This window comes from Osmia lignaria, unplaced genomic scaffold (genome assembly GCF_051020975.1).
Source record: "Osmia lignaria lignaria isolate PbOS001 unplaced genomic scaffold, iyOsmLign1 scaffold0006, whole genome shotgun sequence".
Classification (NCBI taxonomy): Eukaryota; Metazoa; Arthropoda; class Insecta; order Hymenoptera; family Megachilidae; genus Osmia; species Osmia lignaria.
Window position 1 is genome coordinate 18,213,154 of NW_027478163.1, and position 72,089 is coordinate 18,285,242.

Consider the following 72,089-nt stretch of genomic DNA (forward strand, 5'->3'; position numbering starts at 1 on the left):
GGGCCTGACGGGCATATTTCGAGATATTTCTTCTTCTTGTTGTTCTTCCTCTGCACAGCTAAGCTGGAAGTGGCATTTGCAGCTCGCAATAGTGCAGAGTTATCTCAAAGAAAGGGGCCACGGTGTTTCTGTATCTCTATTATGTTGGTGCGGCTTCGGAACTTTTAAATATCTTGATATATCTCGAGAACTACGTATCTGATCAAAAAATATCATAGAAGATAAAAAGTAGGAAACTTAATTCTCTACAAAAAAGGTCTCTTAACATTTTGCCATAGCTCGCTTCGTTTCCGAGATATTTGCAGATATATCTCAAGGGAAGGGGCCTGACGGACATATTTCGAGATATTTCTTCTTCTTGTTGTTCTTCCTCTGCACAGCTAAGCTGGAAGTGGCATTTGCAGCTCGCAATAGTGCAGAGTTATCTGAAAGAAAGGGGCCACGGTGTTTCTGTATCTCTATTATGTTGGTGCGGCTTCGGAACTTTTAAATATCTTGATATATCTCGAGAACTACGCTTCTGATCAAAAAATATCATAGAACGTAAATTGTAGGAAACATAATTCTCTACAAAAAAGGTCTCTTAACATTTTGCCATAGCTCGCTTCGTTTCCGAGATATTTGCAGATTTATCTCAAGGGAAGTGGCCTGACGGACATATTTCGAGATATTTCTTCTTCTTGTTGTTCTTCTTCTGCACAGCTAAGCTGGAAGTGGCATTTGCAGCTCGCAATAGTGCAGAGATATCTCAAAGAAAGGGGCCACGGTGTTTCTGTATCTCTACTATGTTGGTGCGGCTTTGGAACTTTTAAATATCTTGATATATCTCGAGAACTACGCGTCTGATCAAAAAATATCATAGAACATAAAAAGTAAGAAACATAATTCTCTACAAAAAAGGTCTCTAAACATTTTGCCATAGCTCGCTTCGTTTCCGAGATATTTGCAGATTTATTTCAAGGGAAGGGGCCTGACGGACATATTTCGAGATATTTCTTCTTCTTGTTCTTCTTCTGCACAGCTAAGCTGGAAGTGGCATTTGCGGCTCGCACTAGTGCACAGTTATCTCAAAGAAAGGGGCCACGGTGTTTCTGTATCTCTATTATGTTGGTGCGGCTTCGGAACTTTTAAGTATCTCGATATATCTCGAAAACTACGCTTCTGATCAAAAAATATCATCGAACATAAATTGTAGGAAACATAATTCTCTACAAAAAACGTCTCTTAACATTTTGCCATAGCTCGCTTCGTTTCCGAGATATTTGCAGATTCAGCTCAAAGGAACTGGCCTGACGGACATATTTCGAGATATTTCTTCTTCTTGTTGTTCTTGCTCTGCACAGCTAAGCTGGAAGTGGCATTTGCAGCTCGCAATGGTGCAGAGTTATCTCAAAGAAAGGGGCCACGGTGTTTCTGTATCTCTATTATGTTGGTGCGGCTTCGGAACTTTTAAATATCTCGATATATCTCGAAAACTACGCTTCTGATCAAAAAATATCATAGAACATAAATTGTAGGAAACATAATTCTCTACAAAAAAGGTCTCTTAACATTTTGCCATAGCTCGCTTCGTTTCCGAGATATTTGCAGATATATCTCAAGGGAAGGGGCCTGACGGACATATTTCGAGATATTTCTTCTTCTTGTTGTTCTTCTTCTGCACAGCTAAGCTGGAAGTGGCATTTACAGCTCGCAATAGTGCAGAGTTATCTCAAAGAAAGGGGCCACGGTGTTTCTGTATCTCTATTATGTTGGTGCGGCTTCGGAACTTTTAAATATCTTGATATATCTCGAGAACTACGCATCTGATCAAAAAATATCATAGAACATAAAAAGTAGGAAACTTAATTCTCTACAAAAAAGGTCTCTTAATATTTTGCCATAGCTCGCTTCGTTTCCGAGATATTTGCAGATATATCTCAAGGGAAGGGGCCTGACGGACATATTTCGAGATATTTCTTCTTCTTGTTGTTCTTCTTCTGCACAGCTAAGCTGGAAGTGGCATTTGCAGCTCGCAATAGTGCAGAGTTATCTCAAAGAAAGGGGCCACGGTGTTTCTGTATCTCTATTATGTTGGTGCGGCTTCGGAACTTTTAAATATCTTGATATATCTCGAGAACTACGCATCTGATCAAAAAATATCATAGAACATGAAAAGTAGGAAACTTAATTCTCTACCAAAAAGGTCTCTTAACATTTTGCCATAGCTCTCTTCGTTTCCGAGATATTTGCAGATTTATCTCAAGGGAAGGGGCCTGACGGACATATTTCGAGATATTTCTTCTTCTTGTTGTTCTTCTTCTGCACAGCTAAGCTGGAAGTGGCATTTGCGGCTCGCACTAGTGCAGAGTTATCACAACGAAAGGGGCCACGGTGTTTCTGTATCTCTATTATGTTGGTGCGGCTTCGGAACTTTTAAATATCTTGATATATCTGGAGAACTACGCGTCTGATCAAAAAATATCATCGAACATAAAAAGTAGGAAACTTAATTCTCTACAAAAACGGTCTCTTAACATTTTGCCATAGCTCGCTTCGTTTCCGAGATATTTGCAGATTTATCTGAAGGGAAGGGGCCTGACGGACATATTTCGAAATATTTCTTATTCTTGTTGTTCTTCTTCTCCACAGCTAAGCTGGAAGTGGCATTTGCAGCTCGCAATAGTGCAGAGTTATCTCAAAGAAAGGGGCCACGGTGTTTCTGTACCTCTATTATGTTGGTGCAGCTTCGGAGCTTTTAAATATCTTGATATATCTCGAGAACTACGCATCTGATCAAAAAATATCATAGAACATAAAAAGTAGGAAACTTAATTCTCTACAAAAAAGGTCTCTTAACGTTTTGCAATAGCTCGCTTCGTTTCCGAGATATTTGCGGATTTATCTCAAGGGAAGGGGCCTGACGGACACATTTCGAGATATTTCTTCTTCTTGTTGTTCTTCTTCTGCACAGCTAAGCTGGAAGTGGCATTTGCAGCTCGCAATAGTGCAGAGTTATCTCAAAGAAAGGGGCCACGGTGTTTCTGTATCTCTATTATGTTGGTGCGGCTTCGGAACTTTTAAATATCTTGATATATCTCGAGAACTACGCATCTGATCAAAAAATATCATAGAACATAAAAAGTAGGAAACTTAATTCTCTACAAAAAAGTCTGGTAAGATTTTGCCATAGCTCGCTTCGTTTCCGAGATATTTGCAGATTTATCTCAAGGGAAGGGGCCTAACGGACATATTTCGAGATATTTCTTCTTCTTGTTGTTCTTCTTCTGCACAGCTAAACTGGAAGTGGCATTTCCAGCTCGCAATAGTACAGAGTTATCTCAAAGAAAGGGGCCACGGTGTTTCTGTATCTCTATTATGTTGGTGCGGCTTCGGAACTTTTAAATATCTTGATATATCTCGAGAACTACGCATCTGATCAAAAAATATCATAGAACATAAAAAGTAGGAAACTTAATTCTCTACAAAAAAGGTCTCTTAACATTTTGCCATAGCTCTCTTCGTTTCCGAGATATTTGCAGATTTATCTCAAGGGAAGGGGCCTGACGGACACATTTCGAGATATTTCTTCTTCTTGTTGTTCTTCTTCTGCACAGCTAAGCTGGAAGTGGCATTTGCAGCTCGCAATAGTGCAGAGTTATCTCAAAGAAAGGGGCCACGGTGTTTCTGTATCTCTATTATGTTGGTGCGGCTTCGGAACTTTTAAATATCTTGATATATCTCGAGAACTACGCATCTGATCAAAAAATATCATAGAACATAAAAAGTAGGAAACTTAATTCTCTACAAAAAAGTCTCGTAAGATTTTGCCATAGCTCGCTTCGTTTCCGAGATATTTGCAGATTTATCTCAAGGGAAGGGGCCTAACGGACATATTTCGAGATATTTCTTCTTCTTGTTGTTCTTCTTCTGCACAGCTAAACTGGAAGTGGCATTTCCAGCTCGCAATAGTGCAGAGTTATCTCAAAGAGAGGGGCCACGGTGTTTCTGTATCTCTATTATGTTGGTGCGGCTTCGGAACTTTTAAATATCTTGATATATCTCGAGAACTACGCATCTGATCAAAAAATATCATAGAACATAAAAAGTAGGAAACTCAATTCTCTACAAAAAAGGTCTCTTAACATTTTGCAATGGCTCGCTTCGTTTCCGAGATATTTGCAGATTTATCTCAAGGGAAGGGGCCTGACGGACATATTTCGAGATATTTCTTCTTCTTGTTGTTCTTCTTCTGCACAGCTAAGCTGGAAGTGGCATTTGCGGCTCGCACTAGTGCAGAGTTATCTCAAAGAAAGGGGCCACGGTGTTTCTGTATCTCTATTATGTTGGTGCGGCTTCGGAACTTTTAAATATCTTGATATATCTCGAGAACTACGCATCTGATCCAAAACTATCATAGAACATAAATAGTAGGAAACTTAATTCTCTACAAAAAAGGTCTCTCAACATTTTGCCATAGCTCGCTTCGTTTCCGAGATATTTGCAGATTTATCTCAAGGGAAGGGGCCTAACGGACATATTTCCAGATATTTCTTCTTCTTGTTGTTCTTCTTCTGCACAGCTAAGCTGGAAGTGGCATTTGCGGCTCGCACTAGTGCAGAGTTATCTCAAAGAAAGGGGCCACGGTGTTTCTGTATCTCTATTATGTTGGTGCAGCTTCAGAACTTTTAAATATCTTGATATATCTCGAGAACTACGCATCTGATCAAAAAATATCATGGAACATAAAAAGTAGAAAACTTAATTCTCTACAGAAAAGGTCTCTTAACATTTTGCCATAGCTCGCTTCGTTTCCGAGATATTTGCAGATTTATCTCAAGGGAAGGGGCCTGACGGACATATTTCGAGATATTTCTTCTTCTTGTTGTTCTTCTTCTGCACAGCTAAGCTGGAAGTGGCATTTGCAGCTCGCAATAGTGGAGAGTTATCTCAAAGAAAGGGGCCACGGTGTTTCTGTATCTCTATTATGTTGGTGCGGCTTCGGAACTTTTAAATATCTTGATATATCTCGAGATCTACGCATCTGATCAAAAAATATCATAGAACATAAAAAGTAGGAAACTTAATTCTCTACAAAAAAGGTCTCTTAACATTTTGCCATAGCTCGCTTCGTTTCCGAGATATTTGCAGATTTATCTCAAGGGAAGGGGCCTGACGGACATATTTCGAGATATTTCTTCTTCTTGTTGTTCTTCTTCTGCACAGCTAAGCTGGAAGTGGCATTTGCAGCTCGCACTAGTGCAGAGTTATCTCAAAGAAAGGGGCCACGGTGTTTCTGTATCTCTATTATGTTGGTGCGGCTTCTTAACTTTTAAATATCTTGATATATCTCGAGAACTACGCATCTGATCAAATAATATCATAGAACATAAAAAGTAGGAAACTCAATCCTCTACAAAAAAGGTCTCTTAACATTTTGCAATAGCTCGCTTCGTTTCCGAGATATTTGCAGATTTATCTCAAGGGAAGGGGCCTGACGGACATATTTCGAGATATTTCTTCTTCTGGTTGTTCTTCTTCTGCACAGCTAAGCTGGAAGTGGCATTTGCAGCTCGCAATTGTGCAGAGTTATCTCAAAGAGAGGGGCCACGGTGTTTCTGTATCTCTATTATGTTGGTGCGGCTTCGGAACTTTTAAATATCTTGATATATCTCGAGATCTACGCATCTGATCAAAAAATATCATAGAACATAAAAAGTAGGAAACTTAATTCTCTACAAAAAAGGTCTCTTAACATTTTGCCATAGCTCGCTTCGTTTCCGAGATATTTGCAGATTTATCTCAAGGGAAGGGGCCTAACGGACTTATTTCGAGATATTTCTTCTTCTTGTTGTTCTTCTTCTGCACAGCTAAACTGGAAGTGGCATTTCCAGGTCGCAATAGTGCAGAGTTATCTAAAAGAAAGGAGCCACGGTGTTTCTGTATCTCTATTATGTTGGTGCGGCTTCGGAACTTTTAAATATCTTGATATATCTCGAGAACTACGCGTCTGATCAAAAAATATCATAGAACATAAAAAGTAGGAAACATAATTCCATACAAAAAAGGTCTCTTAACATTTTGCCATAGCTCGCTTCGTTTCCGAGATATTAGCAGATTTATCTCAAGGGAAGGGGCCTGACGGACATATTTCGAGATATTTCTTCTTCTTGTTGTTCTTCTTCTGCACAGCTAAGCTGGAAGTGGCATTTGCAGCTCGCAATAGTGCAGAGTTATCTCAAAGAAAGGGGCCACGGTGTTTCTGTATCTCTATTATGTTGGTGCGGCTTCGGAACTTTTAAATATCTTGATATATCTCGAGATCTACGCATCTGATCAAAAAATATCATAGAACATAAAAAGTAGGAAACTTAATTCTCTACAAAAAAGGTCTCTTAACATTTTGCCATAGCTCGCTTCGTTTCCGAGATATTTGCAGATTTATCTCAAGGGAAGGGGCCTAACGGACTTATTTCGAGATATTTCTTCTTCTTCTTGTTCTTCTTCTGCACAGCTAAACTGGAAGTGGCATTTCCAGGTCGCAATAGTGCAGAGTTATCTAAAAGAAAGGAGCCACGGTGTTTCTGTATCTCTATTATGTTGGTGCGGCTTCGGAACTTTTAAATATCTTGATATATCTCGAGAACTACGCGTCTGATCAAAAAATATCATAGAACATAAAAAGTAGGAAACATAATTCCATACAAAAAAGGTCTCTTAACATTTTGCCATAGCTCGCTTCGTTTCCGAGATATTTGCAGATTTATCTCAAGGGAAGGGGCCTGACGGACATATTTCGAGATATTTCTTCTTCTGCACAGCTAAGCTGGAAGTGGCATTTGCAGCTCGCAATAGTGCAGAGTTATCTCAAAGAAAGGGGCCACGGTGTTTCTGTATCTCTATTATGTTGGTGCGGCATCGGAACTTTTAAATATCTTGATATATCTCGAGATCTACGCATCTGATCAAAAAATATCATAGAACATAAAAAGTAGGAAACTTAATTCTCTACAAAAAAGGTCTCTCAACATTTTGCCATAGCTCGCTTCGTTTCCGAGATACTTGCCGATTTATCTCAAGGGAAGGGGCCTGACGGACATATTTCGAGATATTTCTTCTTCTTGTTGTTCTTCTTCTGCACAGCTAAGCTGGAAGTGGCATTTGCAGGTCGCAATTGTGCAGAGTTATCTCAAAGAGAGGGGCCACGGTGTTTCTGTATCTCTATTATGTTGGTGCGGCTTCGGAACTTTTAAATATCTTGATATATCTCCAGAACTACGAATCTGATCAGAAAATATCATAGAAGATAAAAAGTAGGAAACCTAATTCTCTACAAAAAAGGTCTCTTAACATTTTGCCATAGCTCGCTTCGTTTCCGAGATATTTGCAGATTTATCTCAAGGGAAGGGGCCTGACGGACATATTTCGAGATACTTCTTCTTCTTGTTGTTCTTCTTCTGCACAGCTAAGCTGGAAGTGGCATTTGCAGCTCGCAATAGTGCACAGTTATCTCAAAGAAAGGGGCCACGGTGTTTCTGTATCTCTATTATGTTGGTGCGGCTTCGGAACTTTTAAATATCTCGATATATCTCGAGAACTACGCATCTGATCAAAAAATATCATAGAACATAAAAAGTAGGAAACCTAATTTTCTACAAAAAAGGTCTCTTAACATTTTGCCGTAGCTCGCTTCGTTTCCGAGATATTTGCAGATTTATCTCAAGGGAAGGGGCCTGACGGACATATTTCGAAATATTTCTTATTCTTGTTGTTCTTCTTCTCCACAGCTAAGCTGGAAGTGGCATTTGCAGCTCGCAATAGTGCAGAGTTATCTCAAAGAAAGGGGCCACGGTGTTTCTGTATCTCTATTATGTTGGTGCGGCTTCTAAACTTTTAAATATCTTGATATATCTCGAGAACTACGCATCTGATCAAATAATATCATAGAACATAAAAAGTAGGAAACTCAATCCTCTACAAAAAAGGTCTCTTAACATTTTGCAATAGCTCGCTTCGTTTCCGAGATATTTGCAGATTTATCTCAAGGGAAGGGGCCTGACGGACATATTTCGAGATATTTCTTCTTCTGGTTGTTCTTCTTCTGCACAGCTAAGCTGGAAGTGGCATTTGCAGCTCGCAATTGTGCAGAGTTATCTCAAAGAGAGGGGCCACGGTGTTTCTGTATCTCTATTATGTTGGTGCGGCTTCGGAACTTTTAAATATCTTGATATATCTCGAGATCTACGCATCTGATCAAAAAATATCATAGAACATAAAAAGTAGGAAACTTAATTCTCTACAAAAAAGGTCTCTTAACATTTTGCCATAGCTCGCTTCGTTTCCGAGATATTTGCAGATTTATCTCAAGGGAAGGGGCCTAACGGACTTATTTCGAGATATTTCTTCTTCTTGTTGTTCTTCTTCTGCACAGCTAAGCTGGAAGTGGCATTTGCAGCTCGCAATAGTGCAGAGTTATCGCAAAGAAAGGGGCCACGCTGTTTCTGTATCTCTATTATGTTGGTGCGGCTTCGGAACTTTTAAATATCTTGATATATCTCGAGAACTACGCGTCTGATCAAAAAATATCATAGAACATAAAAAGTAGGAAACATAATTCCATACAAAAAAGGTCTCTTAACATTTTGCCATATCTCGCTTCGTTTCCGAGATATTTGCAGATTTATCTCAAGGGAAGGGGCCTGACGGACATATTTCGAGATATCTCTTCTTCCTGTTGTTCTTCTTCTGCACAGCTAAGCTGGAAGTGGCATTTGCAGCTCGCAACAGTGCAGAGTTATCTCAAAGAAAGGGGCCACGGTGTTTCTGTATCTCTATTATGTTGGTGCGGCTTCGGAACTTTTAAATATCTTGATATATCTCGAGATCTACGCATCTGATCAAAAAATATCATAGAACATAAAAAGTAGGAAACTTAATTCTCTACAAAAAAGGTCTCTCAACATTTTGCCATAGCTCGCTTCGTTTCCGAGATACTTGCCGATTTATCTCAAGGGAAGGGGCCTGACGGACATATTTCGAGATATTTCTTCTTCTTGTTGTTCTTCTTCTGCACAGCTAAGCTGGAAGTGGCATTTGCAGCTCGCAATTGTGCAGAGTTATCTCAAAGAGAGGGGCCACGGTGTTTCTGTATCTCTATTATGTTGGTGCGGCTTCGGAACTTTTAAATATCTTGATATATCTCGAGAACTACGAATCTGATCAGAAAATATCATAGAAGATAAAAAGTAGGAAACTTAATTCTCTACAAAAAAGGTCTCTTAACATTTTGCCATAGCTCGCTTCGTTTCCGAGATATTTGCAGATTTATCTCAAGGGAAGGGGCCTGACGGACATATTTCGAGATATTTCTTCTTCTTGTTGTTCTTCTTCTGCACAGCTAAGCTGGAAGTGGCATTTGCAGCACGCAATAGTGCACAGTTATCTCAAAGAAAGGGGCCACGGTGTTTCTGCATCTCTATTATGTTGGTGCGGCTTCGGAACTTTTAAATATCTCGATATATCTCGAGAACTACGCATCTGATCAAAAAATATCATAGAACATAAAAAGTAGGAAACTTAATTCTCTACAAATAAGGTCTCTTAACATTTTGGCATAGCTCGCTTCGTTTCCGAGATATTTGCAGATTTATCTCAAGGGAATGGGCCTGACGGACATATTTCGAGATATTTCATCTTCTTGTTGTTCTTCTTCTGCACAGCTAAGCTGGAAGTGGCATTTGCAGCTCGCAATAGTGCAGAGTTATCGCAAAGAAAGGGGCCACGCTGTTTCTGTATCTCTATTATGTTGGTGCGGCTTCGGAACTTTTAAATATCTTGATATATCTCGAGAACTACGCATCTGATCAAAAAATATCATAGAACATAAAAAGTAGGAAACTTAATTCTCTACAAAAAAGGTCTCTTAACGTTTTGCAATAGCTCGCTTCGGTTCCGAGATATTTGCAGATTTATCTCAAGGGAAGGGTCCTGATGGACATATTTCGAGATATTTCTTCTTGTTGTTGTTCTTCTTCTGCACAGCTAAACTGGAAGTGGCATTTCCAGCTCGCAATCGTGCAGAGTTATCTCAAAGAAAGGGGCCACGGTGTTTCTGTATCTCTATTATGTTGGTGCGGCTTCGGAACTTTTAAATATCTTGATATATCTCGAGAACTACGCATCTGATCAAAAAATATCATAGAACATAAAAAGTAGGAAACTTAATTCTCTACAAATAAGGTCTCTTAACATTTTGGCATAGCTCGCTTCGTTTCCGAGATATTTGCAGATTTATCTCAAGGGAAGGGGCCTGACGGACATATTTCGAGATATTTCTTCTTCTTGTTGTTCTTCTTCTGCACAGCTAAGCTGGAAGTGGCATTTGCAGCTCGCAATAGTGCAGAGTTATCTCAAAGAAAGGGGCCACGGTGTTTCTGTATCTCTATTATGTTGGTGCTGCTTCGGAACTTTTAAATATCTTGCTATATCTCGAGAACTACGCATCTGACCAAAAAATATCATAGAACATAAAAAGTAGGAAACCTAATTTTCTACAAAAAAGGTCTCTTAACATTTTGCCGTAGCTCGCTTCGTTTCCGAGATATTTGCAGATTTATCTCAAGGGAAGGGGTCTGACGGACATATTTCGAGATATTTCTTCTTCTTGTTGTTCTTCTTCTGCACAGCTAAGCTGGAAGTGGCATTTGCAGCTCGCAATAGTGCACAGTTATCTCAAAGAAAGGGGCCACGGTGTTTCTGTATCTCTATTATGTTGGTGCGGCTTCGGAACTTTTAAATATCTCGATATATCTCGAGAACTACGCATCTGATCAAAAAATATCATAGAACATAAAAAGTAGGAAACTTAATTCTCTACAAATAAGGTCTCTTAACATTTTGGCATAGCTCGCTTCGTTTCCGAGATATTTGCAGATTTATCTCAAGGGAAGGGGCCTGACGGACATATTTCGAGATATCTCTTCTTCTTGTTGTTCTTCTTCTGCACAGCTAAGCTGGAAGTGGCATTTGCAGCTCGCAACAGTGCAGAGTTATCTCAAAGAAAGGGGCCACGGTGTTTCTGTATCTCTATTATGTTGGTGCGGCTTCGGAACTTTTAAATATCTTGATATATCTCGAGATCTACGCATCTGATCAAAAAATATCATAGAACATAAAAAGTAGGAAACTTAATTCTCTACAAAAAAGGTCTCTCAACATTTTGCCATAGCTCGCTTCGTTTCCGAGATACTTGCCGATTTATCTCAAGGGAAGGGGCCTGACGGACATATTTCGAGATATTTCTTCTTCTTGTTGTTCTTCTTCTGCACAGCTAAGCTGGAAGTGGCATTTGCAGCTCGCAATTGTGCAGAGTTATCTCAAAGAGAGGGGCCACGGTGTTTCTGTATCTCTATTATGTTGGTGCGGCTTCGGAACTTTTAAATATCTTGATATATCTCGAGAACTACGAATCTGATCAGAAAATATCATAGAAGATAAAAAGTAGGAAACTTAATTCTCTACAAAAAAGGTCTCTTAACATTTTGCCATAGCTCGCTTCGTTTCCGAGATATTTGCAGATTTATCTCAAGGGGAGGGGCCTGACGGACATATTTCGAGATATTTCTTCTTCTTGTTGTTCTTCTTCTGCACAGCTAAGCTGGAAGTGGCATTTGCAGCACGCAATAGTGCACAGTTATCTCAAAGAAAGGGGCCACGGTGTTTCTGTATCTCAATTATGTTGGTGCGGCTTCGGAACTTTTAAATATCTTGATATATCTCGAGAACTACGCCTCTGATCGAAAAATATCATAGAACATAAAAAGTAGGAAACTTAATTCTCTACAAAAAAGGTCTCTTAACATTTTGCCATAGCTCGCTTCGTTTCCGAGATATTTGCAGATTTATCTCAAGGGAAGGGGCCTGACGGACATATTTCGAGATATTTCTTCTTCTTGTTGTTCTTCTTCTGCACAGCTAAGCTGGAAGTGGCATTTGCAGCTCGCAATAGTGCAGAGTTATCTCAAAGAAAGGGGCCACGGTGTTTCTGTATCTCTATTATGTTGGTGCGGCTTCGGAACTTTTAAATATCTTGCTATATCTCGAGAACTACGCATCTGATCAAAAAATATCATAGAACATAAAAAGTAGGAAACCTAATTTTCTACAAAAAAGGTCTCTTAACATTTTGCCGTAGCTCGCTTCGTTTCCGAGATATTTGCAGATTTATCTCAAGGGAAGGGGTCTGACGGACATATTTCGAGATATTTCTTCTTCTTGTTGTTCTTCTTCTGCACAGCTAAACTGGAAGTGGCATTACCAGCTCGCAATAGTGCAGAGTTATCTGAAAGAAAGGGGCCACGGTGTTTCTGTATCTCTATTATGTTGGTGCGGCTTCGGAACTTTTAAATATCTTGATATATCTCGAAAACTACGCTTCTGATCAAAAAATATCATAGAACATAAATTGTAGGAGACATAATTCTCTACAAAAAAGGTCTCTTAACATATTGCCATAGCTCGCTTCGCTTCCGAGATATATGCAGATTTATCTCAAGGGAAGGGGCCTGACGGACATATTTCGAGATATTTCTTCTTCTTGTTGTTCTTCTTCTGCACAGCTAAGCTGGAAGTGGCATTTGCAGCTCGCAATAGTGCAGAGTTATCTCAAAGAAAGGGGCCACGGTGTTTCTGTATCTCTATTATGTTGGTGCGGCTTCGGAACTTTAAAATATCTTTATATATCTCGAGAACTACGCATCTGATTAAAAAATATCATAGAACGTAAAAAGTAGGAAACTTAATTCTCTACAAATAAAGTCGCTTAACATTTTGCCATAGCTCGCTTCGTTTCCGAGATATTTGCAGATTGATCTCAAGGGAAGGGGCCTGACGGACATATTTCGAGATATTTCTTCTTCTTGTTGTTCTTCTTCTGCACAGCTAAGCTGGAAGTGGCATTTGCAGCTCGCAATAGTGCAGAGTTATCTCAAAGAAAGGGGCCACGGTGTTTCTGTATCTCTATTATGTTGGTGCGGCTTCGGAACTTTTAAATATCTTGATATATCTCGAGAACTACGCATCTGATCAAAAAATATCATAGAACATAAAAAGTAGGAAACTTAATTCTCTACAAAAAAGGTCTCTTATCATTTTGCCATAGCTCGCTTCGTTTCCAAGATACTTGCAGATTTATCTCAAGGGAAGGGGCCTGACGGACATATTTCGAGATATTTCTTCTTCTTGTTGTTCTTCTTCTGCACAGCTAAACTGGAAGTGGCATTTCCAGCTCGCAGTAGTGCCGAGTTATCTCAAAGAAAGGGGCCACGGTGTTTCTGTATCTCTATTATGTTGGTGCGGCTTCGGAACTTTTAAATATCTTGATATATCTCGAGAACTACGCATCTGATCAAATAATATCATAGAACATAAAAAGTAGGAAACTTAATTCTCCACAAATAAGGTCTCTTAACATTTTGCCATAGCTCGCTTCGTTTCCGAGATATTTGCAGATTTATCTCAAGGGAAGGGGCCTGACGGACATATTTCGAGATATTTCTTCTTCTTGTTGGTCTTCTTCTGCACAGCTAAACTGGAAGTGGCATTTCCAGCTCGCAATAGTGCAGAGTTATCTGAAAGAAAGGGGCCACGGTGTTTCTGTATCTCTATTATGTTGGTGCGGCTTCGGAACTTTTAAATATCTTGATATATCTCGAAAACTACGCTTCTGATCAAAAAATATCATAGAACATAAATTGTAGGAAACATAATTCTCTACAAAAAAGGTCTCTTAACATTTTGCCATAGCTCGCTTCGCTTCCGAGATATATGCAGATTTATCTCAAGGGAAGGGGCCTGACGGACATATTTCGAGATATTTCTTCTTCTTGTTGTTCTTCTTCTGCACAGCTAAGCTGGAAGTGGCATTTGCAGCTCGCAATAGTGCAGAGTTATCTCAAAGAAAGGGGCCACGGTGTTTCTGTATCTCTATTATGTTGGTGCGGCTTCGGAACTTTTAAATATCTTGATATATCTCGAGAACTACGCATCTGATCAAATAATATCATAGAACATAAAAAGTAGGAAACTTAATTCTCCACAAATAAGGTCTCTTAACATTTTGCCATAGCTCGCTTCGTTTCCGTGATATTTGCAGATTTATCTCGAGGGAAGGGGCCTGACGGACATATTTCGAGATATTTCTTCTTCTTGTTGTTCTTCTTCTGCACAGCTAAGCTGGACGTGGCATTTACAGCTCGCAATAGTGCAGAGTTATCTCAAAGAAAGGGGCCACGGTGTTTCTGTATCTCTATTATGTTGGTGCGGCTTCGGAACTTTTAAATATCTTGATATATCTCGAGAACTACGCATCTGATCAAAAAATATCATAGAACATAAAAAGTAGGAAACGTAATTCTCTACAAATAAGGTCTCTTAACATTTTGCCATAGCTCGCTTCGTTTCCGAGATATTTGCAGATTTATCTCAAGGGAAGGGGCCTGACGGACATTTTTCGAGATATTTCTTCTTCTTGTTGTTCTTCTTCTGCACAGCTAAGCTGGAAGTGGCATTTCCAGCTCGCAGTAGTGCCGAGTTATCTCAAAGAAAGGGGCCACGGTGTTTCTGTATCTCTATTATGTTGGTGCGGCTTCGGAACTTTTAAATATCTTGATATATCTCGAGAACTACGCATCTGATCAAAAAATATCATAGAACATAAAAAGTAGAAAACTTAATTCTCTACAAAAAAGGTCTCTCAACATTTTGCCATAGCTCGCTTCGTTTCCGAGATATATGCAGATTTATCTCAAGGGAAGGGGCCTGACGGACATATTTCGAGATATTTCTTCTTCTGCACAGCTAAGCTGGAAGTGGCATTTGCAGCTCGCAATAGTGCAGAGTTATCTCAAAGAAAGGGGCCACGGTGTTTCTGTATCTCTATTATGTTGGTGCGGCTTCGGAACTTTTAAATATCTTGATATATCTCGAGAACTACGCATCTGATCAAAAAATATCATAGAACATAAAAAGTAGGAAACTTAATTCTCTACAAAAAAGGTCTCTTAACATTTTGCCATAGCTCGCTTCGTTGCCAAGATACTTGCAGATTTATCTCAAGGGAAGGGGCCTGACGGACATATTTCGAGATATTTCTTCTTCTTGTTGTTCTTCTTCTGCACAGCTAAACTGGAAGTGGCATTTCCAGCTCGCAGTAGTGCCGAGTTATCTCAAAGAAAGGGGCCACGGTGTTTCTGTATCTTTATTATGTTGGTGCGGCTTCGGAACTTTTAAATATCTTGATATATCTCGAGAACTACGCATCTGATCAAAAAATATCATAGAACATAAAAATTAGAAAACTTAATTCTCTACAAAAAAGGTCTCTCAACATTTTGCCATAGCTCGCTTCGTTTCCGAGATATATGCAGATTTATCTCAAGGGAAGGGGCCTGACGGACATATTTCGAGATATTTCTTCTTCTTGTTGTTCTTCTTCTGCACAGCTAAACTGGAAGTGGCATTTCCAGCTCGCAATAGTGCACAGTTATCTGAAAGAAAGGGGCCACGGTGTTTCTGTATCTCTATTATGTTGGTGCGGCTTCGGAACTTTTAAATATCTTGATATATCTCGAAAACTACGCTTCTGATCAAAAAATATCATAGAACATAAATTGTAGGGAACATAATTCTCTACAAAAAAGGTCTCTTAACATTTTGCCATAGCTCGCTTCGCTTCCGAGATATATGCAGATTTATCTCAAGGGAAGGGGCCTGACGGACATATTTCGAGATATTTCTTCTTCTTGTTGTTCTTCTTCTGCACAGCTAAGCTGGAAGTGGCATTTGCAGCTCGCAATAGTGCAGAGTTATCTCAAAGAAAGGGGCCACGGTGTTTCTGTATCTCTATTATGTTGGTGCGGCTTCGGAACTTTTAAATATCTTGATATATCTCGAGAACTACGCATCTGATCAAATAATATCATAGAACATAAAAAGTAGGAAACTTAATTCTCCACAAATAAGGTCTCTTAACATTTTGCCATAGCTCGCTTCGTTTCCGAGATATTTGCAGATTTATCTCAAGGGAAGGGGCCTGACGGACATATTTCGAGATATTTCTTCTTCTTGTTGGTCTTCTTCTGCACAGCTAAGCTGAAAGTGGCATTTGCAGCTCGCAATAGTGCAGAGTTATCTCAAAGAAAGGGGCCACGGTGTTTCTGTATCTCTATTATGTTGGTGCGGCTTCGGAACTTTTAAATATCTTGATATATCTCGAGAGCTCCGCATCCGATCAAAAAATATCATACAACATAAAAAGTAGGAAACTTAATTCTCTACAAAAAAGGTCTCTTAACATTTTGCCATAGCTCGCTTCGTTTCCGAGATATTTGCAGATTTATCTCAAGGGAAGGGGCCTGACGGACATATTTCGAGATATTTCTTCTTCTTGTTGTTCTTCTTCTGCACAGCTAAGCTGGAAGTGGCATTTGCGGCTCGCACTAGTGCAGAGTTATCTCAAAGAAAGGGGCCACGGTGTTTCTGTATCCCTATTATGTTGGTGCGGCTTCGGAACTTTTAAATATCTCGATATATCTCGAAAACTACGCTTCTGATCAAAAAATATCATAGAACATGAAAAGTAGGAAACTTAATTCTCTACAAAAAAGGTCTCTTAACATTTTGCCATAGCTCTCTTCGTTTCCGAGATATTTGCAGATTTATCTCAAGGGAAGGGGCCTGACGGACATATTTCGAGATACTTCTTCTTCTTGTTGTTCTTCTTCTGCACAGCTAAGCTGGAAGTGGCATTTCCAGCTCGCAATAGTGCAGAGTTATCTCAAAGAAAGGGGCCACGGTGTTTCTGTATCTCTATTATGTTGGTGCGGCTTCGGAACTTTTAAATATCTTGATATATCTCGAGAACAACGCGTCTGATCAAAAAATATCATAGAACATAAAAAGTAGGAAACTTAATTCTCTACAAAAACGGTCTCTTAACATTTTGCCATAGCTCGCTTCGTTTCCGAGATATTTGCAGATTTATCTCAAGGGAAGGGGCCTGACGGACATATTTCGAGATATTTCTTCTTCTTGTTGTTCTTCTTCTGCACAGCTAAGCTGGAAGTGGCATTTGCGGCTCGCACTAGTGCACAGCTATCTCAAAGAAAGGGGCCACGGTGTTTCTGTATCTTTATTATGTTGGTGCGGCTTCGGAACTTTTAAATATCTCGATATATCTCGAAAACTACGCTTCTGATCAAAAAATATCATAGAACATAAATTGTAGGAAACATAATTCTCTACAAAAAACGTCTCTTAACATTTTGCCATAGCTCGCTTCGTTTCCGAGATATTTGCAGATTCAGCTCAAAGGAACTGGCCTGACGGACATATTTCGAGATATTTCTTCTTCTTGTTGTTCTTCCTCTGCACAGCTAAGCTGGAAGTGGCATTTGCAGCTCGCAATAGTGCAGAGTTATCTCAAAGAAAGGGGCCACGGTGTTTCTGTATCTCTATTATGTTGGTGCGGCTTCGGAACTTTTAAATATCTTGATATATCTCGAGAACTACGCATCTGATCAAAAAATATCATAGAACATAAAAGGTAGGAAACTTAATTCTCTACAAAAAAGGTCTCTTAACATTTTGCCATAGCTCGCTTCGTTTCCGAGATATTTGCATATTTATCTCAAGGGAAGGGGCCTGACGGACATATTTCGAGATATTTCTTCTTCTTGTTGTTCTTCTTCTGCACAGCTAAGCTGGAAGTGGCATTTGCGGCTCGCACTAGTGCAGAGTTATCTCAAAGAAAGGGGCCACGGTGTTTCTGTATCTCTATTATGTTGGTGCGGCTTCGGAACTTTTAAATATCTCGATATATCTCGAAAACTACGCTTCTGATCAAAAAATATCATAGAACATAAATTGTAGGAAACATAATTCTCTACAAAAAAGGTCTCTTAACATTTTGCCATAGCTCGCTTCGTTTCCGAGATATTTGCAGATATATCTCAAGGGAAGGGGCCTGACGGACATATTTCGAGATATTTCTTCTTCTTGTTGTTCTTCTTCTGCACAGCTAAGCTGGAAGTGGCATTTGCGGCTCGCACTAGTGCAGAGTTATCTCAAAGAAAGGGGCCACGGTGTTTCTGTATCTCTATTATGTTGGTGCGGCTTCGGAACTTTTAAATATCTCGATATATCTCGAAAACTACGCTTCTGATCAAAAAATATCATAGAACATAAAAAGTAGGAAACTTAATTCTCTACAAAAAAGGTCTCTTAACATTTTGCCATAGCTCGCTTCGTTTCCGAGATATTTGCAGATTTATCTCAAGGGAAGGGGCCTAACGGACATATTTCGAGATATTTCTTCTTCTTGTTGTTCTTCTTCTGCACAGCTAAACTGGAAGTGGCATTTCCAGCTCGCAATAGTGCAGAGTTATCTCAAACAAAGGGGCCACGGTGTTTCTGTATCTCTATTATGTTGGTGCGGCTTCGGAGCTTTTAAATATCTTGATATATCTCGAGAACTACGCATCTGATCAAAAAATATCATAGAACATAAAAAGTAGGAAACTTAATTCTCTACAAAAAAGGTCTCTTACCATTTTGCCATAGCTCCCTTCGTTTCCGAGATATTTGCAGATTTATCTCAAGGGAAGGGGCCTGACGGACATTTTTCGAGATATTTCTTCTTCTTGTTGTTCTTCTTCTGCACAGCTAAGCTGGAAGTGGCATTTGCGGCTCGCACTAGTGCAGAGTTATCTCAAAGAAAGGGGCCACGGTGTTTCTGTATCTCTATTATGTTGGTGCGGCTTCGGAACTTTTAAATATCTTGATATATCTCGAGAACTACGCATCTGATCAAAAAATATCATAGAACATAAAAAGTAGGAAACTTAATTCTCTACAAAAAAGGTCTCTCAACATTTTGCGATAGCTCGCTTCGTTTCCGAGATATTTGCAGATTTATCTCAAGGGAAGGGGCCTGACGGACATATTTCGAGATATTTCTTCTTCTTGTTGTTCTTCTTCTGCACAGCTAAGCTGGAAGTGGCATTTGCGGCTCGCACTAGTGCAGAGTTATCTCAAAGAAAGGGGCCACGGTGTTTCTGTATCTCTATTATGTTGGTGCGGCTTCGGAATTTTAAATATCTTGATATATCTCGAGAACTACGCATCTGATCAAAAAATATCATCGAACATAAAAAGTAGGAAACTTCATTCTCTACAAAAAAGGTCTCTTAACATTTTGCCATAGCTCGCTTCGTTTCCGAGATATTTGCAGATTCAGCTCAAAGGAACTGGCCTGACGGACATATTTCGAGATATTTCTTCTTCTTGTTGTTCTTCCTCTGCACAGCTAAGCTGGAAGTGGCATTTGCAGCTCGCAATATTGCAGAGTTATCTCACAGAAAGGGGCCACGGTGTTTCTGTATCTCTATTATGTTGGTGCGGCTTCGGAACTTTTAAATATCTTGATATATCTCGAGAACTAAGCATCTGATCAAAAAATATCATAGAACATAAAAAGTAGGAAACTTAATTCTCTACAAAAAAGGTCTCTTAACATTTTGCCATAGCTCGCTTCGTTTCCGAGATATTTGCATATCTATCTCAAGGGAAGGGGCCTGACGGACATATTTCGAGATATTTCTTCTTCTTGTTGTTCTTCTTCGGCACAGCTAAGCTGGAAGTGGCATTTGCGGCTCGCACTAGTGCAGAGTTATCTCAAAGAAAGGGGCCACGGTGTTTCTGTATCTCTATTATGTTGGTGCGGCTTCGGAACTTTTAAATATCTCGATATATCTCGAAAACTACGCTTCTGATCAAAAAATATCATAGAACATAAATTGTAGGAAACATAATTCTCTACAAAAAAGGTCTCTTAACATTTTGCCATATCTCGCTTCGTTTCCGAGATATTTGCAGATATATCTCAAGGGAAGGGGCCTGACGGACATATTTCGAGATATTTCTTCTTCTTGTTGTTCTTCTTCTGCACAGCTAAGCTGGAAGTGGCATTTACAGCTCGCAATAGTGCAGAGTTATCTCAAAGAAAGGGGCCACGGTGTTTCTGTATCTCTATTATGTTGGTGCGGCTTCGGAACTTTTAAATATCTTGATATATCTCGAGAACTACGCATCTGATCAAAAAATATCATAGAACATAAAAGGTAGGAAACTTAATTCTCTACAAAAAAGGTCTCTTAACATTTTGCCATAGCTCGCTTCGTTTCCGAGATATTTGCAGATTCATCTCAAGGGAAGGGGTCTGACGGACATATTTCGAGATATTTCTTCTTCTTGTTGTTCTTCTTCTGCACAGCTAAGCTCGAAGTGGCATTTGCAGCTCGCAATAGTGCAGAGTTATCTCAAAGAAAGAGGCCACGGTGTTTCTGTACCTCTATTATCTTGGTGCACCTTCGGAACTTTTAAATATCTTGATATATCTCGAGAACTACGCATCTGATCAAAAAATATCATCGAACATAAAAAGTAGGAAACTTAATTCTCTACAAAAAAGGTCTCTTAACATTTTGCCATAGCTCGCTTCGTTTCCGAGATATTTGCAGATTCAGCTCAAAGGAACTGGCCTGACGGACATATTTCGAGATATTTCTTCTTCTTGTTGTTCTTCCTCTGCACAGCTAAGCTGGAAGTGGCATTTGCAGCTCGCAATATTGCAGAGTTATCTCACAGAAAGGGGCCACGGTGTTTCTGTATCTCTATTATGTTGGTGCGGCTTCGGAACTTTTAAATATCTTGATATATCTCGAGAACTAAGCATCTGATCAAAAAATATCATAGAACATAAAAAGTAGGAAACTTAATTCTCTACAAAAAAGGTCTCTTAACATTTTGCCATAGCTCGCTTCGTTTCCGAGATATTTGCATATTTATCTCAAGGGAAGGGGCCTGACGGACATATTTCGAGATATTTCTTCTTCTTGTTGTTCTTCTTCTGCACAGCTAAGCTGGAAGTGGCATTTGCGGCTCGCACTAGTGCAGAGTTATCTCAAAGAAAGGGGCCACGGTGTTTCTGTATCTCTATTATGTTGGTGCGGCTTCGGAACTTTTAAATATCTCGATATATCTCGAAAACTACGCATCTGATCAAAAAATATCATAGAACATAAAAGGTAGGAAACTTAATTCTCTACAAAAAAGGTCTCTTAACATTTTGCCATAGCTCGCTTCGTTTCCGAGATATTTGCATATTTATCTCAAGGGAAGGGGCCTGACGGACATATTTCGAGATATTTCTTCTTCTTGTTGTTCTTCTTCTGCACAGCTAAGCTGGAAGTGGCATTTGCAGCTCGCAATATTGCAGAGTTATCTCACAGAAAGGGGCCACGGTGTTTCTGTATCTCTATTATGTTGGTGCGGCTTCGGAACTTTTAAATATCTTGATATATCTCGAGAACTAAGCATCTGATCAAAAAATATCATCGAACATAAAAAGTAGGAAACTTAATTCTCTACAAAAAAGGTCTCTTAACATTTTGCCATAGCTCGCTTCGTTTCCGAGATATTTGCAGATTCAGCTCAAAGGAACTGGCCTGACGGACATATTTCGAGATATTTCTTCTTCTTGTTGTTCTTCCTCTGCACAGCTAAGCTGGAAGTGGCATTTGCAGCTCGCAATATTGCAGAGTTATCTCACAGAAAGGGGCCACGGTGTTTCTGTATCTCTATTATGTTGGTGCGGCTTCGGAACTTTTAAATATCTTGATATATCTCGAGAACTAAGCATCTGATCAAAAAATATCATAGAACATAAAAAGTAGGAAACTTAATTCTCTTCAAAAAAGGTCTCTTAACATTTTGCCATAGCTCGCTTCGTTTCCGAGATATTTGCATATTTATCTCAAGGGAAGGGGCCTGACGGACATATTTCGAGATATTTCTTCTTCTTGTTGTTCTTCTTCTGCACAGCTAAGCTGGAAGTGGCATTTGCGGCTCGCACTAGTGCAGAGTTATCTCAAAGAAAGGGGCCACGGTGTTTCTGTATCTCTATTATGTTGGTGCGGCTTCGGAACTTTTAAATATCTCGATATATCTCGAAAACTACGCTTCTGATCAAAAAATATCATAGAACATAAAAAGTAGGAAACTTAATTCTCTACAACAACGGTCTCTTAACATTTTGCCATAGCTCACTTCGTTTCCGAGATATTTGCATATTTATCTCAAGGGAAGGGGCCTGACGGACATATTTCGAGATATTTCTTCTTCTTGTTGTTCTTCTTCTGCACAGCTAAGCTCGAAGTGGCATTTGCAGCTCGCAATAGTGCAGAGTTATCTCAAAGAAAGAGGCCACGGTGTTTCTGTACCTCTATTATGTTGGTGCAGCTTCGGAACTTTTAAATATCTTGATATATCTCGAGAACTACGCATCTGATCAAAAAATATCATCGAACATAAAAAGTAGGAAACTTAATTCTCTACAAAAAAGGTCTCTTAACATTTTGCCGTAGCTCGCTTCGTTTCCGAGATATTTGCAGATTCAGCTCAAAGGAACTGGCCTGACGGACATATTTCGAGATATTTCTTCTTCTTGTTGTTCTTCCTCTGCACAGCTAAGCTGGAAGTGGCATTTGCAGCTCGCAATATTGCAGAGTTATCTCACAGAAAGGGGCCACGGTGTTTCTGTATCTCTATTATGTTGGTGCGGCTTCGGAACTTTTAAATATCTTGATATATCTCGAGAACTAAGCGTCTGATCAAAAAATATCATAGAACATAAAAAGTAGGAAACTTAATTCTCTACAAAAAAGGTCTCTTAACATTTTGCCATAGCTCGCTTCGTTTCCGAGATATTTGCATATTTATCTCAAGGGAAGGGGCCTGACGGACATATTTCGAGATATTTCTTCTTCTTGTTGTTCTTCTTCTGCACAGCTAAGCTGGAAGTGGCATTTGCGACTCGCACTAGTGCAGAGTTATCTCAAAGAAAGGGGCCACGGTGTTTCTGTATCTCTATTATGTTGGTGCGGCTTCGGAACTTTTAAATATCTCGATATATCTCGAAAACTACGCTTCTGATCAAAAAATATCATAGAACATAAAAAGTAGGAAACTTAATTCTCTACAACAACGGTCTCTTAACATTTTGCCATAGCTCACTTCGTTTCCGAGATATTTGCATATTTATCTCAAGGGAAGGGGCCTGACGGACATATTTCGAGATATTTCTTCTTCTTGTTGTTCTTCTTCTGCACAGCTAAGCTCGAAGTGGCATTTGCAGCTCGCAATAGTGCAGAGTTATCTCAAAGAAAGAGGCCACGGTGTTTCTGTACCTCTATTATGTTGGTGCAGCTTCGGAACTTTTAAATATCTTGATATATCTCGAGAACTACGCATCTGATCAAAAAATATCATCGAACTTAAAAAGTAGGAAACTTAATTCTCTACAAAAAAGGTCTCTTAACATTTTGCCATAGCTCGCTTCGTTTCCGAGATATTTGCAGATTTATCTCAAGGGAAGTGGCCTGACGGACATATTTCGAGATATTTCTTCTTCTTGTTGTTCTTCTTCTGCACAGCTAAGCTGGAAGTGGCATTTGCGGCTCGCACTAGTGCAGAGTTATCTCAAAGAAAGGGGCCACGGTGTTTCTGTATCTCTATTATGTTGGTGCGGCTTCGGAACTTTTAAATATCTTGATATATCTCGAGAACTACGCATCTGATCAAAAAATATCATAGAACATAAAAAGTAGGAAACTTAATTCTCTACAAAAAAGGTCTCTTAACATTTTGCCATAGCTCGCTTCGTTTCCGAGATATTTGCATATTTATGTCAAGGGAAGGGGCCTGACGGACATATTTCGAGATATTTCTTCTTCTTGTTGTTCTTCTTCTGCACAGCTAAGCTGGAAGTGGCATTTGCGGCTCGCACTAGTGCAGAGTTATCTCAAAGAAAGGGGCCACGTTGTTTCTGTATCTCTATTATGTTGGTGCGGCTTCGGAACTTTTAAATATCTCGATATATCTCGAAAACTACGCTTCTGATCAAAAAATATCATAGAACATAAAAAGTAGGAAACTTAATTCTCTACAAAAAAGGTCTCTTAACATTTTGCCATAGCTCGCTTCGTTTCCGAGATATTTGCAGATTTATCTCAAGGGAAGGGGCCTAACGGACATATTTCGAGATATTTCTTCTTCTTGTTGTTCTTCTTCTGCACAGCTAAGCTGGAAGTGGCATTTACAGCTCGCAATAGTGCAGAGTTATCTCAAAGAAAGGGGCCACGGTGTTTCTGTATCTCTATTATGTTGGTGCGGCTTCGGAACTTTTAAATATCTTGATATATCTCGAGAACTACGCATCTGATCAAAAAATATCATAGAACATAAAAGGTAGGAAACTTAATTCTCTACAAAAAAGGTCTCTTAACATTTTGCCATAGCTCGCTTCGTTTCCGAGATATTTGCATATTTATCTCAAGGGAAGGGGCCTGACGGACATATTTCGAGATATTTCTTCTTCTTGTTGTTCTTCTTCTGCACAGCTAAGCTGGAAGTGGCATTTGCGGCTCGCACTAGTGCAGAGTTATCTCAAAGAAAGGGGCCACGGTGTTTCTGTATCTCTATTATGTTGGTGCGGCTTCGGAACTTTTAAATATCTCGATATATCTCGAAAACTACGCTTCTGATCAAAAAATATCATAGAACATAAAAAGTAGGAAACTTAATTCTCTACAAAAAACGTCTCTTAACATTTTGCCATAGCTCGCTTCGTTTCCGAGATATTTGCAGATTCATCTCAAGGGAAGGGGTCTGACGGACATATTTCGAGATATTTCTTCTTCTTGTTGTTCTTCTTCTGCACAGCTAAGCTCGAAGTGGCATTTGCAGCTCGCAATAGTGCAGAGTTATCTCAAAGAAAGAGGCCACGGTGTTTCTGTACCTCTATTATGTTGGTGCAGCTTCGGAACTTTTAAATATCTTGATATATCTCGAGAACTACGCATCTGATCAAAAAATATCATCGAACATAAAAAGTAGGAAACTTAATTCTCTACAAAAAAGGTCTCTTAACATTTTGCCATAGCTCGCTTCGTTTCCGAGATATTTGCAGATTCAGCTCAAAGGAACTGGCCTGACGGACATATTTCGAGATATTTCTTCTTCTTGTTGTTCTTCCTCTGCACAGCTAAGCTGAAAGTGGCATTTGCAGCTCGCAATATTGCAGAGTTATCTCACAGAAAGGGGCCACGGTGTTTCTGTATCTCTATTATGTTGGTGCGGCTTCGGAACTTTTAAATATCTTGATATATCTCGAGAACTAAGCATCTGATCAAAAAATATCATAGAACATAAAAAGTAGGAAACTTAATTCTCTACAAAAAAGGTCTCTTAACATTTTGCCATAGCTCGCTTCGTTTCCGAGATATTTGCATATTTATCTCAAGGGAAGGGGCCTGACGGACATATATCGAGATATTTCTTCTTCTTGTTGTTCTTCTTCTGCACAGCTGAGCTGGAAGTGGCATTTGCGGCTCGCACTAGTGCAGAGTTATCTCAAAGAAAGGGGCCACGGTGTTTCTGTATCTCTATTATGTTGGTGCGGCTTCGGAACTTTTAAATATCTCGATATATCTCGAAAACTACGCTTCTGATCAAAAAATATCATAGAACATAAATTGTACGAAACATAATTCTCTACAAAAAAGGTCTCTTAACATTTTGCCATATCTCGCTTCGTTTCCGAGATATTTGCAGATATATCTCAAGGGAAGGGGCCTGACGGACATATTTCGAGATATTTCTTCTTCTTGTTGTTCTTCTTCTGCACAGCTAAGCTGGAAGTGGCATTTACAGCTCGCAATAGTGCAGAGTTATCTCAAAGAAAGGGGCCACGGTGTTTCTGTATCTCTATTATGTTGGTGCGGCTTCGGAACTTTTAAATATCTTGATATATCTCGAGAACTACGCATCTGATCAAAAAATATCATAGAACATAAAAGGTAGGAAACTTAATTCTCTACAAAAAAGGTCTCTTAACATTTTGCCATAGCTCGCTTCGTTTCCGAGATATTTGCATATTTATCTCAAGGGAAGGGGCCTGACGGACATATTTCGAGATATTTCTTCTTCTTGTTGTTCTTCTTCTGCACAGCTAAGCTGGAAGTGGCATTTGCGGCTCGCACTAGTGCAGAGTTATCTCAAAGAAAGGGGCCACGGTGTTTCTGTATCTCTATTATGTTGGTGCGGCTTCGGAACTTTTAAATATCTTGATACATCTCGAGAACTACGCTTCTGATCAAAAAATATCATAGAACGTAAATTGTAGGAAACATTATTCTCTACAAAAAAGGTCTCTTAACATTTTGCCATAGCTCGCTTCGTTTCCGAGATATTTGCAGATTCATCTCAAGGGAAGGGGTCTGACGGACATATTTCGAGATATTTCTTCTTCTTATTGTTCTTCTTCTGCACAGCTAAGCTCGAAGTGGCATTTGCAGCTCGCAATAGTGCAGAGTTATCTCAAAGAAAGAGGCCACGGTGTTTCTGTACCTCTATTAGGTTGGTGCAGCTTCGGAACTTTTAAATATCTTGATATATCTCGAGAACTACGCATCTGATCAAAAAATATCATGGAACATAAAAAGTAGGAACCTTAATTCTCTACAAAAAAGGTCTCTTAACATTTTGCCATAGCTCGCTTCGTTTCCGAGATATTTGCAGATTTATCTCAAGGGAAGTGGCCTGACGGACATATTTCGAGATATTTCTTCTTCTTGTTGTTCTTCTTCTGCACAGCTAAGCTGGAAGTGGCATTTGCCGCTCGCACTAGTGCAGAGTTATCTCAAAGAAAGGGGCCACGGTGTTTCTGTATCTCTATTATGTTGGTGCGGCTTCGGAACTTTTAAATATCTTGATATATCTCGAGAACTACGCATCTGATCAAAAAATATCATAGAACATAAAAAGTAGGAAACTTAATTCTCTACAAAAAAGGTCTCTTAACATTTTGCCATAGCTCGCTTCGTTTCCGAGATATTTGAATATTTATCTCAAGGGAAGGGGCCTGACGGACATATTTCGAGATATTTCTTCCTCTTGTTGTTCTTCTTCTGCACAGCTAAGCTGGAAGTGGCATTTGCGGCTCGCACTAGTGCAGAGTTATCTCAAAGAAAGGGGCCACGTTGTTTCTGTATCTCTATTATGTTGGTGCGGCTTCGGAACTTTTAAATATCTCGATATATCTCGAAAACTACGCTTCTGATCAAAAAATATCATAGAACATAAAAAGTAGGAAACTTAATTCTCTACAAAAAAGGTCTCTTAACATTTTGCCATAGCTCGCTTCGTTTCCGAGATATTTGCAGATTTATCTCAAGGGAAGGGGCCTAACGGACATATTTCGAGATATTTCTTCTTCTTGTTGTTCTTCTTCTGCACAGCTAAACTGGAAGTGGCATTTCCAGCTCGCAATAGTGCAGAGTTATCTCAAAGAAAGGGGCCACGGTGTTTCTGTATCTCTATTATGTTGGTGCGGCTTCGGAACTTTTAAATATCTTGATATATCTCGAGAACTACGCATCTGATCAAAAAATATCATAGAACATAAAAAGTAGGAAACTTAATTCTCTACAAAAAAGGTCTCTTAACATTTTGCCATAGCTCGCTTCGTTTCCGAGATATTTGCAGGTTCATCTCAAGGGAAGGGGTCTGACGGACATATTTCGAGATATTTCTTCTTCTTGTTGTTCTTCTTCTGCACAGCTAAGCTCGAAGTGGCATTTGCAGCTCGCAATAGTGCAGAGTTATCTCAAAGAAAGAGGCCACGGTGTTTCTGTACCTCTATTATGTTGGTGCAGCTTCGGAACTTTTAAATATCTTGATATATCTCGAGAACTACGCATCTGATCAAAAAATATCATCGAACATAAAAAGTAGGAAACTTAATTCTCTACAAAAAAGGTCTCTTAACATTTTGCCATAGCTCGCTTCGTTTCCGAGATATTTGCAGATTTATCTCAAGGGAAGTGGCCTGACGGACATATTTCGAGATATTTCTTCTTCTTGTTGTTCTTCTTCTGCACAGCTAAGCTGGAAGTGGCATTTGCCGCTCGCACTAGTGCAGAGTTATCTCAAAGAAAGGGGCCACGGTGTTTCTGTATCTCTATTATGTTGGTGCGGCTTCGGAACTTTTAAATATCTTGATATATCTCGAGAACTACGCATCTGATCAAAAAATATCATAGAACATAAAAAGTAGGAAACTTAATTCTCTACAAAAAAGATCTCTTAACATTTTGCCATAGCTCGCTTCGTTTCCGAGATATTTGCATATTTATCTCAAGGGAAGGGGCCTGACGGACATATTTCGAGATATTTCTTCTTCTTGTTGTTCTTCTTCTGCACAGCTAAGCTGGAAGTGGCATTTGCGGCTCGCACTAGTGCAGAGTTATCTCAAAGAAAGAGGCCACGGTGTTTCTGTACCTCTATTATGTTGGTGCGGCTTCGGAACTTTTAAATATCTCGATATATCTCGAAAACTACGCTTCTGATCAAAAAATATCATAGAACATAAAAAGTAGGAAACCTAATTCTCTACAAAAAAGGTCTCTCAACATTTTGCCATAGCTCGCTTCGTTTCCGAGATATTTGCAGATTTATCTCAAGGGAAGGGGCCTAACGGACATATTTCGAGATATTTCTTCTTCTTGTTGTTCTTCTTCTGCACAGCTAAACTGGAAGTGGCATTTCCAGCTCGCAATAGTGCAGAGTTATCTCAAAGAAAGGGGCCACGGTGTTTCTGTATCTCTATTATGTTGGTGCGGCTTCGGAACTTTTAAATATCTTGATATATCTCGAGAACTACGCATCTGATCAAAAAATATCATAGAACATAAAAAGTAGGAAACTTAATTCTCTACAAAAAAGGTCTCTTAACATTTTGCCATAGCTCGCTTCGTTTCCGAGATAATTGCAGATTTATCTCAAGGGAAGGGGCCTGACGGACATATTTCGAGATATTTCTTCTTCTTGTTGTTCTTCTTCTGCACAGCTAAGCTGGAAGTGGCATTTGCGGCTCGCACTAGTGCAGAGTTATCTCAAAGAAAGGGGCCACGTTGTTTCTGTATCTCTATTATGTTGGTGCGGCTTCGGAACTTTTAAATATCTTGATATATCTCGAGAACTACGCATCTGATCAAAAAATATCATAGAACATAAAAAGTAGGAAACTTAATTCTCTACAAAAAAGGTCTCTTAACATTTTGCCATAGCTCGCTTCGTTTCCGAGATATTTGCATATTTATCTCAAGGGAAGGGGCCTGACGGACATATTTCGAGATATTTCTTCTTCTTGTTGTTCTTCTTCTGCACAGCTAAGCTGGAAGTGGCATTTGCGGCTCGCACTAGTGCAGAGTTATCTCAAAGAAAGGGGCCACGGTGTTTCTGTATCTCTATTATGTTGGTGCGGCTTCGGAACTTTTAAATATCTTGATATATCTCGAGAACTACGCATCTGATCAAAAAATATCATAGAACATAAAAGTAGGAAACTTAATTCTCTACAAAAAAGGTCTCTTAACATTTTGCCATAGCTCGCTTTGTTTCCGAGATATTTGCATATTTATCTCAAGGGAAGGGGCCTGACGGACATATTTCGAGATATTTCTTCTTCTTGTTGTTCTTCTTCTGCACAGCTAAGCTGGAAGTGGCATTTGCGGCTGGCACTAGTGCAGAGTTATCTCAAAGAAAGGGGCCACGGTGTTTCTGTATCTCTATTATGTTGGTGCGGCTTCGGAACTTTTAAATATCTTGATACATCTCGAGAACTACGCTTCTGATCAAAAAATATCATAGAACGTAAATTGTAGGAAACATTATTCTCCACAAAAAAGGTCTCTTAACATTTTGCCATAGCTCGCTTCGTTTCCGAGATATTTGCAGATTCATCTCAAGGGAAGGGGTCTGACGGACATATTTCGAGATATTTCTTCTTCTTGTTGTTCTTCTTCTGCGCAGCTAAGCTCGAAGTGGCATTTGCAGCTCGCAATAGTGCAGAGTTATCTCAAAGAAAGAGGCCACGGTGTTTCTGTACCTCTATTATGTTGGTGCAGCTTCGGAACTTTTAAATATCTTGATATATCTCGAGAACTACGCATCTGATCAAAAAATATCATCGAACATAAAAAGTAGGAAACTTAATTCTCTACAAAAAATGTCTCTTAACATTTTGCCATAGCTCGCTTCGTTTCCGAGATATTTGCAGATTTATCTCAAGGGAAGTGGCCTGACGGACATATTTCGAGATATTTCTTCTTCTTGTTGTTCTTCTTCTGCACAGCTAAGCTGGAAGTGGCATTTGCCGCTCGCACTAGTGCAGAGTTATCTCAAAGAAAGGGGCCACGGTGTTTCTGTATCTCTATTATGTTGGTGCGGCTTCGGAACTTTTAAATATCTTGATACATCTCGAGAACTACGCTTCTGATCAAAAAATATCATAGAACGTAAATTGTAGGAAACATTATTCTCTACAAAAAAGGTCTCTTAACATTTTGCCATAGCTCGCTTCGTTTCCGAGATATTTGCAGATTCATCTCAAGGGAAGGGGTCTGACGGACATATTTCGAGATATTTCTTCTTCTTGTTGTTCTTCTTCTGCGCAGCTAAGCTCGAAGTGGCATTTGCAGCTCGCAATAGTGCAGAGTTATCTCAAAGAAAGAGGCCACGGTGTTTCTGTACCTCTATTATGTTGGTGCAGCTTCGGAACTTTTAAATATCTTGATATATCTCGAGAACTACGCATCTGATCAAAAAATATCATCGAACATAAAAAGTAGGAAACTTAATTCTCTACAAAAAATGTCTCTTAACATTTTGCCATAGCTCGCTTCGTTTCCGAGATATTTGCAGATTTATCTCAAGGGAAGTGGCCTGACGGACATATTTCGAGATATTTCTTCTTCTTGTTGTTCTTCTTCTGCACAGCTAAGCTGGAAGTGGCATTTGCCGCTCGCACTAGTGCAGAGTTATCTCAAAGAAAGGGGCCACGGTGTTTCTGTATCTCTATTATGTTGGTGCGGCTTCGGAACTTTTAAATATCTTGATATATCTCGAGAACTACGCATCTGATCAAAAAATATCATAGAACATAAAAAGTAGGAAACTTAATTCTCTACAAAAAAGGTCTCTTAACATTTTGCCATAGCTCGCTTCGTTTCCGAGATATTTGGATATTTATCTCAAGGGAAGGGGCCTGACGGACATATTTCGAGATATTTCTTCTTCTTGTTGTTCTTCTTCTGCACAGCTAAGCTGGAAGTGGCATTTCCAGCTCGCAATAGTGCAGAGTTATCTCAAAGAAAGGGGCCACGGTGTTTCTGTATCTCTATTATGTTGGTGCGGCTTCGGAACTTTTAAATATCTTGATATATCTCGAGAACTACGCATCTGATCAAAAAATATCATAGAACATAAAAAGTAGGAAACTTAATTCTCTACAAAAAAGGTCTCTTAACATTTTGCCATAGCTCGCTTCGTTTCCGAGATAATTGCAGATTTATCTCAAGGGAAGGGGCCTGACGGACATATTTCGAGATATTTCTTCTTCTTGTTGTTCTTCTTCTGCACAGCTAAGCTGGAAGTGGCATTTGCGGCTCGCACTAGTGCAGAGTTATCTCAAAGAAAGGGGCCACGGTGTTTCTGTATCTCTATTATGTTGGTGCGGCTTCGGAACTTTTAAATATCTTGATATATCTCGAGAACTACGCATCTGATCAAAAAATATCATAGAACATAAAAGTAGGAAACTTAATTCTCTACAAAAAAGGTCTCTTAACATTTTGCCATAGCTCGCTTTGTTTCCGAGATATTTGCATATTTATCTCAAGGGAAGGGGCCTGACGGACATATTTCGAGATATTTCTTCTTCTTGTTGTTCTTCTTCTGCACAGCTAAGCTGGAAGTGGCATTTGCGGCTCGCACTAGTGCAGAGTTATCTCAAAGAAAGGGGCCACGGTGTTTCTGTATCTCTATTATGTTGGTGCGGCTTCGGAACTTTTAAATATCTTGATACATCTCGAGAACTACGCTTCTGATCAAAAAATATCATAGAACGTAAATTGTAGGAAACATTATTCTCCACAAAAAAGGTCTCTTAACATTTTGCCATAGCTCGCTTCGTTTCCGAGATATTTGCAGATTCATCTCAAGGGAAGGGGTCCGACGGACATATTTCGAGATATTTCTTCTTCTTGTTGTTCTTCTTCTGCGCAGCTAAGCTCGAAGTGGCATTTGCAGCTCGCAATAGTGCAGAGTTATCTCAAAGAAAGAGGCCACGGTGTTTCTGTACCTCTATTATGTTGGTGCAGCTTCGGAACTTTTAAATATCTTGATATATCTCGAGAACTACGCATCTGATCAAAAAATATCATCGAACATAAAAAGTAGGAAACTTAATTCTCTACAAAAAATGTCTCTTAACATTTTGCCATAGCTCGCTTCGTTTCCGAGATATTTGCAGATTTATCTCAAGGGAAGTGGCCTGACGGACATATTTCGAGATATTTCTTCTTCTTGTTGTTCTTCTTCTGCACAGCTAAGCTGGAAGTGGCATTTGCCGCTCGCACTAGTGCAGAGTTATCTCAAAGAAAGGGGCCACGGTGTTTCTGTATCTCTATTATGTTGGTGCGGCTTCGGAACTTTTAAATATCTTGATACATCTCGAGAACTACGCTTCTGATCAAAAAATATCATAGAACGTAAATTGTAGGAAACATTATTCTCTACAAAAAAGGTCTCTTAACATTTTGCCATAGCTCGCTTCGTTTCCGAGATATTTGCAGATTCATCTCAAGGGAAGGGGTCTGACGGACATATTTCGAGATATTTCTTCTTCTTGTTGTTCTTCTTCTGCGCAGCTAAGCTCGAAGTGGCATTTGCAGCTCGCAATAGTGCAGAGTTATCTCAAAGAAAGAGGCCACGGTGTTTCTGTACCTCTATTATGTTGGTGCAGCTTCGGAACTTTTAAATATCTTGATATATCTCGAGAACTACGCATCTGATCAAAAAATATCATCGAACATAAAAAGTAGGAAACTTAATTCTCTACAAAAAATGTCTCTTAACATTTTGCCATAGCTCGCTTCGTTTCCGAGATATTTGCAGATTTATCTCAAGGGAAGTGGCCTGACGGACATATTTCGAGATATTTCTTCTTCTTGTTGTTCTTCTTCTGCACAGCTAAGCTGGAAGTGGCATTTGCCGCTCGCACTAGTGCAGAGTTATCTCAAAGAAAGGGGCCACGGTGTTTCTGTATCTCTATTATGTTGGTGCGGCTTCGGAACTTTTAAATATCTTGATATATCTCGAGAACTACGCATCTGATCAAAAAATATCATAGAACATAAAAAGTAGGAAACTTAATTCTCTACAAAAAAGGTCTCTTAACATTTTGCCATAGCTCGCTTCGTTTCCGAGATATTTGGATATTTATCTCAAGGGAAGGGGCCTGACGGACATATTTCGAGATATTTCTTCTTCTTGTTGTTCTTCTTCTGCACAGCTAAGCTGGAAGTGGCATTTGCGGCTCGCACTAGTGCAGAGTTATCTCAAAGAAAGGGGCCACGTTGTTTCTGTATCTCTATTATGTTGGTGCGGCTTCGGAACTTTTAAATATCTCGATATATCTCGAAAACTACGCTTCTGATCAAAAAATATCATAGAACATAAAAAGTAGGAAACTTAATTCTCTACAAAAAAGGTCTCTTAACATTTTGCCATAGCTCGCTTCGTTTCCGAGATAATTGCAGATTTATCTCAAGGGAAGGGGCCTGACGGACATATTTCGAGATATTTCTTCTTCTTGTTGTTCTTCTTCTGCACAGCTAAGCTGGAAGTGGCATTTGCGGCTCGCACTAGTGCAGAGTTATCTCAAAGAAAGGGGCCACGGTGTTTCTGTATCTCTATTATGTTGGTGCGGCTTCGGAACTTTTAAATATCTCGATATATCTCGAAAACTACGCTTCTGATCAAAAAATATCATACAACATAAATTGTAGGAAACATAATTCTCTACAAAAAAGGTCTCTTAACATTTTGCCATAGCTCGCTTCGTTTCCGAGATATTTGCAGATATATCTCAAGGGAAGGGGCCTGACGGACATACTTCGAGATATTTCTTCTTCTTGTTGTTCTTCTTCTGCACAGCTAAGCTGGAAGTGGCATTTGCGGCTCGCACTAGTGCAGAGTTATCTCAAAGAAAGGGGCCACGGTGTTTCTGTATCTCTATTATGTTGGTGCGGCTTCGGAACTTTTAAATATCTCGATATATCTCGAAAACTACGCTTCTGATCAAAAAATATCATAGAACATAAAAAGTAGGAAACTTAATTCTCTACAACAACGGTCTCTTAACATTTTGCCATAGCTCGCTTCGTTTCCGAGATATTTGCATATTTATCTCAAGGGAAGGGGCCTGACGGACATATTTCGAGATATTTCTTCTTCTTGTTGTTCTTCTTCTGCACAGCTAAGCTCGAAGTGGCATTTGCAGCTCGCAATAGTGCAGAGTTATCTCAAAGAAAGAGGCCACGGTGTTTCTGTACCTCTATTATGTTGGTGCAGCTTCGGAACTTTTAAATATCTTGATATATCTCGAGAACTACGCATCTGATCAAAAAATATCATCGAACATAAAAAGTAGGAAACTTAATTCTCTACAAAAAAGGTCTCGTAACATTTTGCCATAGCTCGCTTCGTTTCCGAGATATTTGCATATTTATCTCAAGGGAAGGGGCCTGACGGACATATTTCGAGATATTTCTTCTTCTTGTTGTTCTTCTTCTGCACAGCTAAGCTGGAAGTGGCATTTGCGGCTCGCACTAGTGCAGAGTTATCTCAAAGAAAGGGGCCACGGTGTTTCTGTATCTCTATTATGTTGGTGCGGCTTCGGAACTTTTAAATATCTTGATACATCTCGAGAACTACGCTTCTGATCAAAAAATATCATAGAACGTAAATTGTAGGAAACATTATTCTCCACAAAAAAGGTCTCTTAACATTTTGCCATAGCTCGCTTCGTTTCCGAGATATTTGCAGATTCATCTCAAGGGAAGGGGTCTGACGGACATATTTCGAGATATTTCTTCTTCTTGTTGTTCTTCTTCTGCGCAGCTAAGCTCGAAGTGGCATTTGCAGCTCGCAATAGTGCAGAGTTATCTCAAAGAAAGAGGCCACGGTGTTTCTGTACCTCTATTATGTTGGTGCAGCTTCGGAACTTTTAAATATCTTGATATATCTCGAGAACTACGCATCTGATCAAAAAATATCATCGAACATAAAAAGTAGGAAACTTAATTCTCTACAAAAAATGTCTCTTAACATTTTGCCATAGCTCGCTTCGTTTCCGAGATATTTGCAGATTTATCTCAAGGGAAGTGGCCTGACGGACATATTTCGAGATATTTCTTCTTCTTGTTGTTCTTCTTCTGCACAGCTAAGCTGGAAGTGGCATTTGCCGCTCGCACTAGTGCAGAGTTATCTCAAAGAAAGGGGCCACGGTGTTTCTGTATCTCTATTATGTTGGTGCGGCTTCGGAACTTTTAAATATCTTGATACATCTCGAGAACTACGCTTCTGATCAAAAAATATCATAGAACGTAAATTGTAGGAAACATTATTCTCTACAAAAAAGGTCTCTTAACATTTTGCCATAGCTCGCTTCGTTTCCGAGATATTTGCAGATTCATCTCAAGGGAAGGGGTCTGACGGACATATTTCGAGATATTTCTTCTTCTTGTTGTTCTTCTTCTGCGCAGCTAAGCTCGAAGTGGCATTTGCAGCTCGCAATAGTGCAGAGTTATCTCAAAGAAAGAGGCCACGGTGTTTCTGTACCTCTATTATGTTGGTGCAGCTTCGGAACTTTTAAATATCTTGATATATCTCGAGAACTACGCATCTGATCAAAAAATATCATCGAACATAAAAAGTAGGAAACTTAATTCTCTACAAAAAATGTCTCTTAACATTTTGCCATAGCTCGCTTCGTTTCCGAGATATTTGCAGATTTATCTCAAGGGAAGTGGCCTGACGGACATATTTCGAGATATTTCTTCTTCTTGTTGTTCTTCTTCTGCACAGCTAAGCTGGAAGTGGCATTTGCCGCTCGCACTAGTGCAGAGTTATCTCAAAGAAAGGGGCCACGGTGTTTCTGTATCTCTATTATGTTGGTGCGGCTTCGGAACTTTTAAATATCTTGATATATCTCGAGAACTACGCATCTGATCAAAAAATATCATAGAACATAAAAAGTAGGAAACTTAATTCTCTACAAAAAAGGTCTCTTAACATTTTGCCATAGCTCGCTTCGTTTCCGAGATATTTGGATATTTATCTCAAGGGAAGGGGCCTGACGGACATATTTCGAGATATTTCGTCTTCTTGTTGTTCTTCTTCTGCACAGCTAAGCTGGAAGTGGCATTTGCGGCTCGCACTAGTGCAGAGTTATCTCAAAGAAAGGGGCCACGTTGTTTCTGTATCTCTATTATGTTGGTGCGGCTTCGGAACTTTTAAATATCTCGATATATCTCGAAAACTACGCTTCTGATCAAAAAATATCATAGAACATAAAAAGTAGGAAACTTAATTCTCTACAAAAAAGGTCTCTTAACATTTTGCCATAGCTCGCTTCGTTTCCGAGATATTTGCAGATTTATCTCAAGGGAAGGGGCCTAACGGACATATTTCGAGATATTTCTTCTTCTTGTTGTTCTTCTTCTGCACAGCTAAACTGGAAGTGGCATTTCCAGCTCGCAATAGTGCAGAGTTATCTCAAAGAAAGGGGCCACGGTGTTTCTGTATCTCTATTATGTTGGTGCGGCTTCGGAACTTTTAAATATCTTGATATATCTCGAGAACTACGCATCTGATCAAAAAATATCATAGAACATAAAAAGTAGGAAACTTAATTCTCTACGAAAAAGGTCTCTTAACATTTTGCCATAGCTCGCTTCGTTTCCGAGATATTTGCAGATTTATCTCAAGGGAAGGGGCCTGAAGGACATATTTCGAGATATTTCTTCTTCTTGTTGTTCTTCTTCTGCACAGCTAAGCTGGAAGTGGCATTTGCGGCTCGCACTAGTGCAGAGTTATCTCAAAGAAAGGGGCCACGGTGTTTCTGTATCTCTATTATGTTGGTGCGGCTTCGGAACTTTTAAATATCTCGATATATCTCGAAAACTACGCTTCTGATCAAAAAATATCATACAACATAAATTGTAGGAAACATAATTCTCTACAAAAAAGGTCTCTTAACATTTTGCCATAGCTCGCTTCGTTTCCGAGATATTTGCAGATATATCTCAAGGGAAGGGGCCTGACGGACATATTTCGAGATATTTCTTCTTCTTGTTGTTCTTCCTCTGCACAGCTAAGCTGGAAGTGGCATTTGCAGCTCGCCATAGTGCAGAGTTATCTCAAAGAAAGGGGCCACGGTGTTTCTGTATCTCTATTATGTTGGTGCGGCTTCGGAACTTTTAAATATCTTGATATATCTCGAGAACTACGCATCTGATCAAAAAATATCACAGAACATAAAAAGTAGGAAACTTAATTCTATACAAAAAAGGTCTCTTAACATTTTGCCATAGCTCGCTTCGTTTCCGAGATATTTGCAGATTTATCTCAAGGGAAGGGGCCTGACGGACATATTTCGAGATATTTCTTCTTCTTGTTGTTCTTCTTCTGCACAGCTAAGCTGGAAGTGGCATTTGCCCCTCGCACTAGTGCAGAGTTATCTCAACGAATGGGGCCACGGTGTTTCTGTATCTCTATTATGTTGGTGCGGCTTCGGAACTTTTAAATATCTTGATATATCTCGAGAACTACGCATCTGATCAAAAAATATCATAGAACATAAAAAGTAGGAAACTTAATTCTCTACAAAAAAGGTCTCTTAATATTTTGCCATAGCTCGCTTCGTTTCCGAGATATTTGCAGATTTATCTCAAGGGAAGGGGCCTGACGGACATATTTCGAGATATTTCTTCTTCTTGTTGTTCTTCTTCTGCACAGCTAAGCTGGAAGTGGCATTTGCAGCTCGCACTAGTGCAGAGTTATCTCAAAGAAAGGGGCCACGGTGTTTCTGTATCTCTATTATGTTGGTGCGGCTTCGGAACTTTTAAATATCTCGATATATCTCGAAAACTACGCTTCTGATCAAAAAATATCATAGAACATAAATTGTAGAAAACATAATTCTCTACAAAAAAGGTCTCTTAACATTTTGCCATAGTTCGCTTCGTTTCCGAGATATTTGCAGATTTATCTCAAGGGAAGGGGCCTGACGGACATATTTCGAGATATTTCTTCTTCTTGTTGTTCTTCTTCTGCACAGCTAAGCTGGAAGTGGCATTTGCGGCTCGCACTAGTGCAGAGTTATCTCAAAGAAAGGGGCCACGGTGTTTCTGTATCCCTATTATGTTGGTGCGGCTTCGGAACTTTTAAATATCTCGATATATCTCGAAAACTACGCTTCTGATCAAAAAATATCATAGAACATAAATTGTAGGAAACATAATTCTCTACAAAATACGTCTCTTAACATTTTGCCATAGCTCGCTTCGTTTCCGAGATATTTGCAGATTCAGCTCAAAGGAACTGGCCTGACGGACATATTTCGAGATATTTCTCCTTCTTGTTGTTCTTCCTCTGCACAGCTAAGCTGGAAGTGGCATTTGCAGCTCGCCATAGTGCAGAGTTATCTCAACGAAAGGGGCCACGGTGTTTCTGTATCTCTATTATGTTGGTGCGGCTTCGGAACTTTTAAATATCTTGATATATCTCGAGAACTACGCATCTGATCAAAAAATATCATAGAACATAAAAAGTAGGAAACTTAATTCTCTACAAAAAAGGTCTCCTAACATTTTGCCATAGCTCGCTTCGTTTCCGAGATATTTGCAGATTTATCTCAAGGGAAGGGGCCTGACGGACATATTTCGAGATATTTCTTCTTCTTGTTGTTCTTCCTCTGCACAGCTAAGCTGGAAGTGGCATTTGCAGCTCGCCATAGTGCAGAGTTATCTCAAAGAAAGGGGCCACGGTGTTTCTGTATCTCTATTATGTTGGTGCGGCTTCGGAACTTTTAAATATCTTGATATATCTCGAGAACTACGCGTCTGATCAAAAAATATCATAGAACATAAAAAGTAGGAAACTTAATTCTCTACAAAAACGGTCTCTTAACATTTTGCCATAGCTCGCTTCGTTTCCGAGATATTTGCAGATATATTTCAAGGGAAGGGGCCTGACGGGCATATTTCGAGATAATTCTTCTTCTTGTTGTTCTTCTTCTGCACAGCTAAGCTGGAAGTGGCATTTGCGGCTCGCACTAGTGCACAGTTATCTCAATGAAAGGGGCCACGGTGTTTCTGTATCTCTATTATGTTGGTGCGTCTTCGGAACTTTTAAATATCTCGATATATCTCGAAAACTACGCTTCTGATCAAAAAATATCATAGAACATAAGAAGTAGGAAACTTAATTCTCTACAACAACGGTCTCTTAACATTTTGCCACAGCTCGCTTCGTTTCCGAGATATTTGCATATTTATCTCAAGGGAAGGGGCCTGACGGACATATTTCGAGATATTTCTTCTTCTGGTTGTTCTTCTTCTGCACAGCTAAGCTGGAAGTGGCATTTGCGGCTCGCACTAGTGCAGAGTTATCTCAAAGAAAGGGGCCACGGTGTTTCTGTATCTCTATTATGTTGGTGCGGCTTCGGAACTTTTAAATACCTCGATATATCTCGAAAACTACGCTTCTGATCAAAAAATATCATAGAACATAAATTGTAGGAAACATAATTTTCTACAAAAAAGGTCTCTTAACATTTTGCCATAGCTCTCTTCGTTTCCGAGATATTTGCAGATTTATCTCAAGGGAAGGGGCCTGACGGACATATTTCGAGATATTTCTTCTTCTTGTTGTTCTTCTTCTGCACAGCTAAGCTGGAAGTGGCATTTGCAGCTCGCAATAGTGCAGAGTTATCTCAAAGAAAGGGGCCACGGTGTTTCTGTATCTCTATTATGTTGGTGCGGCATCGGAACTTTTAAATATCTTGATATATCTCGAGAACTACGCGTCTGATCAAAAAATATCATAGAACATAAAAAGTAGGAAACTTAATTCTCTACAACAACGGTCTCTTAACATTTTGCCATAGCTCGCTTCGTTTCCGAGATATTTGGATATTTATCTCAAGGGAAGGGGCCTGACGGACATATTTCGAGACATTTCTTCTTCTTGTTGTTCTTCTTCTGCACAGCTAAGCTGGAAGTGGCATTTGCGGCTCGCACTAGTGCAGAGTTATCTCAAAGAAAGGGGCCACGGTGTTTCTGTATCTCTATTATGTTGGTGCGGCTTCGGAACTTTTAAATATCTTGATATATCTCGAGAACTACGCGTCTGATCAAAAAATGTCATACAACATAAAAAGTAGGAAACTTAATTCTCTACAAAAACGGTCTCTTAACATTTTGCCATAGCTCACTTCGTTTCCGAGATATTTGCAGATATATCTCAAGGGAAGGGGCCTGACGGACATATTTCGAGATATTTCTTCTTCTTGTTGTTCTTCTTCTGCACAGCTAAGCTGGAAGTGGCATTTGCGGCTCGCACTAGTGCACAGTTATCTCAATGAAAGGGGCCACGGTGTTTCTGTATCTCTATTATGTTGGTGCGTCTTCGGAACTTTTAAATATCTCGATATATCTCGAAAACTACGCTTCTGATCAAAAAATATCATAGAACATAAATTGTAGGAAACATAATTCTCTACAAAAAACGTCGCTTAACATTTTGCCATAGCTCGCTTCGTTTCCGAGATATTTGCAGATTCAGCTCAAAGGAACTGGCCTGACGGACATATTTCGAGATATTTCTTCTTCTTGTTGTTCTTCTGCACAGCTAAGCTGGAAGTGGCATTTGCAGCTCGCAATAGTGCAGAGTTATCTCAAAGAAAGGGGCCACGGTGTTTCTGTATCTCTATTATGTTGGTGCGGCTTCGGAACTTTTAAATATCTTGATATATCTCGAGAACTACGCGTCTGATCAAAAAATGTCATAGAACATAAAAAGTAGGAAACTTAATTCTCTACAAAAACGGTCTCTTAACATTTTGCCATAGCTCACTTCGTTTCCGAGATATTTGCAGATATATCTCAAGGGAAGGGGCCTGACGGACATATTTCGAGATATTTCTTCTTCTTGTTGTTCTTCTTCTGCACAGCTAAGCTGGAAGTGGCATTTGCGGCTCGCACTAGTGCACAGTTATCTCAATGAAAGGGGCCACGGTGTTTCTGTATCTCTATTATGTTGGTGCGTCTTCGGAACTTTTAAATATCTCGATATATCTCGAAAACTACGCTTCTGATCAAAAAATATCATAGAACATAAATTGTAGGAAACATAATTCTCTACAAGAAACGTCGCTTAACATTTTGCCATAGCTCGCTTCGTTTCCGAGATATTTGCAGATTCAGCTCAAAGGAACTGGCCTGACGGACATATTTCGAGATATTTCTTCTTCTTGTTGTTCTTCTGCACAGCTAAGCTGGAAGTGGCATTTGCAGCTCGCAATAGTGCAGAGTTATCTCAAAGAAAGGGGCCACGGTGTTTCTGTATCTCTATTATGTTGGTGCGGCTTCGGAACTTTTAAATATCTTGATATATCTCGAGAACTACGCGTCTGATCAAAAAATGTCATAGAACATAAAAAGTAGGAAACTTAATTCTCTACAAAAACGGTCTCTTAACATTTTGCCATAGCTCACTTCGTTCCCGAGATATTTGCAGATATATCTCAAGGGAAGGGGCCTGACGGACATATTTCGAGATATTTCTTCTTCTTGTTGTTCTTCTTCTGCACAGCTAAGCTGGAAGTGGCATTTGCGGCTCGCACTAGCGCACAGTTATCTCAAAGAAAGGGGCCACGGTGTTTCTGTATCTCTATTATGTTGGTGCGTCTTCGGAACTTTTAAATATCTCGATATATCTCGAAAACTACGCTTCTGATCAAAAAATATTATAGAACGTAAATTGTAGGAAACATTATTCTCTACAAAAAAGGTCTCTTAACATTTTGCCATAGCTCGCTTCGTTTCCGAGATATTTGCAGATTCATCTCAAGGGAAGGGGTCTGACGGACATATTTCGAGATATTTCTTCTTCTTGTTGTTCTTCTTCTGCACAGCTAAGCTCGTAGTGGCATTTGCAGCTCGCAATAGTGCAGAGTTATCTCAAAGAAAGAGGCCACGGTGTTTCTGTACCTCTATTATGTTGGTGCAGCTTCGGAACTTTTAAATATCTTGATATATCTCGAGAACTACGCATCTGATCAAAAAATATCATCGAACATAAAAAGTAGGAAACTTAATTCTCTACAAAAAAGGTCTCTTAACATTTTGCCATAGCTCGCTTCGTTTCCGAGATATTTGCAGATTCAGCTCAAAGGAACTGGCCTGACGGACATATTTCGAGATATTTCTTCTTCTTGTTGTTCTTCCTCTGCACAGCTAAGCTGGAAGTGGCATTTGCAGCTCGCAATATTGCAGAGTTATCTCACAGAAAGGGGCCACGGTGTTTCTGTATCTCTATTATGTTGGTGCGGCTTCGGAACTTTTAAATATCTTGATATATCTCGAGAACTAAGCATCTGATCAAAAAATATCATAGAACATAAAAAGTAGGAAACTTAATTCTCTACAAAAAAGGTCGCTTAACATTTTGCCATAGCTCGCTTCGTTTCCGAGATATTTGCATATTTATCTCAAGGGAAGGGGCCTGACGGACATATTTCGAGATATTTCTCCTTCTTGTTGTTCTTCTTCTGCACAGCTAAGCTGGAAGTGGCATTTGCAGCTCGCAATAGTGCAGAGTTATCTCAAAGAAAGGGGCCACGGTGTTTCTGTATCTCTATTATGTTGGTGCGGCTTCGGAACTTTTAAATATCTTGATATATCTCGAGAACTACGCGTCTGATCAAAAAATATCATAGAACATAAGAAGTAGGAAACTTAATTCTCTACAACAACGGTCTCTTAACATTTTGCCACAGCTCGCTTCGTTTCCGAGATATTTGCATATTTATCTCAAGGGAAGGGGCCTGACGGACATATTTCGAGATATTTCTTCTTCTGGTTGTTCTTCTTCTGCACAGCTAAGCTGGAAGTGGCATTTGCGGCTCGCACTAGTGCAGAGTTATCTCAAAGAAAGGGGCCACGGTGTTTCTGTATCTCTATTATGTTGGTGCGGCTTCGGAACTTTTAAATACCTCGATATATCTCGAAAACTACGCTTCTGATCAAAAAATATCATAGAACATAAATTGTAGGAAACATAATTTTCTACAAAAAAGGTCTCTTAACATTTTGCCATAGCTCTCTTCGTTTCCGAGATATTTGCAGATTTATCTCAAGGGAAGGGGCCTGACGGACATATTTCGAGATATTTCTTCTTCTTGTTGTTCTTCTTCTGCACAGCTAAGCTGGAAGTGGCATTTGCAGCTCGCAATAGTGCAGAGTTATCTCAAAGAAAGGGGCCACGGTGTTTCTGTATCTCTATTATGTTGGTGCGGCATCGGAACTTTTAAATATCTTGATATATCTCGAGAACTACGCGTCTGATCAAAAAATATCATAGAACATAAAAAGTAGGAAACTTAATTCTCTACAACAACGGTCTCTTAACATTTTGCCATAGCTCGCTTCGTTTCCGAGATATTTGGATATTTATCTCAAGGGAAGGGGCCTGACGGACATATTTCGAGACATTTCTTCTTCTTGTTGTTCTTCTTCTGCACAGCTAAGCTGGAAGTGGCATTTGCGGCTCGCACTAGTGCAGAGTTATCTCAAAGAAAGGGGCCACGGTGTTTCTGTATGTCTATTATGTTGGTGCGGCTTCGGAACTTTTAAATATCTTGATATATCTCGAGAACTACGCTTCTGATCAAAAAATATCATAGAACGTAATTTGTAGGAAACATTATTCTCTACAAAAAAGGTCTCTTAACATTTTGCCATAGCTCGCTTCGTTTCCGAGATATTTGCAGATTCATCTCAGGGGAAGGGGTCTGACGGACATATTTCGAGATATTTCTTCTTCTTGTTGTTCTTCTTCTGCACAGCTAAGCTCGAAGTGGCATTTGCGGCTCGCAATAGTGCAGAGTTATCTCAAAGAAAGAGGCCACGGTGTTTCTGTACCTCTATTATGTTGGTGCAGCTTCGGAACTTTTAAATATCTTGATATATCTCGAGAACTACGCATCTGATCAAAAAATATCATCGAACATAAAAAGTAGGAAACTTAATTCTCTACAAAACAGGTCTCTTAACATTTTGCCATAGCTCTCTTCGTTTCCGAGATATTTGCAGATTTATCTCAAGGGAAGGGGCCTGGCGGACATATTTCGAGATATTTCTTCTTCTTGTTGTTCTTCTTCTGCACAGCTAAGCTGGAAGTGGCATTTGCAGCTCGCAATAGTTCAGAGTTATCTCAAAGAAAGGGGCCACGGTGTTTCTGTATCTCTATTATGTTGGTGCGGCTTCGGAACTTTTAAATATCTTGATATATCTCGAAAACTACGCTTCTGATCAAAAAATATCATAGAACATAAATTGTAGGAAACATAATTCTCTACAAAAAACGTCTCTTAACATTTTGCCATAGCTCGCTTCGTTTCCGAGATATTTGCAGATTCAGCTCAAAGGAACTGGCCTGACGGACATATTTCGAGATATTTCTTCTTCTTGTTGTTCTTCTGCACAGCTAAGCTGGAAGTGGCATTTGCAGCTCGCAATAGTGCAGAGTTATCTCAAAGAAAGGGGCCACGGTGTTTCTGTATCTCTATTATGTTGGTGCGGCTTCGGAACTTTTAAATATCTTGATATATCTCGAGAACTACGCGTCTGATCAAAAAATGTCATAGAACATAAAAAGTAGGAAACTTAATTCTCTACAAAAACGGTCTCTTAACATTTTGCCATAGCTCACTTCGTTTCCGAGATATTTGCAGATATATCTCAAGGGAAGGGGCCTGACGGACATATTTCGAGATATTTCTTCTTCTTGTTGTTCTTCTTCTGCACAGCTAAGCTGGAAGTGGCATTTGCGGCTCGCACTAGCGCACAGTTATCTCAAAGAAAGGGGCCACGGTGTTTCTGTATCTCTATTATGTTGGTGCGTCTTCGGAACTTTTAAATATCTCGATATATCTCGAAAACTACGCTTCTGATCAAAAAATATCATAGAACGTAAATTGTAGGAAACATTATTCTCTACAAAAAAGGTCTCTTAACATTTTGCCATAGCTCGCTTCGTTTCCGAGATATTTGCAGATTCATCTCAAGGGAAGGGGTCTGACGGACATATTTCGAGATATTTCTTCTTCTTGTTGTTCTTCTTCTGCACAGCTAAGCTCGAAGTGGCATTTGCAGCTCGCAATAGTGCAGAGTTATCTCAAAGAAAGAGGCCACGGTGATTCTGTACCTCTATTATGTTGGTGCAGCTTCGGAACTTTTAAATATCTTGATATATCTCGAGAACTACGCCTCTGATCAAAAAATATCATCGAACATAAAAAGTAGGAAACTTAATTCTCTACAAAAAACGTCTCTTAACATTTTGCCATAGCTCGCTTCGTTTCCGAGATATTTGCAGATTCAGCTCAAAGGAACTGGCCTGACGGACATATTTCGAGATATTTCTTCTTCTTGTTGTTCTTCCTCTGCACAGCTAAGCTGGAAGTGGCATTTGCAGCTCGCAATAGTGCAGAGTTATCTCAAAGAAAGGGGCCACGGTGTTTCTGTATCTCTATTATGTTGGTGCGGCTTCGGAACTTTTAAATATCTTGATATATCTCGAGAACTACGCATCTGATCAAAAAATATCATAGAACATAAAAAGTAGGAAACTTAATTCTCTACAAAAAAGGTCTCTTAACATTTTGCCATAGCTCGCTTCGTTTCCGAGATATTTGCAGATTTATCTCAAGGGAAGGGGCCTGACGGACATATTTCGAGATATTTCTTCTTCTTGTTGTTCTTCTTCTGCACAGCTAAGCTGGAAGTGGCATTTGCGGCTCGCACTAGTGCAGAGTTATCTCAAAGAAAGGGGCCACGGTGTTTCTGTATCTCTATTATGTTGGTGCGGCTTCGGAACTTTTAAATATCTTGATATATCTCGAGAACTACGCTTCTGATCAAAAAATATCATAGAACATAAATTGTAGGAAACATAATTCTCTACCAAAAAGGTCTCTTAACATTTTGCCATAGCTCGCTTCGTTTCCGAGATATTTGCAGATTTATCTCAAGGGAAGGGACCTAACGGACATATTTCGAGATATTTCTTCTTCTTGTTGTTCTTCTTCTGCACAGCTAAACTGGAAGTGGCATTTCCAGCTCGCAATAGTGCAGAGTTATCCCAAAGAAAGGGGCCACGCTGTTTCTGTATCTCTATTATGTTGGTGCGGCTTCGGAACTTTTAAATATCTCGATATATCTCGAAAACTACGCTTCTGATCAAAAAATATTAGAGAACGTAAATTGTAGGAAACATTATTCTCTACAAAAAAGGTCTCTTAACATTTTGCCATAGCTCGCTTCGTTTCCGAGATATTTGCAGATTCATCTCAAGGGAAGGGGTCTGACGGACATATTTCGAGATATTTCTTCTTCTTGTTGTTCTTCTTCTGCACAGCTAAGCTCGAAGTGGCATTTGCAGCTCGCAATAGTGCAGAGTTATCTCAAAGAAAGAGGCCACGGTGATTCTGTACCTCTATTATGTTGGTGCAGCTTCGGAACTTTTAAATATCTTGATATATCTCGAGAACTACGCCTCTGATCAAAAAATATCATCGAACATAAAAAGTAGGAAACTTAATTCCCTACAAAAAACGTCTCTTAACATTTTGCCATAGCTCGCTTCGTTTCCGAGATATTTGCAGATTCATCTCAAAGGAACTGGCCTGACGGACATATTTCGAGATATTTCTTCTTCTTGTTGTTCTTCCTCTGCACAGCTAAGCTGGAAGTGGCATTTGCAGCTCGCAATAGTGCAGAGTTATCTCAAAGAAAGGGGCCACGGTGTTTCTGTATCTCTATTATGTTGGTGCGGCTTCGGAACTTTTAAATATCTTGATATATCTCGAGAACTACGCATCTGATCAAAAAATATCATAGAACATAAAAAGTAGGAAACTTAATTCTCTACAAAAAAGGTCTCTTAACATTTTGCCATAGCTCGCTTCGTTTCCGAGATATTTGCAGATTTATCTCAAGGGAAGGGGCCTGACGGACATATTTCGAGATATTTCTTCTTCTTGTTGTTCTTCTTCTGCACAGCTAAGCTGGAAGTGGCATTTGCGGCTCGCACTAGTGCAGAGTTATCTCAAAGAAAGGGGCCACGGTGTTTCTGTATCTCTATTATGTTGGTGCGGCTTCGGAACTTTTAAATATCTTGATATATCTCGAGAACTACGCTTCTGATCAAAAAATATCATAGAACATAAATTGTAGGAAACATAATTCTCTACCAAAAAGGTCTCTTAACATTTTGCCATAGCTCGCTTCGTTTCCGAGATATTTGCAGATTTATCTCAAGGGAAGGGACCTAACGGACATATTTCCAGATATTTCTTCTTCTTGTTGTTCTTCTTCTGCACAGCTAAGCTGGAAGTGGCATTTGCGGCTCGCACTAGTGCAGAGTTATCTCAAAGAAAGGGGCCACGGTGTTTCTGTATCTCTATTATGTTGGTGCGGCTTCGGAACTTTTAAATATCTTGATATATCTCGAGAACTACGCATCTGATCAAAAAATATCATAGAACATAAAAAGTAGGAAACCTAATTCTCTACAAAAAAGGTCTCTTAACGTTTTGCAATAGCTCGCTTCGTTTCCGAGATATTTGCAGATTTATCTCAAGGGAGGGGTCCTGACGGACATATTTCGAGATATTTCTTCTTCTTGTTGTTCTTCTTCTGCACAGCTAAACTGGAAGTGGCATTTCCAGCTCGCAATAGTGCAGAGTTATCCCAAAGAAAGGGGCCACGCTGTTTCTGTATCTCTATTATGTTGGTGCGGCTTCGGAACTTTTAAATATCTCGATATATCTCGAAAACTACGCTTCTGATCAAAAAATATTAGAGAACGTAAATTGTAGGAAAGATAATTCTGTACAAAAAAGGTCTCTTAACATTTTGCCATAGCTCGCTTCGTTTCCGAGATATTTGCAGATTTATCTCAAGGGAAGGGGCCTGACGGACATATTTCGAGATATTTCTTCTTCTTGTTGTTCTTCTTCTGCACAGCTAAGCTGGAAGTGGCATTTGCAGTTCGCAATAGTGCAGAGTTATCTCAATGAAAGGGGCCACGGTGTTTCTGTATCTCTATTATGTTGGTGCGGCTTCGGAACTTTTAAATATCTTGATATATCTCGAGAACTACGCCTCTGATCGAAAAATATCATAGAACATAAAAAGTAGGAAACTTAATTCTCTACAAAAAAGGTCTCTTAATATTTTGCCATAGCTCGCTTGGTTTCCGAGATATTTGCAGATTTATCTCAAGGGAAGGGGCCTGACGGACATATTTCGAGATATTTCTTCTTCTTGTTGTTCTTCTTCTGCACAGCTAAGCTGGAAGTGGCATTTGCAGCTCGCAATAGTGCAGAGTTACCTCAAAGAAAGGGGCCACGGTGTTTCTGTATCTCTATTATGTTGGTGCCGCTTCGGAACTTTTAAATATCTTGATATATCTCGAGAACAACGCATCTGATCAAAAAATATCATAGAACATAAAAAGTAGGAAACTTAATTCTCTACAAAAAAGGTCTCTTAACATTTTGCCATAGCTCGCTTCGTTTCCGAGATATTTGCATATTTATCTCAAGGGAAGGGGCCTGACGGACATATTTCGAGATATTTCTTCTTCTTGTTGTTCTTCTTCTGCACAGCTAAGCTGGAAGTGGCATTTGCGGCTCGCACTAGTGCAGAGTTATCTCAAAGAAAGGGCCCACGGTGCTTCTGTATCTCTATTATGTTGGTGCGGCTTCGGAACTTTTAAATATCTCGATATATCTCGAGAACTACGCATCTGATCAAAAAATATCATAGAACATAAAAAGTAGGAAACTTAATTCTCTACAAAAAATGTCTCTTAACATTTTGCCATAGCTCGCTTCGTTTCCGAGATATTTGCAGATTTATCTCAAGGGAAGGGGTCTGACGGACATATTTCGAGATATTTCTTCTTCTTGTTGTTCTTCTTCTGCACAGCTAAGCTGGAAGTGGCATTTGCAGCTCGCAGTAGTGCAGAGTTATCTCAAAGAAAGGGGCCACGGTGTTACTGTATCTCTATTATGTTGGTGCGGCTTCGGAACTTTTAAATATCTTGATATATCTCGAGAACTACGCATCTGATGAAAAAATATCATACAACATAAAAAGTAGGAAACTTAATTCTCTACAAAAAAGGTCTCTTAACATTTTGCCATAGCTCGCTTCGTTTCCGAGATATTTGCAGATTTATCTCAATGGAAGGGGCCTGACGGGCATATTTCGAGATATTTCTTCTTCTTGTTGTTCTTCTTCTGCACAGCTAAGCTGGAAGTGGCATTTGCAGCGCGCAATAGCGCAGAGTTATCTCAAAGAAAGGGGCCACGGTGTTTCTGTATCTCTATTATGTTGGTGCGGCTTCGGAACTTTTAAATATCTTGATATATCTCGAGAACAACGCATCGGATCAAAAAATATCATAGAACATAAAAAGTAGGAAACTTAATTCTCTACAAAAAAGGTCTCTTAACATTTTGCCATAGCTCGCTTCGTTTCCGAGATATTTGCATATTTATCTCAAGGGAAGGGGCCTGACGGACATATTTCGAGATATTTCTTCTTCTTGTTGTTCTTCTTCTGCACAGCTAAGCTGGAAGTGGCATTTGCGGCTCGCACTAGTGCAGAGTTATCTCAAAGAAAGGGGCCACGGTGTTTCTGTATCTCTATTATGTTGGTGCGGCTTCGGAACTTTTAAATACCTCGATATATCTCGAAAAGTACGCTTCTGATCAAAAAATATCATAGAACATAAATTGTAGGAAACATAATTCTCTACAAAAAGGGTCTCTTAACATTTTGCCATAGCTCGCTTCGTTTCCGAGATATTTGCAGATATATCTGAAGGGAAGGGGCCTGACGGACATATTTCGAGATATTTCTTCTTCTTGTTGTTCTTCTTCTGCACAGCTAAGCTGGAAGTGGCATTTACAGCTCGCAATAGTGCAGTGTTATCTCAAAGAAAGGGGCCACGGTGTTTCTGTATCTGTATTATGTTGGTGCGGCTTCGGAACTTTTAAATATCTTGATATATCTCGAGAACTACGCCTCTGATCGAAAAATATCATAGAACATAAAAAGTAGGAAACTTAATTCTCTACAAAAAACGTCTCTTAACATTTTGCCATAGCTCGCTTCGTTTCCGAGATATTTGCAGATTTATCTCAAGGGAAGGGGCCTGACAGACATATTTCGAGATATTTCTTCTTCTTGTTGTTCTTCTTCTGCACAGCTAAGCTGGAAGTGGCATTTGCAGCTCGCAATAGTGCAGAGTTATCTCAAAGAAAGGGGCCACGGTGTTTCTGTATCTCTATTATGTTGGTGCGGCTTCGGAACTTTTATATATCTTGATATATCTCGAGAACTACGCATCTGATCAAAAAATATCATAGAACATAAAAAGTAGGAAACTTAATTCTCTACAAAAAAGGTCTCTTAACATTTTGCCATAGCTCGCTTCGTTTCCGAGATATTTGCAGATTTATCTCAAGGGAAGGGGCCTGACGGACATATTTCGAGATATTTCTTCTTCTTGTTGTTCTTCTTCTGCACAGCTAAGCTGGAAGTGGCATTTGCGGCTCGCACTAGTGCAGAGTTATCTCAAAGAAAGGGGCCACGGTGTTTCTGTATCTCTATTATGTTGGTGCGGCTTCGGAACTTTTAAATATCTTGATATATCTCGAGAACTACGCTTCTGATCAAAAAATATCATAGAACATAAATTGTAGGAAACATAGTTCTCTACCAAAAAGGTCTCTTAACATTTTGCCATAGCTCGCTTCGTTTCCGAGATATTTGCAGATTTATCTCAAGGGAAGGGACCTAACGGACATATTTCCAGATATTTCTTCTTCTTGTTGTTCTTCTTCTGCACAGCTAAGCTGGAAGTGGCATTTGCGGCTCGCACTAGTGCAGAGTTATCTCAAAGAAAGGGGCCACGGTGTTTCTGTATCTCTATTATGTTGGTGCGGCTTCGGAACTTTTAAATATCTTGATATATCTCGAGAACTACGCATCTGATCAAAAAATATCATAGAACATAAAAAGTAGGAAACCTAATTCTCTACAAAAAAGGTCTCTTAACGTTTTGCAATAGCTCGCTTCGTTTCCGAGATATTTGCAGATTTATCTCAAGGGAGGGGTCCTGACGGACATATTTCGAGATATTTCTTCTTCTTGTTGTTCTTCTTCTGCACAGCTAAGCTGGAAGTGGCATTTGCAGTTCGCAATAGTGCAGAGTTATCTCAAAGAAAGGGGCCACGGTGTTTCTGTATCTCTATTATGTTGGTGCGGCTTCGGAACTTTTAAATATCTTGATATATCTCGAGAACTACGCCTCTGATCGAAAAATATCATAGAACATAAAAAGTAGGAAACTTAATTCTCTACAAAAAAGGTCTCTTAATATTTTGCCATAGCTCGCTTGGTTTCCGAGATATTTGCAGATTTATCTCAAGGGAAGGGGCCTGACGGACATATTTCGAGATATTTCTTCTTCTTGTTGTTCTTCTTCTGCACAGCTAAGCTGGAAGTGGCATTTGCAGCTCGCAATAGTGCAGAGTTACCTCAAAGAAAGGGGCCACGGTGTTTCTGTATCTCTATTATGTTGGTGCCGCTTCGGAACTTTTAAATATCTTGATATATCTCGAGAACAACGCATCTGATCAAAAAATATCATAGAACATAAAAAGTAGGAAACTTAATTCTCTACAAAAAAGGTCTCTTAACATTTTGCCATAGCTCGCTTCGTTTCCGAGATATTTGCATATTTATCTCAAGGGAAGGGGCCTGACGGACATATTTCGAGATATTTCTTCTTCTTGTTGTTCTTCTTCTGCACAGCTAAGCTGGAAGTGGCATTTGCGGCTCGCACTAGTGCAGAGTTATCTCAAAGAAAGGGCCCACGGTGCTTCTGTATCTCTATTATGTTGGTGCGGCTTCGGAACTTTTAAATATCTCGATATATCACGAGAACTACGCATCTGATCAAAAAATATCATAGAACATAAAAAGTAGGAAACTTAATGCTCTACAAAAAATGTCTCTTAACATTTTGCCATAGCTCGCTTCGTTTCCGAGATATTTGCAGATTTATCTCAAGGGAAGGGGTCTGACGGACATATTTCGAGATATTTCTTCTTCTTGTTGTTCTTCTTCTGCACAGCTAAGCTGGAAGTGGCATTTGCAGCTCGCAGTAGTGCAGAGTTATCTCAAAGAAAGGGGCCACGGTGTTTCTGTATCTCTATTATGTTGGTGCGGCTTCGGAACTTTTAAATATCTTGATATATCTCGAGAACTACGCATCTGATGAAAAAATATCATACAACATAAAAAGTAGGAAACTTAATTCTCTACAAAAAAGGTCTCTTAACATTTTGCCATAGCTCGCTTCGTTTCCGAGATATTTGCAGATTTATCTCAATGGAAGGGGCCTGACGGGCATATTTCGAGATATTTCTTCTTCTTGTTGTTCTTCTTCTGCACAGCTAAGCTGGAAGTGGCATTTGCAGCGCGCAATAGCGCAGAGTTACCTCAAAGAAAGGGGCCACGGTGTTTCTGTATCTCTATTATGTTGGTGCCGCTTCGGAACTTTTAAATATCTTGATATATCTCGAGAACAACGCATCTGATCAAAAAATATCATAGAACATAAAAAGTAGGAAACTTAATTCTCTACAAAAAAGGTCTCTTAACATTTTGCCATAGCTCGCTTCGTTTCCGAGATCTTTGCATATTTATCTCAAGGGAAGGGGCCTGACGGACATATTTCGAGATATTTCTTCTTCTTGTTGTTCTTCTTCTGCACAGCTAAGCTGGAAGTGGCATTTGCGGCTCGCACTAGTGCAGAGTTATCTCAAAGAAAGGGGCCACGGTGTTTCTGTATCTCTATTATGTTGGTGCGGCTTCGGAACTTTTAAATATCTCGATATATCTCGAAAACTACGCTTCTGATCAAAAAATATCATAGAGCATAAATTGTAGGAAACATAATTCTCTACAAAAAAGGTCTCTTAACATTTTGCCATAGCTCGCTTCGTTTCCGAGATATTTGCAGATATATCTCAAGGGAAGGGGCCTGACGGACATATTTCGAGATATTTCTTCTTCTTGTTGTTCTTCTTCTGCACAGCTAAGCTGGAAGTGGCATTTACAGCTCGCAATAGTGCAGAGTTATCTCAAAGAAAGGGGCCACGGTGTTTCTGTATCTCTATTATGTTGGTGCGGCTTCGGAACTTTTAAATATCTTGATATATCTCGAGAACTACGCCTCTGATCGAAAAATATCATAGAACATAAAAAGTAGGAAACTTAATTCTCTACAAAAAACGTCCCTTCACATTTTGCCATAGCTCGCTTCGGTTCCGAGATATTTGCAGATTTATCTCAAGGGAAGGGGCCTGACAGACATATTCCGAGATATTTCTTCTTCTTGTTGTTCTTCTTCTGCACAGCTAAGCTGGAAGTGGCATTTGCAGCTCGCAATAGTGCAGAGTTATCTCAAAGAAAGGGGCCACGGTGTTTCTGTATCTCTATTATGTTGGTGCGGCTTCGGAACTTTTAAATATCTTGATATATCTCGAGAACAACGCATCTGATCAAAAAATATCATAGAACATAAAAAGTAGGAAACTTAATTCTCTACAAAAAAGGTCTCTTAACATTTTGCCATAGCTCGCTTCGTTTCCGAGATATTTGCATATTTATCTCAAGGGAAGGGGCCTGACGGACATATTTCGAGATATTTCTTCTTCTTGTTGTTCTTCTTCTGCACAGCTAAGCTGGAAGTGGCATTTGCGGCTCGCACTAGTGCAGAGTTATCTCAAAGAAAGGGGCCACGGTGTTTCTGTATCTCTATTATGTTGGTGCGGCTTCGGAACTTTTAAATATCTCGATATATCGCGAAAACTACGCTTCTGATCAAAAAATATCATAGAACATAAATTGTAGGAAACATAATTCTGGACAAAAAACGTCTCTTCACATTTTGCCATAGCTCGCTTCGTTTCCGAGATATTTGCAGATTTATCTCAAGGGAAGGGGCCTGACGGACATATATCGAGATATTTCTTCTTCTTGTTGTTCTTCTTCTGCACAGCTAAGCTGGAAGTGGCATTTGCGGCTCGCACTAGTGCAGAGTTATCTGAAAGAAAGGGGCCACGGTGTTTCTGTATCCCTATTATGTTGGTGCAGCTTCGGAACTTTTAAATATCTTGATATATCTCGAGAACTACGCATCTGATCAAAAAATATCATAGAACATAAAAAGTAGGAAACTTAATTCTCTACAAAAAAGGTTTCTTAACATTTTGCCATAGCTCGCTTCGTTTCCGAGATATTTGCAGATTTATCTCAAGGGAAGGGGCCTGACGGACATATTTCGAGATATTTCTTCTTCTTGTTGTTCTTCTTCTGCACAGCTAAGCTGGAAGTGGCATTTGCGGCTCGCACTAGTGCAGAGTTATCTCAACGAAAGGGGCCACGGTGTTTCTGTATCTCTATTATGTTGGTGCGGCTTCGGAACTTTTAAATATCTCGATATATCTCGAAAACTACGCTTCTGATCTAAAATATCATACAACATAAATTGTAGGAAGCATAATTCTCTACAAAAAAGGTCTCTTAACATTTTGCCATAGCTCGCTTCGTTTCCGAGATATTTGCAGATATATCTCAAGGGAAGGGGCCTGACGGACATATTTCGAGATACTTCTTCTTCTTGTTGTTCTTCTTCTGCACAGCTAAGCTGGAAGTGGCATTTACAGCTCGCAATAGTGCAGAGTTATCTCAAAGAGAGGGGCCACGGTGTTTCTGTATCTCTATTATGTTGGTGCGGCTTCGGAACTTTTAAATATCTTGATATATCTCGAGAACTACGCATCTGATCAAAAAATATCATAGAACATAAAAAGTAGGAAACTTAATTCTCTACAAAAAAGGTCCCTTAACATTTTGCCATAGCTCGCTTCGTTTCCGAGATATTTGCAGATTTATCTCAATGGAAGGGGCCTGACGGGCATATTTCGAGATATTTCTTCTTCTTGTTGTTCTTCTTCTGCACAGCTAAGCTGGAAGTGGCATTTGCAGCGCGTAATAGTGCAGAGTTATCTCAAAGAAAGGGGCCACGGTGTTTCTGTATCTCTATTATGTTGGTGCGGCTTCGGAACTTTTAAATATCTTGATATATCTCGAGAACTACGCATCCGATCAAAAAATATCATAGAACATAAAAAGTAGGAAACTTAATTCTCTACAAAAAAGGTCTCGTAACATTTTGCCATAGCTCGCTTGGTTTCCGAGATATTTGCAGATATATCTCAAGGGAAGGGGCCTGACGGACATATTTCGAGATATTTCTTCTTCTTGTTGTTCTTCTTCTGCACAGCTAAGCTGGAAGTGGCATTTGCGGCTCGCACTAGTGCAGAGTTATCTCAAAGAAAGGGGCCACGGTGTTTCTGTATCTCTATTATGTTGGTGCGGCTTCGGAACTTTTAAATATCTCGATATATCGCGAAAACTACGCTTCTGATCAAAAAATATCATAGAACATAAATTGTAGGAAACATAATTCTCGACAAAAAACGTCTCTTCACATTTTGCCATAGCTCGCTTCGTTTCCGAGATATTTGCAGATTTATCTCAAGGGAAGGGGCCTGACGGACATATTTCGAGATATTTCTTCTTCTTGTTGTTCTTCTTCTGCACAGCTAAGCTGGAAGTGGCATTTGCGGCTCGCACTAGTGCAGAGTTATCTGAAAGAAAGGGGCCACGGTGTTTCTGTATCCCTATTATGTTGGTGCAGCTTCGGAACTTTTAAATATCTTGATATATCTCGAGAACTACGCATCTGATCAAAAAATATCATAGAACATAAAAAGTAGGAAACTTAATTCTCTACAAAAAAGGTTTCTTAACATTTTGCCATAGCTCGCTTCGTTTCCGAGATATTTGCAGATTTATCTCAAGGGAAGGGGCCTGACGGACATATTTCGAGATATTTCTTCTTCTTGTTGTTCTTCTTCTGCACAGCTAAGCTGGAAGTGGCATTTGCGGCTCGCACTAGTGCAGAGTTATCTCAACGAAAGGGGCCACGGTGTTTCTGTATCTCTATTATGTTGGTGCAGCTTCAGAACTTTTAAATATCTTGATATATCTCGAGAACTACGCATCTGATCAAAAAATATCATGGAACATAAAAAGTAGAAAACTTAATTCTCTACAAAAAAGGTCTCTTAACATTTTACCATAGCTCGCTTCGTTTCCGAGATACTTGCCGATGTATCTCAAGGGAAGGGGCCTGACGGACATATTTCGAGATATTTCTTCTTCTTGTTGTTCTTCTTCTGCACAGCCAAGCTGGAAGTGGCATTTGCAGCTCGCAATTGTGCAGAGTTATCTCAAAGAAAGGGGCCACGGTGTTTCTGTATCTCTATTATGTTGGTGCGGCTTCGGAACTTTTAAATATCTTGGTATATCTCGAGAACTACGCATCTGATCAAAAAATATCATAGAACATAAAAAGTAGGAAACTTAATTCTCTACAAAAAAGGTCTCTTAACATTTTGCCATAGCTCGCTTCGTTTCCGAGATATTTGCAGATTTATCTCAAGGGAAGGGGCCTAACGGACATATTTCGAGATATTTCTTCTTCTTGTTGTTCTTCTTCTGCACAGCTAAACTGGAAGTGGCATTTCCAGCTCGCAATAGTGCAGAGTTATCTCAAAGAAAGGGGCCACGGTGTTTCTGTATCTCTATTATGTTGGTGCGGCTTCGGAACTTTTAAATATCATGATATATCTCGAGAACTACGCCTCTGATCGAGAAATATCATAGAACATAAAAAGTAGGAAACTTAATTCTCTACAAAAAAGGTCTCTTAACATTTTGCCATAGCTCGCTTCGTTTCCGAGATATTTGCAGATTTATCTCAAGGGAAGGGTCCTGACGGACATATTTCGAGATTTTTCTTCTTCTTGTTGTTCTTCTTCTGCACAGCTAAGCTGGAAGTGGCATTTGCAGGTCGCAATAGTGCAGAGTTATCTCAAAGAAAGGGGCCACGGTGTTTCTGTATCTCTATTATGTTGGTGCGGCTTCGGAACTTTTAAATATCTTGATATATCTCGAGAACTACGCATCTGATCAAAAAATATCATAGAACATAAATTGTAGGAAACATAATTCTCTACAAAAAACGTCTCTTAACATTTTGCCATAGCTCGCTTCGTTTCCGAGATATTTGCAGATTTATCTCAAGGGAAGGGGCCTGACGGACATATTTCGAGATATTTCTTCTTCTTGTTGTTCTTCCTCTGCACAGCTAAGCTGGAAGTGGCATTTGCAGCTCGCAATAGTGCAGAGTTATCTCAAAGAAAGGGGCCACGGTGTTTCTGTATCTCTATTATGTTGGTGCGGCTTCGGAACTCTTAAATATCTTGATATATCTCGAGAACTACGCTTCTGACCAAAAAATATCATACAACATAAAAAGTAGGAAACTTAATTCTCTACAAAAAAGGTCTCTTAACATTTTGCCATAGCTCGCTTCGTTTCCGAGATATTTGCAGATTTATCTCAAGGGAAGGGGCCTGACGGACATATTTCGAGATATTTCTTCTTCTTGTTGTTCTTCTTCTGCACAGCTAAGCTGGAAGTGGCATTTGCAGCGCGCAATAGTGCAGAGTTATCTCAAAGAAAGGGGCCACGGTGTTTCTGTATCTCTATTATGTTGGTGCGGCTTCGGAACTTTTAAATATCTTGATATATCTCGAGAACTACGCCTCTGATCGAAAAATATCATAGAACATAAAAAGTAGGAAACTTAATTCTCTACAAAAAAGGTCTCTTTACATTTTCCCATAGCTCGCTTCGTTTCCGAGATATTTGCAGATTTATCTCAAGGGAAGGGGCCTGACGGACATATTTCGAGATACTTCTTCTTCCTGTTGTTCTTCTTCTGCACAGCTAAGCTGGAAGTGGCATTTGCAGCGCGCAATAGTGCAGAGTTATCTCAAAGAAAGGGGCCACGGTGTTTCTGTATCTCTATTATATTGGTGCGGCTTCGGAACTTTTAAATATCTTGATATATCTCGAGAACTACGCATCTGATCAAAAAATATCATAGAAGATAAAAAGTAGGAAACTTAATTCTCTACAAAAAAGGTCTCTTAACATTTCGCCATAGCTCGCTTCGTTTCCGAGATATTTGCAGATTTATCTCAAGGGAAGGGGCCTGACGGACATATTTCGAGATATTTCTTCTTCTTGTTGTTCTTCTTCTGCACAGCTAAGCTGGAAGTGGCATTTGCAGCTCGCAATAGTGCAGAGTTATCTCAAAGAAAGGGGCCACGGTGTTTCTGTATCTCTATTATGTTGATGCGGCTTCGGAACTTTTAAATATCTTGATATATCTCGAGAACTACGCATCTGATCAAAAAATATCGTAGAACATAAAAAGTAGGAAACTTAATTCTCTACAAATAAGGTCTCTTAACATTTTGCCATAGCTCGCTTGGTTTCCGAGATATTTGCAGATTTATCTCAAGGGAAGGGGCCTGACGGACATATTTCGAGATATTTCTTCTTCTTGTTGTTCTTCTTCTGCACAGCTAAGCTGGAAGTGGCATTTGCAGCGCGCAATAGTGCAGAGTTATCTCAAAGAAAGGGGCCACGGTGTTTCTGTATCTCTATTATGTTGGTGCGGCTTCGGAACTTTTAAATATCTCGATATATCTCGAAAACTACGCTTCTGATCAAAAAATATCATAGAACATAAATTGTAGGAAACATAATTCTCTACAAAAAACGTCTCTTAACATTTTGCCATAGCTCGCTTCGTTTCCGAGATATTTGCAGATTTATCTCAAGGGAAGGGGCCTGACGGACATATTTCGAGATATTTCTTCTTCTTGTTGTTCTTCCTCTGCACAGCTAAGCTGGAAGTGGCATTTGCAGCGCGCAATAGTGCAGAGTTATCTCAAAGAAAGGGGCCACGGTGTTTCTGTATCTCTATTATGTTGGTGCGGCTTCGGAACTTTTAAATATCTTGATATATCTCGAGAACTACGCATCTGATCAAAAAATATCATAGAACATAAATTGTAGGAAACATAATTCTCTACAAAAAACGTCTCTTAACATTTTGCCATAGCTCGCTTCGTTTCCGAGATATTTGCAGATTTATCTCAAGGGAAGGGGCCTGACGGACGTATTTCGAGATATTTCTTCTTCTTGTTGTTCTTCCTCTGCACAGCTAAGCTGGAAGTGGCATTTGCAGCACGCAATAGTGCAGAGTTATCTCAAAGAAAGGGGCCACGGTGTTTCTGTATCTCTATTATGTTGGTGCGGCTTCGGAACTCTTAAATATCTTGATATATCTCGAGAACTACGCTTCTGACCAAAAAATATCATACAACATAAAAAGTAGGAAACTTAATTCTCTACAAAAAAGGTCTCTTAACATTTTGCCATAGCTCGCTTCGTTTCCGAGATATTTGCAGATATATCTCAAGGGAAGGGGCCTGACGGACATATTTCGAGATATTTCTTCTTCTTGTTGTTCTTCTTCTGCACAGCTAAGCTGGAAGTGGCATTTGCGGCTCGCACTAGTGCACAGTTATCTCAAAGAAAGGGGCCACGGTGTTTCTGTATCTCTATTATGTTGGTGCGACTTCGGAACTTTTAAATATCTCGATATATCTCGAGAACTACGCATCTGATCAAAAAATATCATAGAACATAAAAAGTAGGAAACTTAATTCTCTACAAAAAACGTCTCTTAACATTTTGCCATAGCCCGCTTCGTTTCCGAGATATTTGCAGATATATCTCAAGGGAAGGGGCCAGACGGACATATTTCGAGATATTTTTTCTTCTTCTTGTTCTTCTTCTGCACAGCTAAGCTGGAAGTGGCATTTGCGGCTCGCACTAGTGCAGAGTTATCTCAAAGAAAGGGGCCACGATGTTTCTGTATCCCTATTATGTTGGTGCGGCTTCCGAACTTTTAAATATCTTGATATATCTCGAGAACTACGCATCTGATCAAAAAATATCATAGAACATAAAAAGTAGGAAACTTATTCTCTACAAAAAAGGTCTCTTAACATTTTGCCATAGCTCGCTTCGTTTCCGAGATATTTGCATATTTATCTCAAGGGAAGGGGCCTGACGGACATATTTCGAGATATTTCTTCTTCTTCTTGTTCTTCTTCTGCACAGCTAAGCTGGAAGTGGCATTTCCGGCTCGCACTAGTGCAGAGTTATCTCAAAGAAAGGGGCCACGGTGTTTCAGTATCCCTATTATGTTGGTGCGGCTTCGGAACTTTTAAATATCTCGATATATCTCGAAAACTACGCTTCTGATCAAAAAATATCATAGAACATAAATTGTAGGAAACATAATTCTCTACAAAAAACGTCTCTTAACATTTTGCCATAGCTCGCTTCGTTTCCGAGATATTTGCAGATTCAGTTCAAAGGAACTGGCCTGACGGACATATTTCGAGATATTTCTTCTTCTTGTTGTTCTTCCTCTGCACAGCTAAGCTGGAAGTGGCATTTGCAGCTCGCAATAGTGCCGAGTTATCTCAAAGAAAGGGGCCACGGCGTTTCTGTATCTCTATTATGTTGGTGCGGCTTCCGAACTTTTAAATATCTTGATATATCTCGAGAACTACGCATCTGATCAAAAAATATCATAGAACATAAAAAGTAGGAAACTTAATTCTCTACAAAAAAGGTCTCTTAACATTTTGCCATAGCTCGCTTCGTTTCCGAGATATTTGCATATTTATCTCAAGGGAAGGGGCCTGACGGACATATTTCGAGATATTTCTTCTTCTTCTTGTTCTTCTTCTGCACAGCTAAGCTGGAAGTGGCATTTGCGGCTCGCACTAGTGCAGAGTTATCTCAAAGAAAGGGGCCACGGTGTTTCTGTATCTCTATTATGTTGGTGCGGCTTCGGAACTTTTAAATATCTCGATATATTTCGAGAACTACGCCTCTGATCGAAAAATATCATAGAACATAAAAAGTAGGAAACTGAATTCTCTACAAAAAAGGTCTCTTAACATTTTGCCATAGCTCGCTTCGTTTCCGAGATATTTGCAGATTTATCTCAAGGGAAGGGGCCTGACGGACATATTTCGAGATATTTCTTCTTCTTGTTGGTCTTCTTCTGCACAGCTAAGCTGGAAGTGGCATTTGCAGCGCGCAATAGTGCAGAGTTATCTCAAACAAAGGGGCCACGGTGTTTCTGTATCTCTATTATGTTGGTGCGGCTTCGGAACTTTTAAATATCATGATATATCTCGAGAACTACGCATCTGATCAGAAAATATCATACTACATAAAAAGTAGGAAACTTAATTCTCTACAAGAAAGGTCTCTAAACATTTTGCCATAGCTCGCTTCGTTTCCGAGATATTTGCAGATTTATCTCAAGGGAAGGGGCCTGACGGACATATTTCGAGATATTTCTTCTTCTTGTTGTTCTTCTTCTGCACAGCTAAGCTGGAAGTGGCATTTGCAGCTCGCAATAGTGCAGAGTTATCTCAAAGAAAGGGGCCACGGTGTTTCTGTATCTCTATTATGTTGGTGCGGCTTCGGAACTTTTAAATATCTCGATATATCTTGAAAACTACGCTTCTGATCAAAAAATATCATAGAACGTAAATTGTAGGAAACATTATTCTCTACAAAAAAGGTCTCTTAACATTTTGCCATAGCTCGCTTCGTTTCCGAGATATTTGCAGATTTATCTCAAGGGAAGGGGTCTGACGGACATATTTCGAGATATTTCTTCTTCTTGTTGTTCTTCTTCTGCACAGCTGAGCTGGAAGTGGCATTTGCAGGTCGCAATAGTGCAGAGTTATCTCAAAGAAAGTGGCCACGGTGTTTCTGTATCTCTATTATGTTGGTGCGGCTTCGGAACTTTAAAATATTTCGATATATCTCGAAAACTACGCTTCTGATCAAAAAATATCATAGAACATAAAAAGTAGGAAACTTAATTCTCTACAAAAAAGGTCTCTTAACATTTTCCCATAGCTGGCATCGTTTCCGAGATATTTGCAGATTTAGCTCAAGGGAAGGGGCCTGACGACATATTCCGAGATATTTCTTCTTCTTGTTGTTCCTCTTCTGCACAGCTAAGCTGGAAGTGGCATTTGCAGGTCGCAATAGTGCAGAGTTATCTCAAAGAAAGGGGCCACGGTGTTTCTGTATCTCTATTATGTTGGTGCGGATTCGGAACTTTTAAATATCTCGATATATCTCGAAAACTACGCTTCTGATCAAAAAATATCAGAGAACGTAAATTGTAGGAAACATAATTCTCTACAAAAAAGGTCTCTTAACATTTTGCCATAGCTCGCTTCGTTTCCGAGATATTTGCAGATTTATCTCAAGGGAAGGGGCCTGACGGACATATTTCGAGATATTTCTTCTTCTTGTTGTTCTTCTTCTGCACAGCTAAGCTGGAAGTGGCATTTGCGGCTCGCACTAGTGCAGAGTTATCTCAAAGAAAGGGGCCACGGTGTTTCTGTATCTCTATTATGTTGGTGCGGCTTCGGAACTTTTAAATATCTTGCTATATCTCGAGAACTACGCATCTGATCAAAAAATATCATAGAACGTAAAAAGTAGGAAACTTAATTCTCTACAAAAAAGGTCTCTTAACATTTTGCCATAGCCCGCTTCGTTTCCGAGATATTTGCAGATTTATCTCAAGGGAAGGGGCCTGACGGACATATTTCGAGATATTTCTTCTTCTTGTTGTTCTTCTTCTGCACAGCTAAGCTGGAAGTGGCATTTGCAGTGCGCAATAGTGCAGAGTTATCTCAAAGAAAGGGGCCACGGTGTTTCTGTATCTCTATTATGTTGGTGCGGCTTCGGAACTTTTAAATATCTTGATATATCTCGAGAACTACGCATCTGATCAAAAAATATCGTAGAGCATAAAAAGTAGGAAACCTAATTTTCTACAAAAAAGGTCGCTTAATATTTTGCCGTAGCTCGCTTCGTTTCCGAGATATTTGCAGATTTATCTCAAGGGAAGGGGCCTGACGGACATATTTCGAGATATTTCTTCTTCTTGTTGTTCTTCTTCTGCACAGCTAAGCTGGAAGTGGCATTTGCAGGTCGCAATAGTGCAGAGTTAACTCAAAGAAAGGGGCCACGGTGTTTCTGTATCTCTATTATGTTGGTGCGGCTTCGGAACTTTTAAATATCTCGATATATCTTGAAAACTACGCTTCTGATCAAAAAATATCATAGAACGTAAATTGTAGGAAACATTATTCTCTACAAAAAAGGTCTCTTAACATTTTGCCATAGCTCGCTTCGTTTCCGAGATATTTGCAGATTTATCTCAAGGGAAGGGGTCTGACGGACATATTTCGAGATATTTCTTCTTCTTGTTGTTCTTCTTCTGCACAGCTGAGCTGGAAGTGGCATTTGCAGGTCGCAATAGTGCAGAGTTATCTCAAAGAAAGTGGCCACGGTGTTTCTGTATCTCTATTATGTTGGTGCGGCTTCGGAACTTTAAAATATTTCGATATATCTCGAAAACTACGCTTCTGATCAAAAAATATCATAGAACATAAAAAGTAGGAAACTTAATTCTCTACAAAAAAGGTCTCTTAACATTTTCCCATAGCTGGCATCGTTTCCGAGATATTTGCAGATTTAGCTCAAGGGAAGGGGCCTGACGACATATTCCGAGATATTTCTTCTTCTTGTTGTTCCTCTTCTGCACAGCTAAGCTGGAAGTGGCATTTGCAGGTCGCAATAGTGCAGAGTTATCTCAAAGAAAGGGGCCACGGTGTTTCTGTATCTCTATTATGTTGGTGCGGATTCGGAACTTTTAAATATCTCGATATATCTCGAAAACTACGCTTCTGATCAAAAAATATCAGAGAACGTAAATTGTAGGAAACATAATTCTCTACAAAAAAGGTCTCTTAACATTTTGCCATAGCTCGCTTCGTTTCCGAGATATTTGCAGATTTATCTCAAGGGAAGGGGCCTGACGGACATATTTCGAGATATTTCTTCTTCTTGTTGTTCTTCTTCTGCACAGCTAAGCTGGAAGTGGCATTTGCGGCTCGCACTAGTGCAGAGTTATCTCAAAGAAAGGGGCCACGGTGTTTCTGTATCTCTATTATGTTGGTGCGGCTTCGGAACTTTTAAATATCTTGCTATATCTCGAGAACTACGCATCTGATCAAAAAATATCATAGAACGTAAAAAGTAGGAAACTTAATTCTCTACAAAAAAGGTCTCTTAACATTTTGCCATAGCCCGCTTCGTTTCCGAGATATTTGCAGATTTATCTCAAGGGAAGGGGCCTGACGGACATATTTCGAGATATTTCTTCTTCTTGTTGTTCTTCTTCTGCACAGCTAAGCTGGAAGTGGCATTTGCAGCGCGCAATAGTGCAGAGTTATCTCAAAGAAAGGGGCCACGGTGTTTCTGTATCTCTATTATGTTGGTGCGGCTTCGGAACTTTTAAATATCTTGATATATCTCGAGAACTACGCATCTGATCAAAAAATATCGTAGAGCATAAAAAGTAGGAAACCTAATTTTCTACAAAAAAGGTCGCTTAATATTTTGCCGTAGCTCGCTTCGTTTCCGAGATATTTGCAGATTTATCTCAAGGGAAGGGTCCTGATGGACATATTTCGAGATATTTCTTCTTCTTGTTGTCCTTCTTCTGCACAGCTAAACTGGAAGTGGCATTTGCAGCTCGCAATAGTGCAGAGTTATCTCAAAGAAAGGGGCCACGGTGTTTCTGTACCTCTATTATGTTGGTGCAGCTTCGGAGCTTTTAAATATCTTGATATATCTCGAGAACTACGCATCTGATCAAAAAATATCATAGAACATAAAAAGTAGGAAACTTAATTCTCTACAAAAAAGGTCTCTTAACATTTTCCCATAACTGGCATCGTTTCCGAGATATTTGCAGATTTAGCTCAAGGGAAGGGGCCTGACGGACATATTCCGAGATATATCTTCTTCTTGTTGTTCCTCTTCTGCACAGCTAAGCTGGAAGTGGCATTTGCAGGTCGCAATAGTGCAGAGTTATCTCAAAGAAAGGGGCCACGGTGTTTCTGTATCTCTATTATGTTGGTGCGGCTTCGGAACTTTTAAATATCTCGATATATCTCGAAAACTACGCTTCTGATCAAAAAATATCAGAGAACCTAAATTGTAGGAAACATGATTCTCTACAAAAAAGGTCTCTTAACATTTTGCCATAGCTCGCTTCGTTTCCGAGATATTTGCAGATTTATCTCAAGGGAAGGGTCCTGACGGACATATTTCGAGATATTTCTTCTTCTTGTTGTTCTTCTTCTGCACAGCTAAACTGGAAGTGGCATTTCCAGCTCGCAATCGTGCAGAGTTATCTCAAAGAGAGGGGCCACGGTGTTTCTGTATCCCTATTATGTTGGTGCGGCTTCGGAACTTTTAAATATCTCGATATATCTCGAAAACTACGCATCTGATCAAAAAATATCATACAACATAAAAAGTAGGAAACTTAATTCTCTACAAAAAAGGTCTCTTAACATTTTCCCATAGCTGGCATCGTTTCCGAGATATTTGCAGATTTAGCTCAAGGGAAGGGGCCTGACGACATATTCCGAGATATTTCTTCTTCTTGTTGTTCCTCTTCTGCACAGCTAAGCTGGAAGTGGCATTTGCAGGTCGCAATAGTGCAGAGTTATCTCAAAGAAAGGGGCCACCGTGTTTCTGTATCTCTATTATGTTGGTGCGGCTTCGGAACTTTTAAATATCTCGATATATCTCGAAAACTACGCTTCTGATCAAAAAATATCAGAGAACGTAAATTGTAGGAAACATAATTCTCTACAAAAAAGGTCTCTTAACATTTTGCCATAGCTCGCTTCGTTTCCGAGATATTTGCAGATTTATCTCAAGGGAAGGGGCCTGACGGACATATTTCGAGATATTTCTTGTTCTTGTTGTTCTTCTTCTGCACAGCTAAGCTGGAAGTGGCATTTGCAGCTCGCAATAGTGCAGAGTTATCTCAAAGAAAGGGGCCACGGTGTTTCTGTATCTCTATTATGTTTGTGCCGCTTCGGAACTTTCAAATATCTGGATATATCTCGAGAACTACGCATCTGATCAAAAAATATCATAGAACATAAAAAGTAGGAAACTTAATTCTCTACAAAAAAGGTCTCTTAACATTTTGCCATAGCCCGCTTCGTTTCCGAGATATTTGCAGATTTATCTCAAGGGAAGGGGCCTGACGGACATATTTCGAGATATTTCTTCTTCTTGTTGTTCTTCTTCTGCACAGCTAAGCTGGAAGTGGCATTTGCAGCGCGCAATAGTGCAGAGTTATCTCAAAGAAAGGGGCCACGGTGTTTCTGTATCTCTATTATGTTGGTGCGGCTTCGGAATTTTTAAATATCTCGATATATCTCGAAAACTACGCTTCTGATCAAAAAATATCAGAGAACCTAAATTGTAGGAAACATGATTCTCTACAAAAAAGGTCTCTTAACATATTGCCATAGCTCGCTTCGTTTCCGAGATATTTGCAGATTTATCTCAAGGGAAGGGTCCTGACGGACATATTTCGAGATATTTCTTCTTCTTGTTGTTCTTCTTCTGCACAGCTAAACTGGAAGTGGCATTTCCAGCTCGCAATCGTGCAGAGTTATCTCAAAGAGAGGGGCCACGGTGTTTCTGTATCCCTATTATGTTGGTGCGGCTTCGGAACTTTTAAATATCTTGATATATCTCGAGAACTACGCCTCTAATCGAAAAATATCATAGAACATAAAAAGTAGGAAACTTAATTCTCTACAAAAAAGGTCTCTTAACATTTTGCCATAGCTCGCTTCGTTTCCGAGATATTTACAGATTTATCTCAAGGGAAGGGGCCTGACGGACATATTTCGAGATATTTCTTGTTCTTGTTGTTCTTCTTCTGCACAGCTAAGCTGGAAGTGGCATTTGCAGCTCGCAATAGTGCAGAGTTATCTCAAAGAAAGGGGCCACGGTGTTTCTGTATCTCTATTATGTTTGTGCCGCTTCGGAACTTTTAAATATCTGGATATATCTCGAGAACTACGCATCTGATCAAAAAATATCATAGAACATAAAAAGTAGGAAACTTAATTCTCTACAAAAAAGGTCTCTTAACATTTTCCCATAGCTGGCATCGTTTCCGAGATATTTGCAGATTTAGCTCAAGGGAAGGGGCCTGACGACATATTCCGAGATATTTCTTCTTCTTGTTGTTCCTCTTCTGCACAGCTAAGCTGGAAGTGGCATTTGCAGGTCGCAATAGTGCAGAGTTATCTCAAAGAAAGGGGCCACGGTGTTTCTGTATCTCTATTATGTTGGTGCGGATTCGGAACTTTTAAATATCTCGATATATCTCGAAAACTACGCTTCTGATCAAAAAATATCAGAGAACGTAAATTGTAGGAAACATAATTCTCTACAAAAAAGGTCTCTTAACATTTTGCCATAGCTCGCTTCGTTTCCGAGATATTTGCAGATTTATCTCAAGGGAAGGGGCCTGACGGACATATTTCGAGATATTTCTTGTTCTTGTTGTTCTTCTTCTGCACAGCTAAGCTGGAAGTGGCATTTGCAGCTCGCAGTAGTGCAGAGTTATCTCAAAGAAAGGGGCCACGGTGTTTCTGTATCTCTATTATGTTGGTGCGGCTTCGGAACTTTTAAATATCTTGCTATATCTCGAGAACTACGCATCTGATCAAAAAATATCATAGAACATAAAAAGTAGGAAACTTAATTCTCTACAAAAAAGGTCTCTTAACATTTTGCCATAGCCCGCTTCGTTTCCGAGATATTTGCAGATTTATCTCAAGGGAAGGGGCCTGACGGACATATTTCGAGATATTTCTTCTTCTTGTTGTTCTTCTTCTGCACAGCTAAGCTGGAAGTGGCATTTGCAGCGCGCAATAGTGCAGAGTTATCTCAAAGAAAGGGGCCACGGTGTTTCTGTATCTCTATTATGTTGGTGCGGCTTCGGAACTTTTAAATATCTTGATATATCTCGAGAACTACGCATCTGATCAAAAAATATCGTAGAGCATAAAAAGTAGGAAACCTAATTTTCTACAAAAAAGGTCGCTTAATATTTTGCCGTAGCTCGCTTCGTTTCCGAGATATTTGCAGATTTATCTCAAGGGAAGGGTCCTGATGGACATATTTCGAGATATTTCTTCTTCTTGTTGTTCTTCTTCTGCACAGCTAAACTGGAAGTGGCATTTGCAGCTCGCAATAGTGCAGAGTTATCTCAAAGAAAGGGGCCACGGTGTTTCTGTACCTCTATTATGTTGGTGCAGCTTCGGAGCTTTTAAATATCTTGATATATCTCGAGAACTACGCATCTGATCAAAAAATATCATAGAACATAAAAAGTGGGAAACTTAATTCTCTACAAAAAAGGTCTCTTAACATTTTCCCATAACTGGCATCGTGTCCGAGATATTTGCAGATTTAGCTCAAGGGAAGGGGCCTGACGGACATATTCCGAGATATTTCTTCTTCTTGTTGTTCCTCTTCTGCACAGCTAAGCTGGAAGTGGCATTTGCAGGTCGCAATAGTGCAGAGTTATCTCAAAGAAAGGGGCCACGGTGTTTCTGTATCTCTATTATGTTGGTGCGGCTTCGGAACTTTTAAATATCTCGTTATATCTCGAAAACTACGCTTCTGATCAAAAAATATCAGAGAACCTAAATTGTAGGAAACATGATTCTCTACAAAAAAGGTCTCTTAACATTTTGCCATAGCTCGCTTCGTTTCCGAGATATTTGCAGATTTATCTCAAGGCAAGGGTCCTGACGGACATATTTCGAGATATTTCTTCTTCTTGTTGTTCTTCTTCTGCACAGCTAAACTGGAAGTGGCATTTCCAGCTCGCAATCGTGCAGAGTTATCTCAAAGAGAGGGGCCACGGTGTTTCTGTATCCCTATTATGTTGGTGCGGCTTCGGAACTTTTAAATATCTCGATATATCTCGAAAACTACGCATCTGATCAAAAAATATCATAGAACATAAAAAGTAGGAAACTTAATTCTCTACAAAAAAGGTCTCTTAACATTTTCCCATAGCTGGCATCGTTTCCGAGATATTTGCAGATTTAGCTCAAGGGAAGGGGCCTGACGACATATTCCGAGATATTTCTTCTTCTTGTTGTTCCTCTTCTGCACAGCTAAGCTGGAAGTGGCATTTGCAGGTCGCAATAGTGCAGAGTTATCTCAAAGAAAGGGGCCACCGTGTTTCTGTATCTCTATTATGTTGGTGCGGCTTCGGAACTTTTAAATATCTCGATATATCTCGAAAACTACGCTTCTGATCAAAAAATATCAGAGAACGTAAATTGTAGGAAACATAATTCTCTACAAAAAAGGTCTCTTAACATTTTGCCATAGCTCGCTTCGTTTCCGAGATATTTGCAGATTTATCTCAAGGGAAGGGGCCTGACGGACATATTTCGAGATATTTCTTGTTCTTGTTGTTCTTCTTCTGCACAGCTAAGCTGGAAGTGGCATTTGCAGCTCGCAATAGTGCAGAGTTATCTCAAAGAAAGGGGCCACGGTGTTTCGGTATCTCTATTATGTTTGTGCCGCTTCGGAACTTTTAAATATCTGGATATATCTCGAGAACTACGCATCTGATCAAAAAATATCATAGAACATAAAAAGTAGCAAACTTAATTCTCTACAAAAAAGGTCTCTTAACATTTTCCCATAGCTGGCATCGTTTCCGAGATATTTGCAGATTTAGCTCAAGGGAAGGGGCCTGACGACATATTCCGAGATATTTCTTCTTCTTGTTGTTCCTCTTCTGCACAGCTAAGCTGGAAGTGGCATTTGCAGGTCGCAATAGTGCAGAGTTATCTCAAAGAAAGGGGCCACGGTGTTTCTGTATCTCTATTATGTTGGTGCGGATTCGGAACTTTTAAATATCTCGATATATCTCGAAAACTACGCTTCTGATCAAAAAATATCATAGAACATAAAAAGTAGGAAACTTAATTCTCTACAAAAAAGGTCTCTTAACATTTTGCCATAGCCCGCTTCGTTTCCGAGATATTTGCAGATTTATCTCAAGGGAAGGGGCCTGACGGACATATTTCGAGATATTTCTTCTTCTTGTTGTTCTTCTTCTGCACAGCTAAGCTGGAAGTGGCATTTGCAGCGCGCAATAGTGCAGAGTTATCTCAAAGAAAGGGGCCACGGTGTTTCTGTATCTCTATTATGTTGGTGCGGCTTCGGAACTTTTAAATATCTTGATATATCTCGAGAACTACGCATCTGATCAAAAAATATCGTAGAGCATAAAAAGTAGGAAACCTAATTTTCTACAAAAAAGGTCGCTTAATATTTTGCCGTAGCTCGCTTCGTTTCCGAGATATTTGCAGATTTATCTCAAGGGAAGGGTCCTGATGGACATATTTCGAGATATTTCTTCTTCTTGTTGTTCTTCTTCTGCACAGCTAAACTGGAAGTGGCATTTGCAGCTCGCAATAGTGCAGAGTTATCTCAAAGAAAGGGGCCACGGTGTTTCTGTACCTCTATTATGTTGGTGCAGCTTCGGAGCTTTTAAATATCTTGATATATCTCGAGAACTACGCATCTGATCAAAAAATATCATAGAACATAAAAAGTGGGAAACTTAATTCTCTACAAAAAAGGTCTCTTAACATTTTCCCATAACTGGCATCGTGTCCGAGATATTTGCAGATTTAGCTCAAGGGAAGGGGCCTGACGGACATATTCCGAGATATTTCTTCTTCTTGTTGTTCCTCTTCTGCACAGCTAAGCTGGAAGTGGCATTTGCAGGTCGCAATAGTGCAGAGTTATCTCAAAGAAAGGGGCCACGGTGTTTCTGTATCTCTATTATGTTGGTGCGGCTTCGGAACTTTTAAATATCTCGTTATATCTCGAAAACTACGCTTCTGATCAAAAAATATCAGAGAACCTAAATTGTAGGAAACATGATTCTCTACAAAAAAGGTCTCTTAACATTTTGCCATAGCTCGCTTCGTTTCCGAGATATTTGCAGATTTATCTCAAGGCAAGGGTCCTGACGGACATATTTCGAGATATTTCTTCTTCTTGTTGTTCTTCTTCTGCACAGCTAAACTGGAAGTGGCATTTCCAGCTCGCAATCGTGCAGAGTTATCTCAAAGAGAGGGGCCACGGTGTTTCTGTATCCCTATTATGTTGGTGCGGCTTCGGAACTTTTAAATATCTCGATATATCTCGAAAACTACGCATCTGATCAAAAAATATCATAGAACATAAAAAGTAGGAAACTTAATTCTCTACAAAAAAGGTCTCTTAACATTTTCCCATAGCTGGCATCGTTTCCGAGATATTTGCAGATTTAGCTCAAGGGAAGGGGCCTGACGACATATTCCGAGATATTTCTTCTTCTTGTTGTTCCTCTTCTGCACAGCTAAGCTGGAAGTGGCATTTGCAGGTCGCAATAGTGCAGAGTTATCTCAAAGAAAGGGGCCACCGTGTTTCTGTATCTCTATTATGTTGGTGCGGCTTCGGAACTTTTAAATATCTCGATATATCTCGAAAACTACGCTTCTGATCAAAAAATATCAGAGAACGTAAATTGTAGGAAACATAATTCTCTACAAAAAAGGTCTCTTAACATTTTGCCATAGCTCGCTTCGTTTCCGAGATATTTGCAGATTTATCTCAAGGGAAGGGGCCTGACGGACATAT